The sequence below is a fragment of the Amborella trichopoda genome, chromosome 4 (genome assembly GCF_054954075.1).
Source record: "Amborella trichopoda isolate Santa Cruz 75 chromosome 4, AtrichopodaSantaCruz75HAP2 v2.0, whole genome shotgun sequence".
NCBI classification, from domain to species: domain Eukaryota; kingdom Viridiplantae; phylum Streptophyta; class Magnoliopsida; order Amborellales; family Amborellaceae; genus Amborella; species Amborella trichopoda.
The window spans coordinates 11,146,044-11,218,132 of NC_142339.1; the positions used below are offsets into that span (position 1 = coordinate 11,146,044).

General features: G+C 36.3%; 2 protein-coding genes across 10 annotated transcripts; one reads left to right on the top strand and one right to left on the bottom strand.

Moving 5' to 3' along the window:
• Positions 1–13,519: 13,519 nt before the first annotated feature.
• Positions 13,520–40,105, bottom strand: LOC18443008 (TATA box-binding protein-associated factor RNA polymerase I subunit B). 8 transcript variants are annotated; one of them, XR_016054152.1, is made up of 5 exons: positions 39,779–40,105; positions 34,201–34,936; positions 20,169–21,254; positions 19,711–19,838; positions 13,520–14,283 (listed from the first exon to the last, which is right to left on the bottom strand). XR_016054152.1 is itself a non-coding variant. In XM_006853213.4 (5 exons), exons 2-5 carry the CDS (start codon positions 34,772–34,774, stop codon positions 13,873–13,875), a joined length of 1,929 nt encoding a protein of 642 aa, XP_006853275.2. In that variant the 5' UTR covers positions 34,775–34,936; positions 39,779–40,105; the 3' UTR covers positions 13,520–13,872. The 8 variants fall into 8 exon arrangements, 6 of the variants coding, with proteins under 6 accessions (XP_006853275.2, XP_020528248.1, XP_088721016.1 ...); XM_006853213.4 differs by having other exon boundaries at positions 20,439–21,254; XM_020672589.2 differs by having other exon boundaries at positions 13,520–14,355; positions 20,439–21,254.
• On the top strand, positions 14,460–17,766 carry LOC110007977 (uncharacterized). Of its 2 annotated transcripts, XM_088864895.1 has the most exons (4): positions 14,460–14,511; positions 16,144–16,379; positions 16,506–16,580; positions 16,816–17,766. In XM_088864895.1, the coding sequence occupies exons 2-4, from the start codon at positions 16,145–16,147 to the stop codon at positions 16,851–16,853; spliced, it is 348 nt and encodes a 115-aa protein (XP_088721021.1). In that variant the 5' UTR covers positions 14,460–14,511; position 16,144; the 3' UTR covers positions 16,854–17,766. The 2 variants fall into 2 exon arrangements, with proteins under 2 accessions (XP_088721021.1, XP_088721020.1); XM_088864894.1 differs by lacking the exon at positions 14,460–14,511 and having other exon boundaries at positions 16,051–16,379.
• Positions 40,106–72,089: the final 31,984 nt, after the last annotated feature.

Genomic DNA, 72,089 nt, shown 5'->3' on the forward strand with positions numbered 1-72,089 from the left:
TAATATTATATAATATTATGATAATAATACGTAATAACATAATAACATAATAATATACTATATAATTTATTACTTTAATATTATTTACTAATCGTCATCTATATCATAGCCTTTTCTCAATTAATTGGGATCTGCTACACTAATCCTAGTCTGTCATTCTGCTATATTAAAAGTCATACTCTCTGGGAGGTCATAAGTCCTCATATCTTTTCGGACTACTTTTAATCATGTCCTCTTGGGCGTACCTCTTACTCTTTTCAATCATTCCACTTGAATTAATTTGCACTTCCTAACAGGTACTGTACCTGGTCGGTACCACACATGGCCAGCCCTCCTAAGTCTGTTCTCTCTTATTTTATCGCCTATTAGTATCACACCTAAATTTTCCCAAATTGATTCATTTCAAATTCTATCACTTCTTGTCTTGCCACTCATCCATCGCAACATACTCATCTCTGCTACGCTCATTCTATAGGTCTATTATTTTTTATCCACCCAATATTCTGTCCCATAGAGCAAAGCTGGTCTCGTAGTTGTCCCTATAGAACTTATCCTTCAGCTTCATTGGTATGCGTCAATCACATAAAATACCAGTTGCATATCGCCACTTCGCCTACTCAACTCTAATTTTGTGTGCAACACCTTCCTCAATCTCTCCATTATTCTGGATTATCGACATAAGATGTCGAAAATGCAATCTTTTTTATACTTCCTGGCCATCAATCTTAACTGCTTCCTCGTCTCTACTCCTATAATTACTAAACTTGAATTTCATATACTCTATCTTAGCTGGGCCAATTTTTAAACATTTGGATACTAAAGTATCCCTCCAAAGTCCTAACTTTGTGTTGATGCCATTTAGGTCTCATAGATCAAAACTATGTCATCTGCAAACAACATGCACCATGATACTCCATCTTGTAGGTGCTTAGTTAAGTCATCCATAACTAAAATATATTTACACATGGGATTAATACAGATAGCTATTAAACCCTTGACACGATTAGGCTTAAATAATTATGTGCTTTTATGCTTAAGAGATAGTCGTCATAACAGGTTCTCAGACTCCCTTTTGGGAATAGTTGAATCCAGCCTATGTAACGGGCCCATATATTTCAATTGCTTCCCAAATTTCTCTGTGTTACTAACTGATCCTAATTTATTAAAAGTTCTCACATTTAATCTAAAAACCCAAGGATTCGATATGAACCCTGGGTCACAGAATATTGTACTAGTATACAGAAGATGCTATAAAGTTATGAATACGTTATGTCCAAATGCACTTCAAGTGGATACAAAGGGCCAAACAATATTTTTCCAGACCAATATGGAAAAATCTAATACGGTTACTCCTAAGTCTGTAAGCTGGTCCCAAATAATCCTTTCTGATAATTGGTCACTTCAAAACGAAAATCAGCAATATAGAACCCCCACTAGTCGTGAACCAGATCAAATTATAGAATACCCGGATGGGAAAATAGACATTCAATTTAACTCTAATAGGCGTACAAGAGTAAATTTATCAGAAGGGTCTATGCAAACTCCATCTAGAATTTATGTACCTTCTAGACATTCTATATCTTCTATACCTCACAAACCCATACTAGAAGGATTAACTAGAATTGATAGTAATATACACAGACCAGTTTATAAAATGTATGATCCCAATAACGAATCAACCCCATCAGACTTAGATTTTAATATTCTAACACTTCAGAAAGAAGAAAGATCAAAACTAGACCAAGAAGAAATTAAGAATGATTGTCTTTCTGAGGAAAATAAAGAAATTCGTGATTGGTATTTAGCAGAATTTCCCAAAGAATTGCTAGATGCTCTCCATAAAAGATTTAATAAATTTTTAAAAACAAATAAACAAAACATGGAATTCTTTGAATGGCTAAGACTTACTTTGAAAGAAAAAGATATCCCAATCCCTGATTTTGGTCTTAATGCCATAGAAAATCAATATCAACCTTATTATACTACAGAGGGAGAAGAGATACATAGTATACATCCTCCAGAAATAAGCCTTCAATTAAAAGGGGCATTAAAAGAAAAACCAGAAACCAAAGCCTCTCCTTATAAAATAATCCCCAAGGAAACTGATTATCATACACATAAAATAGAGGTTATACCACACATAATAGAACAAAATAATTATACCAATTTATGTTTGCAAACCATAGGAAAACAAACTACTAGAATAGAAAATATGATATATAAAACTTATAATATGTACAGGACCAAGGAAAGTGATACTGATAAAAAGAAGGTTGTACTATTCAAACTACCTCCAGAACTTCATAAAGTACAATTTAGTTTTTAAGGAATAAAGAAGAAAGAAGACAATAAGGATTTAATTGATGAACTAGTAAGAAAACTAGCCAAGCTAAACATAAAAGGAAAAGGAGTTGTGGTTGAAACTGAAGCCATGGTTTTACAAGAAGAAATTACAACTAATGATGAAATACAAGAAATGGAGGAAACTTTCAAAGAAGAGAATCATGAGATTACTAGAATCGATTATGGAAAGAAATTCAGACCCACATCTCATAGTAGAATGTATCATTTCAGACCTACCCCTATAGATATTCAATTTAAAGAAGTTCTAATTTTCAATACAGTATCCTATTCAGGAAGATCAATAGTAAACTGGAATATAGATGGAATGTCCGACTACCAAATACTTGATACAATGAAACTTATGATCATGTACTCAACGACCTGTAAAATTAGTGGAAATCATGATCAAGAAATAGCCAAGCCTATTGTATGTGGATTTACTGGATGGTTGAGAAGATGGTGGGATTTCACTTAGAAGAAACTACTAAAAGAGAAATATTAACTGCCACAAGACGAACGAATTTAGACAAGATGTACCCAATAGTGAGAGTGATGCAGTAAATACTCTCATATATACAATAACTCTACATTTCGTAGGGAGTACTGCTTTACTTGACGCCAGGTCGGAAGATCGACTCTCCAACCTGAGATGTCCAACTTTATGTCATTATAAATGATATAAAGATATGTTCTTTTCTCGGCTCCTTTGTAGGGAAGATAGTAAAGTTGATCACTGGAAAGAAAAATTTATTACAGGATTACCATACTTATTTGCTAAAAAAGTTAAAAATAGATTAAAAAATAAGTATGAAGGTATAATACCATACTTCTTTTATATATTAGGAGAATTATCTGCTGAAATATGCGCAAAAGGACTTGCCTTATGCACTGATCTAAAACTAAAAAGACAATTGGATAAACAAAGAATGACAGGCAAGAAAGAGTTAGGAGACTTCTGTAAACAGTTTAGATACAATACACTGCCCATGTCAAATAAAACTGATAAAAGAAGAAATAAAAATAAAAAATATAAGTCTAGTCATAGAAAAAGTACCAAAGAAAGGTTTACCAAAAAATTTGCTACAAAAAATAATTTTAAAAAGACTAAAGGTAAAACAAACTGATAACTTTGTAAATCTGATTGATTAAATAATAACACAAACATGGTTTACACTGGTAAGAATCATAGTAAATAAGGAATATAGCTTTCAGTCCTTAGCGTTAATTGACTCTAGAGCAGACCTAAACTGCATAAATGAAGGATTGGTCCCCACAAAATACTTTAGTAAAACAACCCAAATATTGAATACAGCAGACGGTAGCAGGTTAATCATAAACTATAAATTATCTAATGTTGTAGTATGTAATAACGAAAACTGTTTTGAGATGCCATTTATTATGGTAAAGGGATTAAGTCAAGTTGTGATGCTTGGAACTCCCTTTTTAAATTTATTATATCCATTAAAAATAGATAGTTCTGGAATAGAAGCCAATATAGAAAGGAATAATGTAAAATTTGAGTTCATTGAATAATGTCAAACAAATTATATCCAATAAAGAAAATTTTTTGTGCCATTTAAAAGAAGAATTAAAATATAAAATAGTAGAAGAAAAACTATTATTACCTGAGAATATAAAACTTATTGAAGAAATCAAAAGCAAAATAAAAAAAGAAATATGTGCGGATCTGCCAAACGCTTTCTGGAATAGAAAAAAGCATATTGTAAGTTTACCATATGAAGTAGATTTTGATGAAAGTAAAATACCTACAAAAGCCAGACCGAGTCAGATGAATCATCGACTCCTATAAATATGCAAAAAAGAAATAGAAGAGCTACTGCATAAACATCTTATCAGAAAAAGTGCTTCTCCATGGAGCTGCTCAACATTTAACGTCGAGAAGGCCTTTGAGAAGGAAAGAAGAGCGCCACGATTGGTAATAAACTATAAACCTCTTAATAAAGTTATTAAATGGATAAGATATCATATCCCTAATAAAAAGGACTTGCTTAATGCCTGTATATTCTCTAAATTTGATCTAAAATCAGGATACTGACAAATCCAGATTCCGGAGCAAGATAGATATAAAACTGCTTTCAATATCCCATTTGGACAATATGAATGGAATGTAATGCCTTTTACAGTAAAAAGTGCTCCATCGGAATTCCAAAATATTATGAATAATATTTTCAACCCTTATATAAAATTTATGATAGTCTATATAGATGATGTTTTAATATTTTCAAAAAAATATTGATTAGCATTTTAAACATATCAATATTTTTATAAAAGTTATAAAAGCTGCAGGACTGGTAGTCTTAGTTAAGAAAATAAGCCTCTGCCAAACAAAAATAAGACTTTTAGGACATAATATATTTCAAGGTAGTATAGTCCCAATAGATAGGGCAATCAAATTTGCTGATAAATTCCTAGACATTATTTTGGACAAAACAGAACTTCAAAGGTTTTTAGGATGTCTTAATTATATTTCTGATTTTTATAAAAATCTGGCCATTGATGCTAAACCTTTATTTCAAAGGCTAAAAAAGAATCCACCCAAGTGGACAGATGAGCATACTATGGCTGTTAGAAAAATAAAAATTAAAGCTAAGAATTACCTTGCCTTACGGTTTCTAATCCTAATGCTTTTAAAATAATAGAATGTCATGCTTCTGAAATAGGATTAGGAGGAATACTAAAACATAGAATTTCTGAAAAAGAGCAGTTAGTTCGTTTTACATCAAAAGCCTAGAATATAACACAACAAAACTATTCAAAGGTTAAAAAAAAAGTTCTAGCAATTGTGCATTGTGTCACAAAGTTTCAAAGTATTCTTCTTTTCTATGCAAATCAAAATAATATTCTATATAAAAGTTAGAACTGCTATGTACATCAACTGGTTTATAATAGACTTTTCTCCTTTACTAATGCTTATCTGCCTAGTTGCTTACTTACTTTTTAAGTTTATGTATTAATAACTGTAAGTTGCCTTTAAATCTGTTGTAGCTGTTGGCTAACTTAATTATAGTTGTTAAAATAGTCTCAAAATAAGATCCTGGCTACTTTGAATTATAGTTGTTAAAATAGACATACTCAGAATATTTTCGTTCCAGATCCCCATACTTGAAATAGCCAATATATATATATATATATTCGTCAAATTCTTGTTTAGCATTCGCATAACCACTTACTTCTTTAGTGGCTGTCATTTTTAGGATTTGTACTCTGGATTTTAGAGTTATAAGTTCATTTCGAACTTCATTTATTTCATTTTTTAGATCGGGTATTGTAGGTTCTTTGTGGACTTGAGTTTTATTTTGAACTCTTTTTAGGACATCCGTAAAACTATAAACTTCTGTAGTAGGGATAAGAGAAGGTTTAGACGAACTAGAGGATTCCTTGGTCATATTGATATAATGCATTAAGGCTTCTCTTTTAGCCTCGGGATCACTTATTTTATCAATTAAATTAATGACAAGATTTTCTTCTTTTGTGAGTGTATTTAAGAAATCACAATGAAAGTTTATATTAGTCTTTTCTTCAGAATCTGTTTCAGAGTCTGAGCTTGAAAAAATTAAATCTTCATTGTTTATTTCTCCGATAAGTAAATCTTCATCAGAGTCGGAATATTCATCAGACTCATCCCTTTTAATTAATAAAATATCGAATAACTGCTTTTTGATCTCAAGGTCTATTTCAAAAGCATTTATTTTCTTTTTTACTCTACATTTATTTTTATAATGTCCTACTTTCCCACAATTGTAGCAAATTAGTATCTTTATTTTTGCCGTTCGTTTAAAAGAGTGATCATGTAGGAATTTTTTAAGAAAAGTATTTTTCTTTTCTGTCTAATAATTAGTCTTAGATTTTCTAGACTATATATATATATATATATATATATATATATATATATATATATATATATATATATGTATATAGAGGTAAACCTTACAACAGTTGACCAGCTATAATGAATAGTATAAAAGTGGCATGGGAGCCGTTAGAACTTCATTATGCGGTTCATAATGCTTTAATTTTTTTATATAAATTTGATTAATATCAAAATTTGGGTGTATATACCTAACACTATTGTGCACCAGATAAAAATATAAAAAAATTATTTTCAATAATTTAAAATGACCAAAATACTCATGTCGTCTTTCAGGAGTATTTCGGTCATTTTATATTTTAGAAAATATTTTTTTTATATTTTTTATTTGTGCGCCCTATTTTTTAGTACACATAACTAAAATTTCATTATGATCCGATTCATAGAAAAATAATTAAAATTAAAATAGTGATATGAATTATGAACTGCATGATGAAGATCTGACGGCTCTCATTCCACGTATATTACTATTCATTATAGCTGGCCAGCTATTGTTAGCTTTATATATATATATATATATATATATATATATATATATATATATGTAGGTAAGAAACGAAGCCCTTTGTGGCTGGCTTCCGGTAACTGGTAGTCAACACCTTTGATCCAAGTTACAAATTTAAAGGGAACCACTTACGGTCAGCTTCCTTAGCAGAACACAAGGAGTCCTTAGCAAGACTTCTTGCTACCTTAGCAAAAGCCCTTCAGTACCTCAGAAGTAGTTGTAACCACCTTCGGGGCTACCTTAGGGAAGCCCCTAAGGTACCTTAGTCCCTTAGATCTACAGAAGTAATGAGATGTTCGTCCATTCTATGGCTAAGGTAGGTTCCATGGTCACATGGAGTACACTAGTGGCGTCCATTCTATGGCTAAGGTAGGTTCCATGGTCACATGGAGTACACTAGTGGCATTTAATGCTCCATGTGGGTGATGTCACACTTCATATAGATGACATCACGTCTTTCCTAATGACCAAAAATATCTTTACAAAAAAAACTCTATATACAAAAGAAGAGTATGCGAGTAGAAGAAATTCAAGAAGAACATAACGAACAAGACATGAACCTTTATGTATCTGTGAAGCCATCTAAAGCAGCAAAAGCCATATCATGTTTCAATCTCTATTGCGTTCCTGTGTAGCTTGGTTGTCCATCCAAAATGACAACCATCCAAAATGACTTTGTAAGAAAGATTGGATTAGTCCAAAATTAGAAGATCTTATCTCTCTCGTGTGCATGGCAGCTGTACTACAAAATATTGTGTAAACACAATTTGAACATTTCTAGCGAATCAATTTTAGCAAAGAGCGTCATGAAACTATTTCCATAGTGATGCTTACCAGGAAGCTTTTTTCCCACGTTCTTATGGGACCCAATCATCGCGGATTTTGGAATTCACCCTCTGGTAGCAAAACAAAATGCAGTGTTAGAATTTCATAATGCATTCACAATAATAAAGAATTTCATATTGCATTCTTACGTCGCTTATGTAGATAAAATTCAAAGGTATGCATTACTGTTTTTCACGAATGTACGATAGACAATTTCATTTGTCATGCCTACTACTCTGGTAAACTGCACATTTCCTAGATTTTTCTTTGACATCCATTCCTTTGATCAAGGTTTTAATCTTTGTTGTGAAAGACGTCCCTTTATCCGTACTCGTGGAGGGTCACAAATATTTTCGCAATGGTTACATCCACTTGATGAGTCACTACGCCTTTCAGTTCAGCAGGAAGGGGAACAAACATAGTCAATTTGAATCAATGAACCCATGTTCATGACACAAGCAAGCAAGCGAAAATGATAGTATGGCTTCAAATAGTATTCAGACCTCCAACAGACAATGCGTTTATGGGTCACAACGAACAATTGTTAACAACCACAATGTGTAACACAACCTTTTAATGTATATACTGGCTACAAAATCAAGAAAAAACGTAAATTCACATCAAAGTATGAATACCATAGAAACATGGTACATCAGCATGGGAAGAATCAATATGAAGTACTGCAAATTCAGGTTTCATATTTTCTTTTTCTTTCTTTATAATTTCGTAATTCATAAATTAAAAAAAAAATTAAGACAAAAATATATACAGCAGCTACGCATACGTCAACAGAATGGTGATGAACTATAGAATATATATATATATATATATATATATATATATATATATATATATATATATATATATATATATATATTTATAAAATGGACCTTCTAATACTTGGTTCAGAATATAATCGAAGCTCTCTATGTGAGCAAGAGAGGGCTCTGTTGCTGCTGTTTCTACGATGATGGAGAGGGCTCTACTACTGCTGCTTCTGCATGAGGGAGAGAGATGGAGAAAACAAGAGGGTTGGGTTGTGATGAGAGAGAGAGATTTTGTGTGAGAGACTGAGAGATCTGTGAGGAGAGAGACGGTTTGTGTGAGAGAGAAGGCTTCTACGAGAGGGTAGGGCTTCTGCATGAGAGAGAGAGAGAGAGAACTGTGAGGGGAGAGAGAGGGGTGCTGCGTGAGAGAGAAAGACCTGTGAGGAGAGAAAGGCCTGCTTCATGAGAGAGAGATATGTGAGGAGAGAGAGGCCTGTTGTTAGTGAGAGTGATGAGTTTCGTGTAGAGAGAGATATGAGACATCGTTCGTGTAGAGAGAGAGAAGGCTCGGCCATTTCCGTAGATCTCTCTCTATAAGATGTCCGGGGGCTTCTTATTTAATAGAAAATGTATGGGTTTTTCAACGTTTGAATTTATGCCGCCCTTTTTCATCCACCAAAGTTGGGCAAATCTCAGCCGTTGACTCATGAGTCTCAAATACGCGAGCTACCTAGGGCTTCTTTTACCTATATATATATATATATATATATATATATATATATATAGAGGATGCCACGATGAACTTACTAGTTCACGTAATATTATAAGTTCAATGATCTAGATTGAATCTGGGTTGATCTGATGATCGAAAGCATAATTTTTTTTTTTTTTTTTTCTATAAATCCAAATCACTTGAAATTTTAGGTGAATATTTTTCTCATCAAGTCGCACATAATAAAAATATAAAAAATAATAATCCAAAATTTTAAAAATAACCAAAATACCCCCAAAAATTTACAGGGGTATTTTTATCATCTTTTTCATGTAAAATATTTTTTTAATATTTTTCGAATATTCACTTATTTTTTATCAACATACATTTACAATTTTAAGTAATTTGAATTTGTAAAAATAAAATAAAATTCAAACATTATCAGGCATTCGTGATAGTTAGATCGGTCCAGATTCAATCTAGACCATTGGGCTCATTTTTTCTTGTGAGCCCATTGACTCACAAAAGCCTTTCCTATATAAATACACACATATACACATACAAGATTTCCATATGACAATCAATTGAAAATACTAACACCACAATTTATGAAACAAGGTCCCCAGCTTTTATGCTACCCATTTTCATCTGCTTCCAGAATCTAGGAAAGTTAACAAACAGTAGGGATTTCTATAGTAAAATTTATCAAACACCACCGTAGTGTGAATGCAGTAGCATCGAGTGGATTTTAATTTTTGAGGAATGGTCACCTCTCAGTGTTGTACTTTAACTTTCGGAACTGACCCGTAGTTAGAAAGTTGGGGAAAATAACAAACCAAAGCATCGGTAATAAATCAATTTTATTTTAAAAAGTCAAAAAAAAAAAAGCTGGGTAAAAAATACGAATCGCCCAAAATAAGATAAATTATAGAATCATGAATATTTCGGACTTGGCTAAACAAACAGCAGAGTGAAAGAATCAGATATGTAAAAATGACACAATATAGGATTATGATTTGTACTTATTGTATAGATACATTAAAGCCATTGAATAATAATTTTATGGCTTTATCTAGTGCCATTTGAGTAATACTGGATAATTTTTTGTCGAAACTCTCAATAAATCTGACAATGCTTACTTTATTGTCACAATATAAAACATAAAATAGATTGATTGGGGGCATCAAATGAAACAATGACAATACTAAAAAGTAGAACTACATTAGTAAATAACAAGAACTATAAACCAAGGTAGGATTATTATTCGTATGAAAAAAAAAAAAAAGAACTGAGTATAGGATTATAGTTAACTAAAATAAAACACAAACATCCAAATACGTAAAATAGTGGTCCATTCAAAATGCTATGTTATATACACTAATGAAATTAAAAAATAAAAATAAACATTTAATATTAATAAAACAAATTTATGCATAAAGAAAGCAACACAATGCTTAACCAAATTCAAATCTTACATTGAATTCCTAGCTACTTAAATCTTAAGTATCATTGAATCTCTCTTGAAGATTTTTTATTGAGAATCTCTCTTCTTTAGTATCATTGAATTCCTAGCTACTTAAATATTATGGTGAGATTTATGATTATTTTGATATCTTATTTTTGGGGAATATATTGCTTTTATTTTTCGTACCCTTCTTTTCAGGGAACTTTGGTAAAAACGTCCAAATATGTAAAATGGTGGTCCATTCAAAATGTTATGTTATATACACTAATGAAATAAAAAATAAAAATAAAAATTTTATATTAATAAAACTTTTTATGCATAAAGAAAGCAACAAAATGTTTAACCAAATTTACTTAAATCTTTAGTATCATTGAATCTCTCTCTTGAAGATTTTTCATTCAGTTACTTTTTCTTCTAACTCTACATATTATTGTGAGATATATGATTATTTTGATATCTTATTTTTGGAGAATATATTGCTTTTATTTTTCGTACACTTTTTTTAAGGGAACTTTGGCAAAAAAATTTATGGAATTTTTTGTTAAATCAAGATTCTTAATTTACTCCAGCCATTAATGTGCGTATCTTTCAATCAAAATTTAATAATATTAAGTTAATGAAAAAATAAATTTATAGGAAAAAAAATTTTTAAAAAAGTTTTTTTTGAAAAAAATAAAACATAGATTTATATCGGTTCCACTAAAAAACTACAATTGTTTGAAGATATTTTAAAGAACTCATAGTTCTTAACAGATTTCGATTTTTTGAAACAATCTTGTTTTTAAACAAAGACTTGCTAACTATCGTTATATCATGTCGAAGAAAATAACATTATCCCTTTCTAGGTAGGGGTGACAACAGGTTGGGTATGGGTCAGGTCCGGTGGGACTCAAACCCAAACCCGAAGAGTATTCAGGTCCAGGTTTTGGACCCAGACCCATTGGGTCCAAATGTTGGACCCATACCTGTACCCATCAAGTCCCAGGTCTATCATGTCGAGTCCCTGGTCATGTCCATTGCCACCCTCACTATGAGCTCTCTCTTTTTTTGCATTTTTTTTACCATCATATACTTATATTATTAGCAACAAGGTCACAAGCACTTGTCATTAGATTTCAAACTGTCCGATTTTCCGTTTAATAGCTAAAGATGACTACAAGTTCTTATTGTATACGATCCTTAATACACCCAAACTAATAGGGCTTGAAGTACTTTAACTCCAGGTACGGGTCAGGTCCAACCGGACCCAGATCTGGACCCTAATAGTTTTCGGGTACAGATTTTGGAACTGGACCCAACCCATTGGGTCCAAATATTGGACCCATACCCGGACTCATGTCAGGCATGCCCGGTGGGTCCCGAGTCAGGTTCGGGCCTATTGCCACCCCTATTTCTAGCCTCCGTTTAAAGTTTAAACTCCCTGCTTATGTTACCCCCTTAACTCAAGTTTTCCTCTCTCTCCTTCACACCTGAATCAATGACAACCTCTCTCTCTCCTTCACACCTGAATACGATCACATCGTCTCTCTCTCCTTCTCACGCTCTCATCGAACTTCACTCAGTCTCCTCCTCTCTCCCGAAAAACAAGTGGGGCCTTCTGGTTTTGAGTTTGGGCCTAGGCCACTCTTCAGTGTCATTGTAGTGGACCACCATCCACGAATACGCTCTTGTCGCTAAAGCCAGTGACACAAGATTGGCTTCTCATATAGATGGTTGATGAGGCGCATTTGATGGGCCACTCTCTTATGATGGCCTGCAATGCCAAGTTTGCTGCAAACGCTGTGGAGCTGGTGCTTACTGTGTAAGACTTTCTTGTGGACATGAGCAGCTGTAGATTCCATGGCTAAGGCGTCTCGGCTAAGGCAGTAGGCAAATTTGCTTACATTTGGGTGGGTAACTCAGAGATGCAGTGCACGTGGCTCACCCACCACTCTTCAAGCACAATGGCGATCTCGCAATTGGCTAGTCAGTTGGGAGGCATGGTCATAAACCCCTTCCGGGACAGGTACTTCCAGAAGCCTGACAGGGCGCCCTTGGAGGCTGCAACGGCATGTCCATAGACAAACCCAGGGATGGGACGCATAACATTTGATGGGGGTGTTGTCATGCAAATGGGATTATTCTTGCTCCCTGCTCTGCGGAATCCTAAGACAACTCTGGTTAAGGGGCTTAGGTAGTTTCTGTGATTGCCGTTACAGTGGGGAAAATAAAGAAAGATTACTTCCTAATCTATAATTCTTTTAATATTGCTCCCTTGATATGTAACAAAAAAGAGATAAATATGTTTTTTTTTTTTAATTCATGCCGCTGAGTTTTCTGTTAAACAGGCATATCGGTGAAGGTAAAACTTCCCTGAGCGCTTTTAATTGTTGAAAAGTGCAACCGGGTTGAGATCTCATTAAGACATTTGTGGCTGCACTTCTGAGTTATTTATTCTGCCCTGGTGCTTTTGTTTCACCAAATAGCTGATTTCGATCGAAATTTTTCATTTCTTGAAAACCTTTCACACAAAAGATCATCTAGATGCAGCGTGATCAGATTCCTTTTGAAGTATGAATAGCAAACAATTTGTATGCTCAAGAGCAGGTATGGGATATCTCAGAAACTTGTGTGCGTTATGTAAAAAGGGGTCTAGCGGGCGATGTCCAATACCTTCACATGACGCATAAGATCAAGTTTGGTGCTTAGCTCTGAAATGTTCGCTTAGATGCCATGCCACTAAAAATTTGAACCAAGCTTTAAATGCTACACCCCTAACATACACCGACTCCTCGTTTCTATGCGAACCTCCCCGAATTACTGCCATTATTTTCCATGCTCCATCAAAAAGCAGGGTTGATTGTCTGCTACTCAAGTTAGAATATATGGAAACCCTTATGATGGCCTTAAAATCTATTTGGACCCCTAACTGTAAAATGCAAAGCTCCAAAAATGCTATAAATGGAGTGGATCTATAAAAACTTTAATATTTTGATAATAGATGGTCTAGATAATGTTTATAATATGCTCTATATTTAGGGCTTGAAATCATTTTTTTTTAATAGCCATTAGAATAAAGGGCTAGCACCCAAAACATGAAAATATATTACATGTGAGCACGCCCAACTTAAGATTGAAAAAAGTAATTCACAAATAACCTTGTACACCGATGTAAGTCAGAGAAATCTGCACTGATCCATCTCTAGAAGAGTAAAGAAGGGTATCCTCATCTTTCTTTATTGGATCTCGATCTATTCCCAAAACGTCGGTTTCACCAGTACAAACTTTTCAGGGTTCAAGCTCATAATTCAACCTTGAGGTTCTGTTCTTGAACCCAGACACTACAAACAAGAGCATCAACAAAATTTCCTCTCCCGCATTCACAGTTCAACTGTGTATGTTGGACAAAGCATGCAGATTTTTATCTATCCGGTCCTCAATCCAGTATAGTCTCTTCTCCAGCCTCAACAAGGCCAAATGCAAGGTCCGAGGATTAACCTGACCGAGCCGTGCAAATGCCCGGAGCAATATGTAGTAATCTGCATGGACCAAGTATTCATACTTCCTATCAACCACCTTCCTCCGATAGATAAGATAAGCCTTGGTTCGGGGATGTAATCTGGGCCTAAGGTACCAAAAACCGTTCGCTTCCATATCCAATATGAGCTTTCCAATAGCTCCAGTTGCTTCAATCTCACAGTCATGCTTTGTCTGCCCTTCTACTTCTGCACTTTCCCTATGTCTCGAACTTTGATATCTCAATGAGCTTTCTGTATGTTCAGGTGGAGTTGTTGCACCCTGAAATAGATAGACATTTCAAGCTCCTATATATCAGCCATGCATTGCATTCTGAGACCAGAAGGGCGTCTCCTGAAGTCACCAGCGAAAGAAAAAGGAGCACAGAAAGCGCAATAAATAACAAAAGTGGAAATGGAAATTGATTCCAGCAGACAACTGGAGGGTAAACACCAAAAAAATGGAGATTCAGAGTCTACTGAAATGAGCAGAAAAGAGGCGATTGCAGTGGTGTGTACCTACAAACATCTCTCTCTCTCTCTCTCTCTCTCTCTCTCTCTCTCTCTCACACACACACACACACACACACATCTAATATCAGAACCGTTAAAGATTATGAAATAGAGAGATATTTCAAGCTTCTATATATCAGCCATGCATTGCATTCTGAGACCAAAAGGGCGTCTCACAAAATCACAAGAGAGAGAAAAAGGAGCACAAAAGGCGCAATAAATAACAAAAGTGGAAATGGAAATTGATTCCAGCAGACAACTGGAGGGTAAACACCAAAAAAATGGAGATTCGGAGTCTACTGAAATGAGCAGAAAAGAGGTGATTGAAGTGGTGTGTACGTACAAACATCTCTCTCTCTCTCTCTCTCTCTCTCACACACACACACACACACACACATATCTTATATCAGAACTGTTCAAGATTAAATCATTGTGGTTATGAGTGTTGAATGTAATAGGGGTATCTTTGTCCTTTTTTCATAAACATTAGGACATTTCTATAATATTATCATCCCGTTATTCTAAATACAGTTTAAGAGGTGTACGTGGGCTAGGCAATTAGTCTACGCACCTCTCTCTTTCTTCTCTTTTGTCTTTTCTCTCCCCTCTTTTATTTTCCTCTTCTTTCCCTCTCACTCTAGTTTTCACAGTTCATAGAACTGTTCATAATACTATTTACAGTACTGTTCACATGGTATCAGAGCAGATCTGAATTGATCTTCTCCTTAACTTAAAACTCCTCAAACAAAAAGGACTGGTGGAGGAGGAAAACCCTAATCTCGTTAGGTGCTGATCTCGTCTGAAGCAATAGGAGTCCTATAGAGGATCATCAAAGCCTGAATGATAAGTTTTATCTCCGTAAGTGATTGTAAGAATTGTTATATGTGCAGTCCTTTGCCTTGCAAACTATTGTTTTTGTGATTCAATGAATTTATAAAGTTCAATTCAGTGTTTTAGGGCTCCCAATTGTGCTCGGCCTGATATATTCTAGCATACCTTTTTTGGGTGTAATTATCTTTTCCTTGTGGCTGAAGAAAGTACGCTTGGAATTTCTACTATTAGTGACATGAGAAATTAAATGGGCTTAACTACCTCTTATGGGTCAAGTCTATAGAGGTATTTCTAGGAGCAAGGGGAAAGATAAAGTTTCTAACTAAAGATGGGCCAAAAGAGTCAGATAATCGGTATGAGGAGTGGCTTAAAGAAAACTATCAAATTATAACCTGGTTACAGAATAGTATAGACTCCCATGTGAGGGCTAATGTCACGTTTTTTGATACTGCCAAAGAAGTGTGCAAGGTAGTACAGGAGATGTACTCTTCTGATGAAAATATTTCTCAAATTTATCAACTCTATGAGAGCATGTTCCTTTTACAGCAAGGTGACAAGAGTCTTAGTGATTATCATAGTATTCTTCAAGGTATGTAGAAGAGTTAAACATATATCAACCTCCGTTAAATGATACAGATCTTCTAAAGAAGAAAAGGGAAGAATTTAGAGTTGTAATATTCTTGTTCGGCCTTAGTTCTGAGTATCATTATGTTTGTGCCTGGATCTTAGCTAGTAGTGAACTTCCTTCTCTCAACAATGTGTACTTACATCTTCCACGGGTTATTGTATCTACTGCCAGTATGAGTGATGGATTTGCCTCGACTTCCACAACGGGTAGAGGTTCAGTAGGGGCCATGGTGGTAATAATAGAGGATGTGGCTGTGATTCAGGGGGAGGTCGAGGTAGAGGCCAACGGACGGACCAATCATATGGCTGAAAAATGTTGGGACAAGTTTGGCAAGGCCGCTTGGGCTAATCAGGCAGCCTATGTTTCTGAGAGTGATGAAATACATACACTTGGCTCCATTAATCAGTGTTAGGCCCTTAATTCTACTAGTGATTCAGTTTTGCGCTCACATAAAGAATATGATAAGCCAATAAGGAATTATTAACAGCCACCTACTCATCCATCATCTTCCACTGCCACTTTGGCAAATACAGGTACTTCTGCATTTCTTGCGTCTCAGAGGCCATCTCCCTGGGTCATCTCTTCAAAAGCCTCTAATTATATGACTGGTGAGTCTTTTTGTATTATTCTTCTCTCAATCAATTAGATTCCACTGCTTCTGTTACATTAGCTGATGGTTCTATTTAGTGTGTCTGGGAAAGGCATGTTTGTCCTACTCCTTGACTTTCATTGTCATATGTTCTCTATGTTCCAAAGTTTCTATATAGTTTGTTGTCAGTCAGTAAATTAATTAAATCTCTTCAGTGTTCAGTGACTTTATATCCTTCACATTGTGTTTTTCAGGATCTAAAGACGAAGAAGATGATTGGTGGTGGTCGTGAGTCTGGAGGACTCTACTATCTTGGTCGTAGTCTTGTTAGTGCTGCTCTTCGTTCCGGTGTTTCTCCTCTTCAATGGCATTGCTGGCTTGTTCATCCATCTATCAATAATTTGAAGTTGCTAGTTCCTTCATTAGAGTCTTTGTCAACCCTAGAGTGTGAGACTTGTGAGTTAAGCAAGCATCATAGGATTTCCTTCCACCCAAGAGTCAACAAACGAATGTTTGTTCTTGTTGCAGTTGTTCATTCAAATATTTGGGGTCCTGCTAGAGTTCAAATTATGTCTAGTTACAAATATTTTTTAATTTTTGTAGATGATTTCTCTGGGATGACATGGATCTCAATCAGACAAATGATCTACTACAGGCTACTATAACTTTGTTGGAACAAATTTGCTGACCTGAAAAAGCAAGAAACAAAATGTGGTAGCAAGGTCTAGTGCAGAGGCTGAGTATAGAGCAATGGCTCACACTGCATAAGAGCTATTGTGGTTAAAACCTTTGATGAAGAAAATGGGATTCTTGATTACTAAGCCGATGAAGATATTCTGTGACAATCAGGCAAGTCACACATATTGCTAGCAACCCAGTTTTTTTTCATGAGCGAAAAAAACCTAACAAGGTTGATTGCCATTTTATTCGGGATAAAGTGACAAGTAAGCAGATAACAACTCTCAAGTGAAGTCGAAAGATCAATTGGCTGATATATGTACCCAAGCTTTTGGTTGTAACTAGAAACGGAAAATTTGTTCCAAGCTGCGGATGGGTGATATCTATGCTCCAGGAGGAGTGTTACAGATTAAATCATTATGTGGTTATGCGTGTTGAATGTAGTATGGGGTATCTTTGTCCTTTATTATGAACTTTATGACATTATGTTTTACTAATTTACTTAAAGGGAATTTCTGTGATATTTTCTTCCTGTTATTGTAAATAAAGTTCAAGAGGTGTATGTGGGCTCTCTCTTCTCTTTCATCTTTTCTCTCTTTCTTTTCCTCTTCTTTTTGTCTCTCTAGTTTTCACTGTTCACAGCACTGTTCATGGCACTGTTCACAAGAACCATTAGTTTTTGAGGAATGAGGAGAGGTAGGGCTTGGAACGTTTTCAAGGATTCCAGAAAAAAAAACAAGATGAATTGAGAAATCATCACAATGATTCGCATCCTGAAAAAGGGCAATGAATCATACAATAAATCTAAACCATCTCCAATATTCATGTCCAAAATTCTAGAAATCAAAATTGAGATTAATCATCAATTATCTCATAATTTCACTCGTTAAATGCTAAACTGTCACGTCACAATTCCTTCTCTGAGTATAATAAGCTTATTCCTGCATAGCCTAGTGCCACACTTCATTCACAATTGAGCTGAAATTAGAAGCACGGAACATTGGACACAGACATGATCTTGGTAAAAGCAGTCAAGTATCCAGAAATCCTTCACAAGATCAGATTTCAAAAGAGGGCTTCAAGCCCTTGTATTCATGTCAAGTTGGGGCAGCTGGAATATCAGGTAGGGCAACACAAAAGCCTTGTGTTCTCTGTGTATGTATATGTGTGCGTGTAATTATCACCAACATGTGGCTATAGAAATGGGGGAGAGGAAAATGGTAAGGCCGTGATAATAACAACAGTGATCACTACAGAGAGGGACTCAAGAATCACTTGCACATTGATAAACTAGAATGCTAGAGGGAGTTGACATGCGTTGCATTAATAAAAGCCCTAGCATTTGTAGACATTTTTTACTCTAGAAATGTTTGCAACCCCAAACACCGAATAGACACTAATTTTGAATGGTAAATCTTGAACCTCTTATGAGCTCAGAAATGTTTACCCAGTGTTAAAAAATTCCTGCCCGCATAAGGGCCAAGGCAGGGTGCCTAGGCGCCCTGCCTCCAAGCGGGAGACCAGGAGATACCCAGTGCCCTTCGGCAAGAGGGAATGTTGGGAGTGTGTAGTTCATCATAATCACATCTGATGTAATGTTGGGAGTCTGGAATTGGACTTTTTCTTTTCTTTCTTTCTTTTTCGTTTTCTTTGTTTCACTTGGCTATGATGAACTGTTTATAGTGGAATTTTGATTTTGGGAGATAGGTACTGACCTATCGGGCGTCTTTTTCTTCTTTTTTTATTTTTTATTTGACTTTTGGACTCTAAGAAATTCAATGGAAAGTTTATATATATATATATATATATATATATATATATATATATATATATATATATATATATATATATATATATATATATATATATATATATATATATATCAGGGACTATATTTTCTAAGATCGTTTTGAGGCAACCAAACCCCTCTAAACAACTCCCCTGGGGCCAAGACCCCTAAGTTTCCTAGATGAGCCACCTAGTGAACTAGGTGGCCACCCAGGCAGCAGCCCGGCTCTGTAATTTTCAACGTTGAGTGTACCTTCCCACAACATTTTGAGTTCGCCAGACAAGTAAATAGCAAAACCACCTATTTTATCCGCATTTAAGTTTGTATGAGCAATATACTGCATATCATGAGACATGAGGTTAATATAAAATGTGATACTTCATAAAGAAATGCCAAAACTATGAAAACTGAAAGACAAATACCGGTTTTCAACATTAAGATATCATCCTAATTTAACCAACTCTTGGAAAAGCCTCAATTAAAGAACAACTAATATTTACTGTACATTAGCATTCAAAGATATTTAGAAGTAAAATTTTCAACAGAAGTGCAAAAAGTGGCTCAATTATCCCATGACATTTTCAACTTAGGATGTCGTAAATGAGACATTCATTCCATCTTGCATAAAATTAAATCAACATTGCACTGATAAAAATTAACAGCCATCAAAGTTGAAACTCACCTGATCTTGTTCCTCATAAATTTTCCAGAAGTATGATATTATCTGCTTCTCAGTATCTGATGGTGCTAATCCAGCAAATACAACATCCTTACAGTATTTAAGGTAAGTTTCCATGTCCTTCGAGTAACCTATGAACAGATCAAAGGCATTGATTAATACGATTCTGTAATTTTAGACTAGAAAGTTTAGGTAAAAATAAATTACAATTTTTAATATTGCAGTACAAAAGATATGGGGATTTAAGGCCTCACTAAGGGATAGCCCTTAATAGAGCAGAATGACAGACCATGATTAATGTAGCCAACCCCAATTAGTTAGGAAAAGACTTTGCCGATGATGAATATTGCAGTACAAAGTGAAACAAAGGGGCCATCTATGACGGGTCAAAAGTTCTTGAAATATAAACAATCTCATCAAACATATCTAAGCATCCTTCAGCAAAAGTTAAAGGACTATACTCCAATGGATGATAGGAAAACCATAATCCACATTGAGTCACCATTGCCCGTTGAAATGGATGGTGATGGAGAGAAAAAATTGACCAGAAGGAGACATGAACCCACCAATCAGTGTCCAACAATCCATAAATGCCCATCATCTAACTGAATGATGATGATCAAAGGATTATATGGTTTTCCCACAGTCCATTGGATTCTAAGATAGTTTCCAGGACAGGAAGCCTAGGCAACTCAAAACCAAAAGATAGAAGTGCTCTTCTAAAAGACTACCGCGTCCAAGAATAATCTTGTCATAAGTGGTCTCAAGGTGCTGCAACAATTCACTAGCATCCAGTTCAGAACTCTGATAAGGTGGGGTGGATGTCAAGTTGGCAGTTTTTCCAGTTGCAGAGCCATCAAATTGGCCATTTTCAGTATGGGGAAAGTCATTTTCCATTTCACGTTTGTCATCCTGCTCATCCAAGGAATAATTGCTATGAAAACCAGGCAAGCTTTTCTCCCAATGCCCTAGCCCATTTATATTGTATAACAGGCGGATTGCTATGACCAATATGGCCAAAACATAAACACGAGTTGGAAGCCGGCAGTCATTCGATGACAATAGTAAATCAGGGGGCATCAACCATTCATATATTCGGCATGCATATGGAAGAATTCCATCAACTGGAAGCGATAAATTTTTGAGATACCGATAAGAAATTGAATAGAAATTCACAGCAGGAAGGTGCAATCCTATATTTTGAGCAACAGTGGCAGCAGCTTTCTCTATCCACTCAGCCCCCACCGCTCGCATAGGCCAGAACAACAATCTTGAGCTCAACCGGCACGCCTTTGAGGATTTACTCAAGCGTTTATCAATGTCGATAAAAGCCGCCAAATATGGAATTGTTCCCTCCAATGCCCATTTAGCTATATCGGTGGGTAGAATAGCCTCTCTGGATAAATGACAAGCCAGAAAACAAATAGCTAAAGTGTTCGCTACTGGTACCTTGCTTTTGAGGGAGTTAAGACACACATTTATTACTTTTCTACCATGCAGAGTGCGGGGCTCTAGAGATAACCTGACATATTTTGATACTTCCTTTTCTGCAATAAAGCACAAAGAGGTTCATTTGGTGCTAAGTATGATGATTGAAAATATCAAAGGGCAAAATACACTGTTAAGATAATAAAAGCAATGTCAACAGGAACAGCAGAGCATGCATAAGCAGAATCCAAAAAAGAAAACCACATTAACCACAGAATGAAACAGTTCACTTGTGTTAGGGTGGTATAGTATAAACTGAAAGACTGGTTCTTCTATACTCTGGACTATCTCCTACAGCGAATGCCAAGGCATAAATTCAGTCAAATTAGAACTCACAAATTCAGCAAATCTAGTAGAATATGCAACTGTAGAAGGGCAACAGTTTCTCGATACGAACCAGCTGCAGTGATGGTTTTACAACCATATAAAGAATCAAAGAAATGAAAGCTAGCCATTCAACAGGAACTACTTGCTACATAATGTTGATTTGACAAAGTCAGACTCCAATGTACATTATGAAGGAAAAACAATTGATAGAATTATCTAAAGTATCATTTTGATTGTATTAGATTTCTCTCACCAAATCCAAGAAAGTACACATTATGAGCTACATAAAAATACATGACAATATCATATCGTGGGTGGGTATTAGAAAAGGTTTACGGTAGGTTAAAGGAAACAACTACGGTCAGGGCTATTCTGCTCATGAGAAGGTTTCAGTAAGGAGATCAACAGAGAAGGACAACATGAGCAATAATTACTGGTCTCAGGAGGACATCATTGATGGCTCTAAGGAATTTCAAGGGTGTCACTAAAGTTTATGATGAGTAGATGAAACAGGAATATTCTGTGGACGAGAGTTTTCCTCAAAGAGATGGACATAAACGAGACAATCAAATGATCATGCATTGGCCCTGAGAGAAACTGTTTGCGAGGCTCCAAGAAAAGTTAAGAATGAGAAGAAAAACATAGTTCGGGGGGTTAATGACAGGAAGTTGGGGAAGAAATGAGTAGAGAGTGAAGATGAGAAAGAACTGCTATAAAGGGCGGCAGAAAGAACAGAGGGGAAGTGAATAGGAAGTGAGGAAATCAGGTGTAAGGATTACGGAATGGTAAGTTCCTAAAGCATGGAACATGCAGTGCATAAAGCTATTAATCAGCACCAGACCTTTGTTTGATCAGGAATATCTTCTCACGGGCTAGTTTGTAAATACAAGAAGAGGATTGTTCACAAAAACGGGGAAGAAAAGGGAGAAGAAAGCAATAAGAAGCAGCCATGTGGATTTAACTGTTCATACACAATGTCTCAAATATACTCCATTATAAATCTATAGTCTTCTAAAGACCCCAATTATGTTTCTATACATTGGAAAACTGGAAAGCACCTAAAATCCCTCAAGGCATCTACTATATTTTGACTTCCATTCTAAGAAAACATGAGGCCTATACAGCAATGGTCATACCCAAGATACTAAGAAACCCTTCCTATATTACACCTAGCATGTAAATCGATCACTTTGACCCTTGATTCCAGCAAAAGAAAATGACCACAACCCATGTTTTTCTTTCTCTATCGATAATTAACTTGACCACAACTTATGTGGTTCACGTCCATTAGTTATGACTTTCTTCACATTGGATACGGGGATGAAAGACGATTGGAAAGATGGAGTATGAGAAAGTGTGGAGCGTGAGCGGCAAGGACATGGTGGGTTCACACAGCAAATGTTCACTCAGATATTTGTCCAAGGAGAAGGGCATAGTACAAGAAGAGAGATGGATAACACCGCATCAGTTTACGTTATTAATGTCGTATCAAATCTATCTGGATTTCTTACAACCATGCATATCATGAAACCAAGAACCACATTGACATGGACCGTAATATCATATCAAAAACAAAAATAGACTTCAACAGTACCGTAATATGATATGGACCGTGATATAATACTTTTGGAAAACAAGCTTTTGATCAACAATTTTAGCTCATGCCGCCATGGAGCTCTCAAGTTGTTCAATGTCATGCAACGATGGACGTAATCAAGCCGACAGTTTAACGTCTCTTGGTGGCGGACGGTTTTTTAAAACACCCAGCCATTTTATGTCGTACGGGGATAGATTTCCGAAAATGTGTTTTGGAGATACACCCGACCGTTTACCTCATACAGAGCTAGATGTTTTATGGAGATACAGCCGACCTTTTATGTCATACGGGGATAGATGTTTTCTTAACTGTCTTCTAAAATGATTTTTGGCTGAAGGGGGTTAGCAGTTTAGGCTCATGCTACCAACGAGCATTTTCTGAGAGTTTTGAAATTTCCTTTCTAGAAGAGAAGCCATTTTCTAGAACACTTTGGAAACTTTTAGGTTTTAGTGGATCAAATGCAGCCTTGTAAAATTATTTAAAAATTAGCATTAACTGGAACAGCAAACGGCATACATGTGATTGTACTGCAACCTCCAGGAGCTACTGGATGTTGAAATCCAGTTTGCTGGGCCAACTGGTACAAACGACTAGAGATATGTTGTCTCTGGATTTTTGGCCCCGACGACACGAGACGTGTCGTTTACATCTATGGCCCAGACGTCATGAAACGTGTCGTCGGCTACGTCCACTTTTCTCAATCCCGGTTGTCTTGGGAACCCTTGTTCATTCGGGACTTGTCGTTTTGCAACGACAAATCGGGGTTTTGGCCAAACTTTCCACATTGCACTCTTTCCTCTCAGCTTTTCAAATTTCTCTTACTTCTAGGGTCTTATTCCTTATTCTTCATCTTTCCTGTTTACTGAAATGGGGAAGGAAGTGGCCCTTCCTTCTCCAGAGTGAGGCCCTTTCCAGATGGTCTCCCTTATCACCTAGCACAGGTTTAAGGGTAGGAGATGCCCCACGAAGGGTCCAAGGCTACCCTCCTATCGGTCCTAGTTCAGGGATTGGTTTTCCTCTACGAGGCAAGGGCCTGAACTTATGGCTTTCCTCTCCACTCTTTTGATGCTAGGAGTTTTGATTAAGGCGTCATCTCATATATACTTTACCCTTATTGAAGCTCTCTCTGAGAGGTTCAATTACCAAAGGAATACCTTCCTTACTATTGGAGACACTATTACTATTTTAGAAGAAGTCTTGAGAATTTCAAGTCCGAGTCTACCTGGAACCCCTTACCATCCCCTAATGGCTACAGATGATCACTCTATCTTAGGCAGACAATTTTTAAGAGTAGCATACTTCCCACAAGGAGAGTGGGTTGACACGGAGCACCTTGTCATCAATTGGGAATTATTTTGCTCAGAAGAGCAGATTTGTATCTTCATCTTTGTGCTCCTCGGATCAATTCTTTTCTCTAGGAGCCGAAAGTTTGTAGCACTCTCATTCCCTTCGTATAGACTAATCCATGAGCAGCGGCCACAACACTCGTAGATCAAGGAGAGCGGATGACGCAATTTGCTCATATGCTCAGACCTGTGAAAAAAGAAACTAGAAGAGTTCAGAGAGCCGAAATTTATTATTGAAAAACAACAAACTGAAGCAACAAGCACCTGGGTTACTACTTCAAACAATGCAAGATGCGACATCTAAGGGTGTCAGGCCCAAACAACGCATAATGCGTCGTCTCTGCCACAATGCCTTTAAAATTGTAAAAATTCAAGGAAATTGCAGTAATAGTAAGAAATAGCACAAAACAGAATAGTGGGTCCAAGAAACATACCTGCAAGATTAAAACGCACCCTCCTATGAAATGGTCACCACGAGTCACCCTATTGAAGGGCTTGCGATAAACACCAGCCTGGACTGCCAGAACAATAGCACTCCCCAATCACTGCCACAAGGCATGAGCCAAGGGAATGAGAGTGCTACAAACCATCTTTCGGCTACTAAAGAAAAGAATTGATAAAGATGAAGATACGAATATGCTGCTCTAAGCGGGATAACTACCAATTGACGACAAGGGCCTCCATGTCAACCCACTCTCCTTGTGGGAAGTACCACTCTCCTTGTGGGAAGTAGGCTGCTCCCAAAACTTCTCCCCAAGATGGAGTGATCATCTATAGCCGTTAGGGGATGATAAGGGATCTGCCAGACTCAGACTTGAAATTCTCAAAACTTCTTCCAAATTAGGAGTAGTCCCTTCGGTAGTAAGAAGAATGGCATTCATTTAGCAATTGAACCTCTCAGAGAGAGCATCAATGAGGGTAAAGTTGACATAAGATGTTGCCATAGTCAGAACTCCTACCATAGAAAGAGTGGAGAGGAAAGCCATAAGTTAGGAAAACCTGAAGACAAAAAATAAAATGGTTTTCAAACAAAATGTGAGGACCTAACTCCTACCATAGAGAGGGAGATGCTAAGAGCGAAAAACAATATAGGAGAAACAAAAGAACCTAAAAATCCTAGACAACCCCAATTCCAAAGTGAAAAAACCTAACTCTAGAAAACCCTAGGTTAGGAAAACCCTTAACCTTACTCCTAGACCTGAGCGTTCAACCCTAGAAACCTAGAAGCTTAAACCTAACCTGAGATCTAGGCCATCAAACCCTAGAAAACCCAATATGAACATTGAATCTCTCTTAGTTAAAACTCAGTCAATTTCCAATGTGAAAAGAGAAGGCAATGGTGCAAAATAACCCACGGTCCTGATATGGGCCCCAAATTATGGGTTTCTGGCATCACGAGCCGACTGGCCCGGGCATGTAAGTTCTCAATTTCACTTCCTCTTTTGATTTTTAGTTATTTTCATATATATTTGCATTAGTTTTTAGAAGTGCTTTTGGCGTAGATAATCAACTGGCGATGCCAGCAATCTGAAGAGGAAACTAACTTGCCAAGATCAGACTTCTATTCTTCATATTGTAATTTGACCGATGCCCACTTTCTCTATTGATTCCGTATCTTAATTAGTTTGGAGCTCAAATCAAAGAGGGTCTCTCCATCGAAAACTCTCTTGGATTTGGCTGTAAACAAAAATTTATCGCTAAAAAGAAAAGCTCATTAGTATTATATATATTCATTCTTACATTGATGCCATCTGAGAGTGTACTACCCGTGTGGTAACGTTACAACCAAGCCGCCCCAATTTACCTTGGGTTCGATCCACCATGATGGTTTTTGGTGGTCTTCGCTTCATTCCCCAATTTGTCATCCCTCAAGGACCACATGGTGTGTCGGACATCACTCCAACCATGCATGGCCCATGGTCACGTGGGCTTCATTCATTGGTCATCACTCTTCCATTTGGTCATCCCTCAAGCTCTTGCAATTGGTCATCCCTCAAGGACCATGTGGTGTATCATGTGTGATATCACTCCAACTATAAATGGCCCGCAGCCATGTGGACTTCATTCATTGGTCATCACTCAACGCCATGTGGTGTGTATGACATCACTCTAATCATGGCCAGTTACGTGAGGGTACTCAAGTCACATGAATATGAGTCTTTTTTTCCCTTGTAGAAATAGGGATACATGATGTTCCCTAGTTGACATATACTGTATGACCCTTGAAATCATTAGACATGTATGATTACCATGTCGTGGCATGTCTAGGCATGTCGACATGTGTTGACATGCGACACAAAACCTCAAGAGAAGTGTTGAGGTAATACTGGTAACATTTGCACTTTTTGATAAAATAATAGAAAGAAAGTGTCCCAAACTCCTAGAAATCTTGAAAGCCAGTTTTACAGGTTTCACAATTATCATACTGCAGCATTGATCAAAAGAAAGTAACTCCATATATTAAGAGAGACACCAATGAAACAAATAACTGACACTAAACCAAGATTTGCAAATAATGCAGCTCCGTTTAAGGAGCACCAAGTCAAATGAACCAAAATAACTGATATATATTTCAACATTTATCGTTATAAAATAAATAAAAAATCCTGCATCCATGTCACCTCAATATTGCATTCCACTAGTCACGTTGAACTCCAGTAACTAATAATCTCATTGATTATCCAACACAGAAATCCCAGCAAGGCCCATGGAAAATACATGGAACAAATTACATGTAAAAACAGTAACATAAAACATGTAGTGTTAAAGGTCCAAAGCAATACTCATTGCATTCAGTTAAGATTGAAAACAGTCACCGGACTTTGTTGAAGTTTGAGACACTTTGTTGACCTGCCTATAAATTAGACAGCGAGTTATGAAAGTCCCCAAAAATAAACCCACTATTGGAACTTAATTTTCCAAAAAATTAGCATATTTTCTGAAAGGTCATTTTTCCTTTTTTCGTTTTTTTTTTTTTCAACTTACTTTTCATAACGTACACATTAATTATGCCAATGCATCAGAGAATCTGAATTATGAGATCGACATATCTAAGATTGTGATCTCTGAATACATGTTGGAATGATAGTTGTGTATGTATTTGACTTTTGAGGTTTCTTTAGAACCATAAACCAGGCAATTGGCATGTTCCTCGATGATCTCCATTTCTGTTCATCATATCCGTTGGTGCGACTCCTACCTGCATCCTTCTCTTATATACGTAATAGCCTAGCAAAGAATAGGTATCTGGAAGACTCGCCTGTTCTCTCAATTGGCTCATCCATCTATCCAGAAATGAGATTATTCCCAGGAGTTGGGGGCAAGAAGAAGACCCTGATGAAGGTGGTTTTGAGGCAGCCTTGGACTATGCCTCCTTCCTCCGTAGAAGCCTATCTATACCGTTCATGGGTGGTATTGGAGAGGTTGGCAATACTATCTACTTGGATAAAGGTGTCTTTCCTTCTCTGTTTCTCGCTTCTCCTCGGATTCTCAGTCCCTTTTTTTGACTCACTCTGAGAAAGGTTGGCCTCACCACTCTAAGGCGAGTCCAATGTTTGAGAATTAGCCTCATTCTAGCCTATTCACTCTAAGAGATCAGCCTCCCCATCCAATCTCTCCCCCGCCTCAATGGAAGGACCATCCATAGAGAGAAGACTTGAAACAGATTCCCCAACCACTAGTATCAGATTGTCTAGAAAGATGCCTCCCTTGTCCAAGCTTCTCTACTCCCGCTTGTTCCCCTTCTCTATACCATCTAGGTGTTACCAGCATTTCGTGTCCCTCTTCTCCCCATACTCTCTCTATAGTATGACTCCCGGCATTTGGCATTACTAGATAGAACTATCCTCTAATGAGCAGCCCCACATGCATCCAATTCTCCAGGATTAGCGGCATGTCCCCTCCCCGCCAATCACTATTACTATTCTCCGGCTAGCGAGTCTGGATTCGACCACCTTCCAAGAAAGAGATCCCTTTCCAACCCTTCATGCTTAGTCTGACCCATCTATCTATCCATAAGTATCTGCCTCCGTGGCCGGTAATAGTTTAATAACCAACTTCTCTACTTGGATACCCACCTCCATACGCATTAGACCATGCGATAAGAACTTCATTGACTGCTTTCCTATCCCATTACTGAACCTACCCCCCCTCCAAGAATCGAATCCAATCTTATCCTCCCCGGATCTAAGAGAAGCCCTTTGCCACAATTAGTAGAATCCGTATCCTCGAATAGTAGTCTATCCCCAGAAAGGTGTGAATGAATGGGTAGATGGTAATGGCAACGTTCATCCAATAGATCCTGTAGAAAAAATGGAAAGGGGAAGCAACGAAGGCCCGAAACGCCTCCCAATAATGAGAGTTGGTTGTTAATACTATTCCATTGATGAACCCGAGACCAACCCCTTTGGTTCGTTTCCGACCCCAATGGCTAGTACTGAGAATGAAAGCGCTTTGTTGTTCCTCATGTTCAGGAGTTTTCCCGATAGTTTCCATAGGAATAGCTAGAAATAGCTTTTGCCCATCTCCGAATCTGTTCATTCTCCCTCTCTAATCCCCCCTACTATTCAATCAAGTGCTTCTACAACACCTGCATAGAAACAAAAACCACCGGGGAGGAATGAGATGGTTGCTTTTTCCAGATACTATTCTCTGATGAAAGAGTTCTCTATTGCTAATCGACTTTCTGCTATTCCAATTTCGCCTATGTGGAGAACCGGAAACGTTTGTCCCGTTGCCCCTATCCCACTCCGGGAATAGAATATTCATGCTGGGACTTGAGATGATGATCATTGGAGCATGATTCTGATTTAGCATCATGATGGAAACCTTAACTCGATAAATGGTTGGGATGGCCTCAAATTGGTGGATCCGGTATAGGAAGTAATGAAAAGAGAAAAGATCACATAGCGTGCAATTGAAAGAAGGGCTTAAGACAAGATTGTGCTAAATCAACTACCGAATAGAACCTTCGTCCGGTTCACCGGAATGAAATGAAAGATTGGCAAAATTGTGTTTTCTCGTCCACAAATAGGAGTTAACCTTCCTCCGCCTACTCTCCTATCCGTAAAAGAGGTTTCAAATGTGCAAAATCTTACGTAAAATACGGGGGCCAATTGCCAGTCAAAGAAAACTGACTAGCCAAAAGGTAGTGAAACTTGCTTACTTGTTAGAGTAAGGAACTTTGTCGCAAGACTATATTTATAGTATCAAAAAGAAGAAAAAATAGAAGAAGAGAGGTTGCCACTAGTTAGTAGTAGCGCCGCAAGGGCAATCGTGAGTTGGCAGCTTTTCTTCTATGGGTCTCGTCGTATGGAGGGAGGAGCCAGTTGTGCATCACTCATACTCCTTATAATAGTAGCCAATGAGCAATAGCCCACTACTCTCGGCCGACTAGTGCTACTTGACGTTCCGACTCCGACTCGAGAAAACAGAATGTTCAACCACCAAGCCAACACCTCATCGGGCAACAACCAGCAACCCTCTAGTCCAGGAGCAAGGGGGGAATGCGACCATGCCCACCGAACAGAAGAATGAGATCCAAGGGGGCCTATCGACTCATTGATCCCTCAGCCGGTGTTGCTATTAGTACTGAAGGTTGGAATTCACACCCGGACGAGTCAAACGTACTGGCTTTCGGATGAGATGAATAAGCAATTGAAGGGGGCTGTCGGGCTACTGAACATAATAGCGTTGGGGCGTGAACGATCATAGCTGCGGCCCCGCTCGGACCCTAGTACTGACTTCCAACCAACCCACTAGCTGCTTTTCAGTGCGCAATATAGTAGTAGAACAGTCGAGCTAACCCACTCGCTCCTTCCTCTGACCGTACCCGAACAATGGGCATATGCTGTTTCGTGTCCCGAAGTTGAGGCGACAAAAAGCAGGGTTTGAAGCTGGAATCCAAGTAGTGCGAGTATGGGCCGAAGCAAGTCAAGCCCCCATAGGCCATTTCTGTCCCGCCGCTCCAATGACTCGTATATCCCAACGGTGAACTCAGTGACGACCTTGTTGCCGGTATGAAATCGTATAATGGCAGCTCTACTATGTATGCCTATCTTCTGTCCATCTATTGCCCCACCCAACCAGCAACTCAACCTCTATTGCGACTGCACTGCCTACTTGCTCAACGACCATGCCCGAGCTCGCAACACCAAAAACACTACTTGACGGTACGCATTACTGGTTGCCCACCTACTCCACTACTTGCTATTGAACTACACTCTCAAGCAAACCTCAATAAGTAGTAGTTGCTAACGACTATCGAACATACGATTAGATTGAATGACTCTCTCAAGCTAACCTCAACTACTGGATAGCTCGTCACGCGTAGAGTGATTAATAGATGTGTCTACCCATGCCCAGTTCCCAGCCGGCCACTAACCATATCGTCAACTCGCATCCTCCCCTCACTTGCTTCAACCACCAGATCCTCTATACGCTACAGCTACTTCAATCGCTTACACGCCAACAAGCAACTCCACTCCTATCTTGGGAATAGAGCGTAACAATAGATATATATAGTATAATGCAGCATCTGTGTTGATCGAACTGATCCGGCAACGAGCCAATATGCGAATCGGAAGAGCTACCCATCCATGCCCCAATAACTAGCCAATAGCAACTACATGATGCTCCAATACTATGACTGATGAACTCGATATACGGCCGAACAACCTCGATACTTAACTGTGCTTTCCAACATGCCACGCAACAACTTGAACTCCACGTTTGCACCGACTGCTGCCATGAACCCAATCAGCTAGTTGCCATCTCTACTAGTGCGACTACTCGGCAATTGCCCATCACCTGCACTCAACTAGTCAATAGGCAACAACTTGATCATCATCTCCATTGATCCGACTACTACCATTTCCCTTCCGGCATGTGGTGTCGATACGATTGCGCGCTCCCAGCCCACATTTCGATTCGAGTATAGGCGATAATAGCAAGATTGGCAGTTGAAGCAGTCAAGTCCGAGAGCTGCTCATGCTAGTTTTGGGTTGGTAAGGCGAGAAGCAAGTGGCACCAAGAACGTATAGGCCCAGTCCCCGGGCAAGTAGGAACAAATGCTAGATCGATGCTATGGGATCAACTGAATGCGAGGGGGGGGGATGGGTCCGAGTAGTCGTTTGAGCATAGTGATCGCTCGTGATCGTCAAGTCCACTAGTGCCATGAGGTTTAGCTAATGGGCATTCGGAGCGATGGGTCAGCAAGTACGTACGAGCTCACCGTCCACCATCTTGAGGTAGTTCACGCGAGTTGGCATATGGGCTGTTGGCACGTCACGTCCTCCCATTGGTGTAGTGGTGTTGCTGGCTTGTTGCTGCATGTTGGCTAGCTTGTTAATGATCGACCTCTCGACCCACCACTTCTCAATCGCATAATAGAGATGGAAGCCCAACCCACTAGTCAGCTAGTAGCGCATCCGGGTTGTTAGTTGTCGCATCGGAACACCAGTAGTAGCCATAGTAGAACGAGGGAGGGCACGAGACAGTCCCAAGTAGTTGCATTGACGATCGCATCCCAGTCCGAGTATAGAGTGATAAGGGTAGTCCGGGGCTAGCATATATATAGAGAGAGGTTGGAGATCAAACACTAGTAGTTGTTCAGTAGTTGAGTTGCTAAATGATGCTGGTATACGAGCTTCCGATCCCACGATCATCAACCGCACCCCCCTTCCCTTGCCTCTACTATTCCTGATGCGGCAATGAGCCACCCACCAGCCGATCCCTCCCATGTCGTTCAAGTATATATATATAGCAGCCAGCCCAACCCACGACTCCATCATCTCTGAACGAAAGCTCCAAATAGTTGATAAAACCCGGGAAAATTGGCATCAACTACTAAAAAAGGGTTGTTTTGGGATCGAATTTGAGTTACTACGTATATAAAACGATTTTGTCAACATCGACTCGTCAGGACTGAAAGGCTGGAAATCCGAGTAAAAAAGTTGATAAAACCCGGGATTTTGGGTATGTTTTTACCTCTCTGGAAGGCAAGCTCAAAACGACTATCAAACAAATTAACATGATTAACACATCTACGAATATATTGAATGAGACTAACTAGAGTTCATCAACAACTAGTAGTAACACCTACGAAGTAGGGTATCGAACTAGCAAGACTACGATTAGATTGAATGACACGCACACGACTGAGCTCAATAACTAGTTAGTAGTCGAGGGTTGTTAACTAGAACTAATACGTAGTTATTGAATGAGACGTAAACGAGTGAATCAACTTCTTCGTATCTCTTTCGACGGCTAGCTCCTTCACTAAACTACGAGAGATTCTTAAGAGACGTGAACGAGTTAGACAATACAACTACGTAAGTAACTAGCGATAACAACTACGATTAGATTGAGAACTACTGCAAGCCTTCATCAACAACTAGTAGTAGCACCTACGATAGTAGGGTAACAACAAGAACTAATACGACTAGCTATTGAACTACGTAAACGACTACGCTCCTACGAATAGACTACTACGAATGGTCTCAACAAGCCTTCTTCCACTTCCACGTAGTAACTCCTATCGACGGTAAGGCTAGCATACGATTAGATTGAGACGATAGCGCAACCCCCTTACCTCCAGTCTACTATAAACTTTCATGGGAAACTACTACTAATATGAAAACGACAACATCGGCCCAGCGCTATCAAAAGGGAAAACCGCTGCATCGAACACTTGATTGTCTACTACTGCGCTACTGCCTTCTATACTCAACAAGGTGGTGTGGGTGCTTAAGAACCGGACCTCCTGTTCCACATACTGGCTACATAGTGATGGTACTAGTAGTTGAATATACAACGACGCTCGGCTACTAGAACGACTTTTTTGTTGCGCCCTTGATATCAGCTTGGCATTACTACTATTATCAGCATACTAGAACGGAACACCAACTAGTTAGATGGTCCTACTACTTATATTATAGATCGGCACTGCAGATGCACGCTCATTGCCTACTACTAGCAACTCGTACTGGACTACTACGACGAGGGCCGGGGAGAGTCGGTACTATCGATTCAACTAGTAGATCGACTGCCAGCTCAGTACCAACTTGGAGGTGCAACCATGGGGGTCGGACTATTATATAGTATGGCATTCTATAATGAACTAAGCATCGGTAGGGCTATTAGTTGGGTTGGGGAACGACTACATGAGCAACACCGGCATCTCTACTACTAGTTAGTAGTTGGTGCTACTATATAGTGGAAAATTGCAAAGGTTTTGAGCCGAGTATACAAGTGGTAATATAATGCCTTCTAGGATTGAGGCACAGGTGTCCCTAGTGGTGGGCACTTAAAGCTCAATTTTTCCATTTACACAAGACTAGGAGTAAGAAGAGATTAAAAAATCAACTGTGATATTCTCATTGGAATAGCACCAATCATATCATTATGCGTGAGGCTTCACATTGAGATTGGGTTTGTGACCACATCTCAAGTAGCTTTGTGCATACTACATAAGCAAAACCATTAAAGAATCCATATCCAAAATGGGGATTCTCAGTGCTCTAGGTAGAAACTCGTCTGGGAACCTAGCTCATCTTTTGGGAATGCAATTCGCCCTTGATCCTACATTTAATAGCCTAATTGCACTTTGTATCAATAAGTATATGAAGGAAAAAACTTAGAGCATCATCACTAGGAGCCTGGAAACGACAAGATAAATGAAGCACAAAAGAAAGGAAGAAAACAACACAGCAACAAGAAAACATCACAAACACTCACCTCTCTCTCCTTTTCTTGCAGAGCAGGTTTCAGAAGCAATAATCTCTTCATTGGCCCATTCCTCATCCAAAACCTTAGTCGACGCAAGATACCTCATCCAAATAGGTCCAGCCAAGCCACAAACCAATGGGCTCACACCGAACTTCTCCACGAGAGCCTCACACTGCAACTGAATCATGATCTGAATCCCTTCCACGTATTTCAGCCTCAAGCCCTCTGCAATGTCTTCATCGCCTGGTTTTTTATTTTGGCTTCCAAAATCCGCAGGACATCCTTCCTCAACTTTCTCACTCTCTAAGAAAACAGAAGATTTACCATAATCTTGATCTTCTTGGCTCCTATTGAGCATCTGAAGTGAAGCTAGGGTTTTGATCTCGTGTTCATTTTCAGAGATCTGGGTGCAATCTATTTTTCTAGAATTGCCGTGTTTATAGAGACCACACATATCAATATCAATCCCTTGCTCAAATATATCTTGAGATTGTGTGCCACAAGAGAGGCAAAAATAGAGACTATCATCTGTAACAGAGAAACCAATGGCCCCACATCTGGTGCAACACATACTACTCTCCATGGTCAGTTGCTTTCCTCAGCAGGATAAAGGTTTCAAGGTAAGGAAGAAAGGGGTCCAATATTTTCAACAAATAAGTATATATCCATGAAATCTTTTGCTTCGACAAAGCTCCAACCAGATGATTATGTTCCACTCCATACTTCCAATCTGATGATTATGTTCCTGAACATAGAAATTTCATCTTTGACTTAACTTTGAGTTTTACATAAGCGAGTATATCAGACTTCAATGAAATATAGCAAAAAAAATAAATACATAAGGAGAACTGAAAGTTAAAAGAAAAGGCAGGAGATCAAAATTAAAAGATAAATTAATTTCTTAAAGTGATACATGAATAAGTGATATCAAAGCAGCAGGAGCAGGGGAGGAATATCTAGAACTTCAAAGCAAAACTGAATAAAAAATAGGCCTACAATTCATATGTAGGCCACTATTAAATTAGGATAAGGAAATAATTCTTTTAAATAAAAACAAAATAAATGCCACCAAGATAATATAATATAAATAAGTTTCCTAAGCTCAAGGAAAGAAAACGAAAGGCATAATTTTGCTGCAGAGAACACAAGGGTGCCTGCCAGCCCAGCCCTGTCCCCCCACCCCCACCCCCACCCCTTTTTTTTTGGTTTAGGGGGGGGGGAGGAAGAGAGACTTACCGCAGCTATGCATAAGCATGAACCATGAATTAATCCTAGAAAACAAATTATAATATCTCACATACTTGACTGATAAGTAAGTAAACATAAACCATCATTATAACCCTAAAAGGCATATGAAAACATTACCCAAAAGTGAAAAAACAATTATTATAACTCCTACTATTTTGGAAGCTTCAGAAAAGTTGGGTGATCGTGACTCTTTACTTCAAGATTCAAGTGATTTTATGGACACCATATCTGAATCTTGGAGAGGTAGCATGGGGGCGCACCCATGTTCAGATTAGTTACAAAATTAAAAAGGTTCCGGAAGGATCTTCGAGAATGGAATTCCATTTCTTTTGGGTACGTTGGAGAAAAGATTTTTAATCTTCATCGACAGCTTCCAATACTCCATGATAATCTGAGTTGTGACCCTTCCAATGAATCTCTTATAATGGAGGAGAAAGCGTGTGCCAGTAATTTACAGCAATTGTTGTTGCATGAGGAGAGTATGTGGAGACAAAAACCGCAACAAAATTGGTTACGGAATGGTGACGCCAACATAAAATTCTTTCGTCTTTCGATTATTATAAGAAGGAGAAATGACAGGTACGCTTTACTGAACGATCAAAAATGGAATTCCTATTACCAATTAAGCGCAAATTGAGGATCATATGATCAAATATTTTAAGGTTCTTTAGTGACATTGATTTGCACCTGGCAGATCATTTTCCACGTCCTTCACAACTTTACCCAAATCAGCAAAGGCAACTTATTAAGGATGTTTCCTTCAAGGAAATTAAAGCCTGTATATGGGATATGAATAGTGAGGGTGCCCCTAGTGCAAATGGTTTCACGGTGGAGTTCTACAAGTTCAGTCGGGAAGTAATCAAGAAAGACTTATTTGCTGCCCTAAATCTTTAAGAGAGGTAAGTTTCTCAAACAAATTAAGTCCATTTTTATTTGACTTATTCCCAAAGTTAATTCCCCAAGTGTTATGAAGGACTTCCGACCGATTGGATTATGTAATGCTCTTTACGAGATTACTAGCAAACTCCTTTCAAATCGATTAAAGGTGCTCTTGGATTCCCTTATAAATCCTAGGCAAGGCAGGCAGCATTTCTGAATGGTACGCTAATCACTGACAATATTCTGATGGCAAACGAACTTATCTCTCTGTCATAAGTATTCCGCGAAACCCAAAATGTGCTTGCAATTAGATCTAAGCAATGCCTATGACCGAGTGTCTTGAGAATTTATTCTTGCTAGAATGCAGTCTTTGGTTTTTCCTTCATTGCTTATTTCTTGGGTTCGTCTTTGCATTACCATCCCTTCCTTTTTGGTGTTACAGAATGGCTCTCCAAAAGGGTATTACGACAAGGGGACCGTTTATCTCATTATCTATCACTATTGGTTATGGATTTCCTAAGCAGACAGTTGGATCATGCGGTGACCTAAGGTTCAATTCATGTGGCTTTCCCTTCTAGATGTGACTATGAGATTTCTCACAATTTTTTATGCTGATGATGCAGTTAGCTTTTGTAAAGCCTCTTGGAAAGCAGCCAGTGGTATGACTTCTCTCCTATCTGTTTTTGAAAAAACCACAAGACAGAAACTCAATGTTGTAAAGAGTAAAGTATTTTTCTTCAAGGTGGCTTAGTGTCCTAATCAAATTATTTTGAGGGAGCTTAGTTTCAATGAGGTATCTCTTCTAATTAGATATTTGGGGCAGCCTCTCTTTCATGGTCGTTTGAAACATAATTACTGCCATAATCTAGTTGATAAGGTAATTGGTAAGATTGGGTAGTGGCAAGCTTTATCACTGTCTTATGCAAGCCGATTATAGTTGTTAAAATCGGTTCTTTCCTCGTCGGTTACCTTCTGGATTATGTCTTCTCTTGCCCAGGAGTAATTGTATTATGGTGGAAAGGCTTCAACATAATTTTTTTATGGGCAAGTACAGCTAAGAAGAAGGGATTCATTTGGTCAAGTGGAAATCTATATTTCTTACTCTAGAGGAAGGGACTCTTGGATTTGTGGAATCTCAAAGTTTAATATCGCATGCATGATGAAGCTAACATGAAGAGTTCTGATAAACCCCTCCTCTTTAATATCGCGGTTTTTCTAAACACATGTACTCATGTACTTTAGATATTCTCTCATACATGGAAAGGTATTCAGATGGGACTATCTTATCAACGGCATAATGTCAAGTGGATTATTAAGAATGGCAAGACAATAGAGTTTTGGGCAATTCCTTCGCTTTCAAAGAATTCTATTTGGGAGACTTATGGTGACCATGTTCATAAAGATCTTGGAGTTTTTGCTAAACCTAAGGTAGCTGATTATCTATAGGGCTTTCCTCAATTCTGGTGGCTTCCTTCTCCTAATTCTGGTTCTCTAACTAGAATTTGGAAGGAGGTAGAAGCATTTGCAATCCGTTTGCAACCACAACAGGATTTTCTGGTGTGGATCCATTTTTGTAATGGATTATTCTCTGTCAAGGAGACGTGGAATTTTATTCGATGTAGGGGTTCCATTCAGCCAATTTTCAAGGCCTTGTGGTCCTCGAAGTATCAGCCGAGAGCCAAAAGGTTCACTTGGTTGGCTATTCATTATCGACTTTTTCTCTTCTTCAATAAAGAGGGATCTCAACGGATTCCGGCTATCCCTTTTGTTGTTCTAATGATGATAGTATCTGCCACCTTCTTTTCCATTGTGTTTTTTCACAAGGTATTTGGAGATCGGATGCCTGGAGATGCAGCAAAAGACTGACCGAACACATCCATTGTAACCATGCTCAGGAACTGAATTGCCTTTAGATTCAAATCATAAGGTCTACTGAATGTTTGGCTATCTCTTTTCTTCACCATAGTTTGGATGTCATGGGAGGAACAAAACCATCGAGTTTTTTGGTCGAAAAATCCATATGAGAAAACTTGCTCAAGAGAATCACCTCTCATGTCAGAGAATAGCCGATGCTAAAGCTTGGACATTTCATTTGTCAAAGAGAGAAGTCATAGGCAACTTTCAGATTACATGGCACCAATAGAAAGTCGAACACCCCGTTCCAGTTACATGGTCTTTTCCTTGTCCGAATCACTTTTAAGTTAAATGTTGATGGGGATTCATTCCAAAATCCTGGACTTGCAAGCGGTGGAGGCATGTTAGGAGTGAAGATGACTCCTTTATTGCTGCATTTGTCAATCCCTTTGGAATAGCATCAACTAATTTTACAGAGTTTCATGCCTTGCAGGCAGAGGTGGACCTCGCCATTCTGTTTAATTGTTTCTTTCTACAGATCAAGAGTGATCCATGATCATTGCAAAGCTCCATGGGTGCTCAATATTGTTGTTGGTAATTGCCGATACAAGCTTTCTGACTGTGTTTGGTCCTTAGTCCACATTTATCGTGAAGCCAATATAGTGGTAAATACACTCGCTAAGAAAGCCACAGCTTCCTCAGTTGCCTCCATTTGGCGATCTAGACAGCCGTATTTTCTTTCTCTTGCGTTACTCAATGATGTAGCACAAATGCCCTACTCTAGGGTTGTAACTTTATGAGCCGTATTTTCTTTTATTAATGAAAAATCAGGTAGGGGGCTTCTCCCCCACTAACTTACCCAAAAAAAAACGACCTATGAAAACAAACCACAAGAATATATGTGTCTAGACCATAGTGAGCAAATCACCGTCTAATCGACGATTTTTTCAAAACATCAGCATTATTATGGAAACAGTTTTAAACGGCGAATTTTTTAAAAGATCGGGAAAAAATTAGGTAGTTTTCATAAAAACGTTTGAAACACGTTTTTTTCATAATACGATTTAAATCAAGCCAAAAAATCGCATCCTTTTTACCTATAATTTTTTTTTTGAAAGATAAACGTTTTTTTCCTATTTTGTGTATTGCAGCCATTGCTACTTTCACGCTTTTGAAAAAAAAAATCATTATTTCAAAAAAGAAACCCTAAAATAGAAATTTTTATCCCCACTATGTTCTTCAAAGCCACAGTTGCAGATTGAAGGTATGAATTTTTTTTCCCTTTTTTTAAAAAACTTAAACAAATAGATGCAGATTTCAGTGTTATTATGGAAAATCATTGTGTAAATGAAATATTATTTATAGCAAATCATATTGTAAAGTAAATCATTGTGTAAAGAAAATCATATACTGGCAGGTTTCTGTAATTATTTGTGATAATTGTTTTTATGAAAATACTGTTTATGGCACAAATTAGAGCTCAAAACATAATCTTGTACTGATGAATGAGAAGCAGAGAGTGTGATTACAGGACCAAGTAATCAATATTTTGTTTTTGATTATGTGATAACAAAGATAAACAATATAGTGTAAATTGTAAACTTACAGGAGCAAAGCAAAGTTCCCCAAACCTAATCCTTCAGCTCTGCTTGCTGTTTCCCCATGAAAATGGAAATCCCTCTTTCTTTTCTCTCTCTAAAAATCAGTATGGATCAGTTAGGGCGTCTTGACAAATCAGTATGGTTTGAGAGAAACATCCCAAATCAGAGAGAAAAACCCTCTTCAAACTATTCCAAATCAGCATCCCATCTTCCTTTTCTCTTTCTAAAAATCAGTTAGAGCCACTTCCATTAGGGTTTGTAAAGCCCTGACCACTTCCTTCTTCCTCTCTCCGTAAACACTGGCTATGAGCCCAGCTCTTCCTTCTTGCTCTCTCTAAACCGTCAACGAGGAGATATGAAATCCAAATTTCTACGAGCCTCTTTTCAATTAAAAAAAAAAGGAAAAAGTTTATATAAAGATGGTACCTTATAATGTAGAAGTAGGGATGCCCCAAAAATCCATCGGGAAAAGGTTATGTTAACGATGAAAAACCCTTTCGTTGATCATTTCGACGAAGAGATGTATAACTATTAGAAATAAAAAGATTTTAAATTTAAAAGATAATGAATTTTACAATATATTATCTACCCAATCCATTTTCAAGATTTTTATGTGCTTAGAGATCTATTTATTTTTAATCACTTTTTAAATTTAAAATTTTATAATTAAATATAAAAATAAATTTTGAGATAAGAAAAAAGTTTATTCAGAGCCTCGATGTGTTTATAGATCTATTTGATTTTAATCATTTTTTAAATTTATAATTTTATAATTAAATATAAAAATAGATTTTGAGATAAAAAAAAATTTATACATAACCTCGAAATTTGAGCCTACATCAAAAATTTCACCAGAAGAGGTTCTTTTGATGGCCAAATATCCTCAAATTGATCAGCTCAACATTAAGATGCATGGACTGGAGAAAAAAAATGGATTTCTAGTTTTAGAAATAGTGTATTTTCTAACATATTTTTGAGCCGTCAATTTTCATAATTCTCAAGTTTTCATTTTTTAAGCTTTAAACTTTATAAATGAAGATGAAAGTAAATTTAAGGCTACTACAAATATTCTCAATATTGAAACCACATTTCTCGATACTATTTGAAGGTAGGCTCTAATTTGATTGTTTAGAGCCTTGGCTCTAGGCAAACCGCACCCTTGAGATAATCCTAAGAACATTTTACATAAAAATTATATACCATGATAAAATTTGAAGGTGCACCTTACCTCTATACCTACATATGCATCCGTATGCCAACTGCACCCTTAAAGAAATTCATAAAACTTTAACCATAGATATGGAATGGCCATAGTCACCATACTATAGTTAAATACTTGTAATGAGAAAACAAAAATCGTGTATTTTTTTTATACCTTCCAAGGAGGTGTGATGTTTAAGTATTTAATGAATAAATTTATATAGTATATTTGTTACCATACTGTGGTTAAAGTATTTAATGAATAAATTTATATAGTATATTTGTTTTAGGTATGTAATAAGTAAGTGTGATGTTTCTTGAAGTATTTAATGGGTAGATTTATATGGTATAATTTGTTTTGGTATATACTAATTAATTATTTATTTAATATTGGATGATTGCATGAGAGTAACGAAGCATCTAAATCAATTGACTTAATTATATTAGTCTAATAAAGTTTTTATAGATGAATTAGTTATTGATGGCTTTGACATAATTTTTATTTTTTAAAATTTCAAAAATTCTAATATTATAAATTTATCCAATTTTTTTAGCCTAATCCGATATATTAGCGATATCTTTATATGGAGTATTTTTGCCGATCTGTATTTTTTATCTGATTTTTTCATCCGATTTTTTTAAATAAAAATGATTTGTTTCCGATTTTATAGTAAACCAATTTATTGATGGTGCCCGACTTGCTAACTATAGTCTTGACTGCTTTAGCAGCTAGATGTAAACCATTTTCAATGAATTATCAACGAAAGGAAGTCTAAAAGCAAAGGGTACTAACAAAAGTTGTTTCTAGACTGCATTAGCAGCTAGATGTAAATCATTTTCAATCGGTGAGTAGTGAATTATCAACTACAGGAAGTCTAAAAGTAAGGGTAGAACAAAATCTTACCAATGGCTTAAACTACTAAAAAAATCCGAAGAAGCAACAAAAGTTTAAAAATAAGCACAAAAAAAATCTCGAGGAGGAATCCAAAAAAATCGGAATACAAAGACATATCTATGTATCTATCTACATTATTAAGCTGCAGTTAAGGGATAAATACCAATTGCAAGAATGAAAGGGAACCCTATCCCTAGAGGGAATGTAGGATGGGTTCACTTACAAAGAGGAATTAGGTTGTAAGGTGAACGAATTGCCCTTCTTTTTCGATACAAGGGGCACATTGAAGGGGTACGCACGAATTCTTAAAAGGAGCTCATGGAAGGGGTATGAATATTCAATGGTGAGAATTGAAAGACCTAAAGTAGGAATGAGGGACATGCCCTCAAGAATGGAACGGGAAGGGGGGCATCCCTGTATGAATAATATAAATATAATATATAGAAAAAAGTTGCATGAGGCTGACAACTTATATTGTAAAATTAAGATGCATTTAAAAAATCTATTGAAAAATGCTATTTTGAAGTTGGAAAACTATCTAATTGATCATCTTGACTTCAACATGTATGGGGGGATATTTTAAGTCTCAAAAATATTATATCTTGTAACTCATTATCTAGACAACCTATTTTTAAGATTTTCATGCGTCATGCAAACCACACCCATAATATATTATTAATAAAGCAAAATTATTAATAATTACCAAAGAATTGGATAATTTGCTAGATATGATTGATATAAATTCCTAGCCAAACTGGCACAATTTAAAACATAAATAGATATATGCATCAACAAAATCAATGACACTGTGTGTGCGTGCGTGTTACCACAAGTAAGCATAAGCATGAAATATGAATTAAATCCCAAAAAACACTATAACATCTCACGTAATTAACTAAAAGAAAAACCATGATTATAACCCTAAAAAACATTATCTCACGCAATTGACTAAAAGAAAAACAATGATAATAACCCTAAAAAACATTTGAAAATATACCCAACAGTGAGAAAACAAGGATTATAACTCCAACATAACCGACTGCATTAGCACCTTGATGTAAACCCTTTGCAATACGTGAATTGTGAATTATCAACCAAAGTAAGTCTAAAAGTAAGGGTACAATAGAAGCACAAAATGAAATACTAAAAAAAATCCACAGAAGAAACAACGAAAGGTCAAAAAAATAAGAACAACAAATCAGGGAGGAACCCAAAAAAATCATAATAGAAAGACATATCTATTTATTTATCCATATCCTCATATGGATTTGGATCAGGACCTACCCTGGCATTTCTCTCTTTTTACTTCTCTCATGAGTTCTCCCTTTATCCATTAAACCATCTGCATGTGGCTAAGCATTACTGTGTCTCTTCCTCAAATCATTAGAGAGAAGAGTCGAAGTCACATCCTCCATCTCTTTGGTATCTTTTTCATATAGCAGTATTGTGACAAAATATGCTCATACAAATGAGGGAGTGAAGATAACAAAATTATAGCATTATCCTAATCATCTATTTTAACACCAATATTAAATGATTCACATGTAAATTTATTACAATGATTCAGGTATTCGTAATATCTGTACTTTCATTCATTCACTGCGTGTACAATTTTTGCTTAAAAAACAATCGATTTGTGAGAGACTTCGTCATATACAAACTCTCAAGCTTCGACCAAAGACTTGATGCCAAATCATTATTGGCGATATTAAATAACACTTCACTCGATAAGCACAATCGAATAGTGCTCATAACCCTCAGGTATAAGTCTTCTCAATCTTCATCAAACATGGATTCTAGCTTCTTCAACTTTCTTTTCATAGTTTTATATAGACCTTGTTGCACTAGCAAATTATGAACGTTGATTTGCCAAATTCTAAATTCATTTTTGCCATCAAATTTCTCCATCTCAAACTTTGCATTCGAAACATTTATCGACATACCACTTATTGTGCACAGAAGCTTTAAATCTAATAGCTTGATTTTTGACAAACAAAGTATGAGAAAAAAAAAATAGATAAAAATAAACAAGCAAGAAAAATAAAACAAAAAAAAATTTAAAAAAAATGCCAAAATTTATGTCGTTCGTCACAGATGTGACTACATCTATAAGTGAAGACTATCGATGTTTTTCGATTAAATTAAAGAAAAAAATTACAAGGAACTTACTCGAGAGAACCAAAGATGCATAACTCAATCTCCCACCAAACATTTTTCTCTCTAAAATTTTCTTTTTCTACAAAAAAAATAAATATTCCATTTTTTCTATGTACTGTCTCTCTCTAAAAAATATCATAATAGAGAGAGAAGAAACAAATCTAAAGTGCACCCCACGAGATGGCCCTTACTTTTTCCCATAGTTTCTCTCTCTAGAATACAATATTATATTGAAAAAGAAACCCCAAAAAAAAAACAAGTACATGAGATTTCATGTCAATCCTAACTTTATGGTAAACCTACTTGATCCGTATCTTGCATGGCTCATGGCCATATTAAAGTAGGACTCACCCAATCAACTCCTACCGAATATCTAATTGCTTATCAGCAATCCCAAAAACATAGGAAACCAATACCTTGATAATAGAGATTCAAGACAATTATCAACAAGTCTAGCCCTAGAGTGCCTTTATTATCTTCTTCTCTTGTTATTTCGTTTCACCTTTTAAGGAGGCTTTCTCTTGGTTAAATCCTCCTCGTGGGCTAAGCATCTCAGTCTGAGTATCTGTAACCTCGTATCAACATGTCTAGCCTCTGTGTATCTGTAACATTGTATCAAGGTGTCTAGCCCCAGAGTGCCTTTATTATCTTCTTCTCTTGTTATTTCGTCTTACCCCTTAAGGAGGCTTTCTCTTAATTAAATCCTTGGACTACCCTCTGGGTTTTATCTTCTTCTCTTGTTATTTCGTCTTATCCCAACCTTTGAGTTTTCAGGAGGATTTAACCTGGGTTTTAAGGAGGCTTTCTCTTGGTTAAATCCTCCTCGTGGGCTAAACTCGTATTAACATGTCTAGCCCCAGAGTGCCTTTATTATCTTCTTCTCTTGTTATTTCGTCTCACCCCTTAAGGAGGCTTTCTCTTGGTTAAATCCTCCTCGTGGGCTAAACATCTCGGACTATCTGGGTTTTAAGGAGGACTTAACCTGGGTTTTAAGGAGGCTTTCTCTTTGTTAAATCCTCCTCGTGGGCTAAACATCTCTCTTGGGTTTTAAGGAGGGTTTCTCTTGGTTAACTCCTCCTCGTGGGCTAAACATCTCGGACTATCTGGGTTTTAAGGAGGATTTAACCTGGGTTTTAAGGAAGCTTTCTCTTGGTTAAATCCTCCTCATGGGCTAAACATCTCTCTGAAGGCTTTCTCTTGGTTAAGTCCTCCTCGTGGGCTAAACATCTCTCTGGGGTATCTGTGTATCTATAAAATTTTAAGGATTGGTTTTTTCCCACTTCTTCCTTCTTGATTTCTTGGCCCTCACAATCCCTTTAAACCCAACCTCATAACTCTCAAACATAAACATTCTTGATTTCTTGACTCTAGCCCTTTGGCCCTCTCAAACTCACAACCCCCTTCAACCCAACCTCACAACTCTCAAACACTCACTCTAGGGTCGTCATTCTAAGCTATTCAGAAGTGTGTGCGTGAAGATAAAGTGCAAGCGCAAGGGAGCTTGAACCTAACCGTAAGACCGGGGGTTTTCCAAAGTGATCTAAAAGAGGGTTCAGCGTCGGGGATGTGTCCCAACCCCAATAACCAGGGCTGACTAGTATGCACATGTGCTCCACATATCTTTCTCTCCATCTGTTTCTTAGAACTTAAGTGAAGAGGTTGGATTCAACTTTAAGCAGGACTTTCTTTACCCATTCATCAATGTGGGATAAATAACTCATAACTTCTGTCCCTACAAATAAGACATTTTTCAAAACAAAACATATATTACTTTGAAATTACAAAGCAAAACACAATATAAACAGTGCACTGTTGTCCTATAAAATCCAGTTCTACACGAGATATGTAGTACACCAAGCCCATTGTCCATGACTTGCTACGAGCTAAATAGATAACCCATAACTTTATATTGAAAGATGGGTTAAAATTCACTAAAACTCTTGAAGAGCTTCAGGATCAACCATGTGCCTAGGAGAAAGGTCCCCAAAATCTTTGAAAATCAATGCCTAATCCGTGGGACCAAAAAAATGTGATTTCGCAATAAGACAATATGTCCACCAATCCAAGTCTTATAGCGGAAAAAAAAAAAAAAGTAAAAAGTTTAAAAAAATAAAAAAAATCTAAAAAAATAAGAAATATATGTTTAAAGTAAGATTAAGCAAAACACATCAAAATGAGGTTAAAAATCTAATAAAAAATAGATTTTAAAAAAATCAACTTGTGACTAGTAGTATTTTTAAAATAATCCAAAAGTGAGAAAATGTAAAATAAGTATTTACGGCCAAAACACTTTTCATTTTTTTTCAAAATGATAGAAAACATAAGAAACATATTACAAATAGATTCATTATTTTTGGAGATTTTTTCTTTTTTTTTTTAATTTTTTTTTTTTTTAGTAACCCTAAGAGGAACAACCAACGCAAGGAAAGATGAGCTTGAGTACTTAGGACTCGGACTGAGTAGTCAAACAATAGGTACTAAAGGATAGGATTTTTTGGGTGGAATCTTTAAACGCATTTTCCATGCACCCCCAATGAGTACGTGATATTATAATGAGTATCATAAAAATTTAGTGAGAGATCTAGTCAAGCCAAAACCTCTTCCACTACAGTTCAAATTAGTTAGCCTGGATTTTTTAAAATAAAAATAATAAAATTAATAGTCTAAGTGTATGTATTAATGATAATATAAAAGGAAAAATATTACAATAATGTGTCAACTTTTCATATATAACATAAAGACCCAGTTTCTATGCTTCCAATCCCTCATATGTAGAAATGCGGGCCCCTTAATACAATCTATTTTTGAGATGGATTTTAATGCTTAATTTTTAAGAACATGTAATGTCTAACATGGACCTCATGATTATGAAAAAATAAATAAATTTTAAAAATTAAAAATAATAATTTTAGTAAGAAAACATTTGGACCGTTAGTTTCCATTGTTTTTAAATAAAACGTCAACTTGCATCCATCTTCAAGATGGATGCTTTACACTTTCTAGACCACATATGTAGAAATGCAGTCCTGCTAGCAAGAAACAATTTCCCAGTACATAATAAAGTATCATTGCTGGAAAACTCTCTTGACGTCAAGATGTTGGATATGAAAAAAGAAAAGAAAGGAAATGAAAAAAGAAAAGAAAGGAAAAGAAAAACATTTCAAGTATTAAAAATAATGCTTGAAATGGTTCATTTACAAGAGTTTAAAGTGTTTATAGATTTGTTCGATCTATACAATTTTTGGAACTTTAAATTTCATAATTAGTGATGAAAATGAATTTGTAAGCCATTGTAAAACTTTTCAACACCAAAACTAATTCCGACAAAGTTTGGATGAGCATCTTACTTTGATGGTTTAAGGTTAGCATTTTATATAAACCACATTTATTACATAATAGTTACCTGAATTTATTGAGCCAATATGATGGGTCAAAACCAGGCAGTGTAACTATCGAAAATTGGTCCAAATTTATTTTGACGATTCTTTACCAAACCCAAATTTTTATTTAAACTAAAATTGCCAAACCATCAATCGATAGTTTGAACGGTTAAACTAGTTGGCCCAATTGAGTCTTGATAACTACGACTACAATTGTAAAAGTCAAAAAGATTCTATGCTCCCACAAGAGCATTTCCTCCATTGACTCCCACGCATAATTGTTTATACTCGAAATTACAGGTGGGGGACTACTCCCCCGCCTTGATTTCAGGTCCAAACAAATTGATAAGTTGGTAGAGTATGGGTTCTGTCAAAATACGTTTTGAGGGAGAATCGAGACCTAAGACTTTATCCCTCTCAGATCGCCGACGAAGCCGGCTTCCTTGCTATATCAACTTTGGAACTCAACCAAGAAAATTTTGGAAAAAGTTTGGAGATAAGAGGAAGATTTTAAGAAAATATATGTAAAAAGAGAACAAAGGAAGAAAACAAAAGATAAGCGACTAAACTAGAAGTAAAGAATCAAACTATTAGATGCAAAAAGAACAATAAATTAAAAAACATGGAGGCAAATAAATAAGGCTAATCTAAACATATATGGCATAAGATGAAGGAGAGAGATAATACCCTAATGGTGCGAACGCGGTTGCAAAGAAGGAAGAGGATGAGGTCCTCATCGACGAGACATAGAGATATGAATATGAGGCGCCAATAAAGATAAAATATAGCATAAGAAAAAAAATAAAATAGGAGAGATGAGAGTAGAAAATAGTCAATACTAATAAACAATATGTAACAAAAGAAACATGATTAAATAAAAGAAAGAGATGAAAGGGAAGAGCATAAGAAAGAAGGTTAAGACGAACGAACTAGAAAGAAGTACGGAATGGTTCATTAAAAAGGGGACAACGAGGAAAAGCCCAAATAATTAACAAAAAATAATGAAAAAGGTGAGAAAGGGAGATGTAATTAAAAAAAATATAGAGATGATTAACCTATTGAATAAAATACAAGGGAAATAGATGAAATAAATTCACCACAGAATGGAGAGTACGAGGAGTGAAGAAATGAGATTCACATCACAAAATAAGGGGAACTAAAAGAAGTAAAAGTGAAATATCCCTAATTAGAATGAAAAAACATAGTAAAGAAGAATCAACAATCATTAGATTAGAATGTGCGAGGGATGAGAGATGTCTATATCATTACACTAATGAGAGCATGGAAGTAGGGTAGTTACAAACCAGCAAAGAAATAGGTAAAACGAAGCATGAAAATACTATTATCTAATAGAAAAGATGAAGGATCAAAGCAAAGATAGAGAATCTATATTAGCAAGAGAGAGAGAGAGAGAGGGAAAATAAGAAAAGACATCAATATAACAAACCAAGAAGAATACATGCTATAAAAGGAAAATAAATCTCTACTTGATGAAGAACAGGATGGGGAAGAGAGATCTACCCCATCATTGCTAATAGTAAAGAGAGGAATATGAGCATGAAAATATTATTATCGAATAAAAAAGATGAATGATCAAAGCAAGGATAAAGAATATATACTTGCAAGAGAGAGAGAAAACAAGAAGATACATCAATATAACAAATCATGAAGAATACATGCTATAAAAGAAAAATGAATCCCCTACTTAATGAAGAAGAGGATGGGAAGAGAGATCTACCCCATCATTATTAATAGTAAAGAGTGGAAGATGATTAAACACAAAAGATCCTAACTAGAAATAAACATTCTTAAGAAAGAAATGAAGACCATTTAGCGAGGGGAGTGAGATAAAAGAGGCTTGTAGAGAAAAAAGGATCTACATCATCAAAGGAATGAAGAGAAGTAATAAGTGCCAATACAAAGGAAATAAATGCAAGCTAGCAAAAAGGAATAATGGGAATAAATACAACTATCCTAGTGCCATAAATACTGCATTAAATAAAGGAGCATAAAAGTTAAAAATGATAAAAAAAAATAAAGGAAAACAATAAAATCTATTCAAAAGAAATAAATGCAAAGTTCGTGAAGAGAATAAAAAGAAAAATACATCAAGAAGGAAAGAAGAATGTAAAAGAAATCATAAATGTAAATGATGTATAAAAATAAATCTTAAAAAACAAATGAAAAGGACAAAAGAGGGGAAAATGGCATATCGACCGACCCCTCAGGCTTGACACCCAGAGTCAGCGCCGATTCAGATAGTACATTTGCACAATCAACTGAGCTTTTTCAGTTCATACCACTTTCGGTTTGAAGTGCAACTTGAAGGGGTTTGTATTTGTAGCTTTGGATTAAAGGGTTTGGTAGGATGGGTTGCTCAAAGGGGATCTTCTCTCAAGCTCAAGCTTGGGTTTTAGATCAAGAAATTTTTTGGCATAGTTTAGGAACAAAAATTACCAAAATCTCTGACCTTTTTCTTGAGGCAAATGGTGCTTATAGGCAAAATGAGCCCATGACAGCCTGCATGCAATTTTCTGCGAAATTTGGGGTCATTAGAGCTTTGGCGCCATTTGGAATGGCACCGACGCTGGTTGGAATGGTGCCATATCATTAATGTTATAATAATGACGATTAGTAGAAATTAAATGCTCATTAATGCAGAACCCATACGACCTGTCAGATTCTGACACAATTGGCAATGGCACCCAATACTATCCAGGATACGTGGTGTGCTCTGATTGCTTTGATTTTGTCGATCACAGTTCGAAGGTATTCCGACTAGCGCCGATGACATTCAAAACGTCACCAGATACCAGTTGTCCAGTCGTCTTGATTGTACTTGCTTCTGACTATCATCCAATAGAAAATCAACAACCTCAATTCGCACTGATAATTGACATATCAGTACAGGTCTGTCAAGGCGACGGGTACGGACTGACATGTCCACCCGTCACATCGATCACTTCAATCAGGCTGTGTTTCGACTGTTGAAGGGCTCGAGGCCTGGCGCTGGTAGCATTGGTTCTACCGCTAGAGTTCTTGATCCTTTTATGGTTTTGAAAGTGGATCCTGTTAGAGCTTGAAGATGGGGGCTCAGGATATGGCAATAATGGGAATGGAGCCAAGCCTCTGGTGTCCTGGGTCACCCATGACATGCGTGCTTTTAGAACTTTACTATTGGAGTTTTGGCAAGGCTTTGATGCCTATTTAGGTAACATTAGAACATTTCCTCTTAAATGCTTCATAGTCAGGTCGCTCTGGGTCTGTCTCTCCTGATTCAGCCTCTTGAAGCCCTTGGTCCCATTTGAGCAATATGGGTTTGGTGGAGGCTAGATTTATGAAGAATGGGTACCGGTTGGGTGAATGGTTTAAAATACTCGAGTAATATGCCTGGGACATTGCAACCTATCAATAACTTTTCCAGTCGAGATCGGGGTGTCTACAGTAATACACATTTTAGTTAGTGCTTTTAGTAACCCAAATTTTAAAATAACCTCAAAAACATAAGCGATAAAAGAATTGCCACTTCTTAATGGAAGCTCCTCTAGATCTCTATGGGATTCCCTTATTCAGAGGGCCCAATCAAAACTTCGTGGTTGGAAAGCTCAATATTTATCATTTACTGACAGAACTACCCTTATTAATGCAACCCTGGCTAATATTCTTATTTATTATATTTCCCTTTTTCAGGTCCATGTGGCAATTGTTGCTAAAATCGAAGTACTTATGCGTAATTTCTTATGGAGTGATTCCCAATTGAAGAAAAAGTTCCATCTGGTCAAGTGGGACTCTGTCTGTCAGCCAAAAAATGTGGGGGGGCTTGGCATCTGTTGCATTAGGCCGATCAATGACTCTTTGCTCACCAAATGGTGGTGAAGGTTGTATACTCATGGTGATCAACTCTGGGCCAAAGTCATCATTGGCATATATCGGATGGCCCCTACACGAGGAGATGCCGGAGATCTACAAAAGTCTCAGTAGTGTGGATAGGTGTTCAAGGTGTTAGACCTCTCTTCTTAGCCAATTCCAAAATGCTTGTGAGTGATGGACATCTAACCAGAATTTGGCAGGCTAAATGGCTGGGAGAATACCCTTTAAGATGGTGTATCCGGACCTTTAGCTCAAGGGTACCCATAAAATAGCTATAGTGGCTGATCTCATTTCACTAATTGATGGTACACCGTTCTAGAACATCACCCTTTCCACCAGAAGGGTTAACCGTACGGTTGAAAGTCAGTTTGGGGCATTGATGAAGAGCTTGTATTCTTTCTGCTTCTGTCCTTGAAAACAAGATATATTGATTTGGAGCCTAGAAACTTGGGGTTGCTTTTCCACTTCTTCTCTTTACATGAAGATCTGGAGAGATAGATATTTTGAAGATAAAAGGCATCTTGTTAAATTCTAGAGATGCAAGACTCCAGCCTGTGTTAGATCATTCATTTGGCTTCTGGCTTACGGGAGACTTTTGACGATCGATCAGCTCAAACAAAGAGGGATGATTTTAACTAATGTATGCCTATTTTGTGAAGAGGATGAGGAGAATATTGACAATGTTTTCATAAGATGCCCTTTTACTGCTACTTTTTTGGCTTGGCTCTTTAGATTAAGTGGCTGGAATGGGCCATGGTCCCAGGATGTCCACTCTTTAATGCATCAAATTTGGAACCCATCTTTTTCTTCAGTGGGTCAGCATCTTTGGAGAATTATGGTTATGGCCTTATTGAGGAATTTATGGAAAGAACACAACTTCTTAACCTTTGAGGCTATCTCGAGAGATGTCGACCCTCTGAAGATTGTTATTCATTGCTCGGTTGTATCTTGGGCCTATGCAGTCCTCCCTCTCTTTGTTATGCCCAATCTAGCTCTCTTTGCTCATTTTTGAGATATCATCAAGCTCAAGAATTGCCGCCCATCCCCTCAATGCATCTAGGTCAAACCTCTGGTCGGGTGGTTTAAGTTGAACTTCAATGGTAGCTTGCGAGGAAATAGCTTGGATGGAGGGGCTTACTGCGGGATCACCAAGGAGATGTTCTTTAGTCCCAATCGGAGAGACTCCATTTTTGTGAGGTCAATGAGGTCGAGCTGTTTGCAGTTAAGATGGGGGTGTTTAGTCTTGACAACTCGTTCTCCATAATCATTCTTAAAGGTGATTCAGCGAATATTATAAGCTGGTGTCGACAACCTGCTCTTCTTCCTTGGAGGCCTCGTGGCGTCATGGATGAAATTCTTTGGGTGCCGAGGGATCGAGAAACTCTTTCAGTCTTATTCGCAGATGGGCAAACTCGGAGACACTCTTTAGCTGCCATTGCCCCGGCTCCCTAGTGACCTTCTTATTTCAGGGCCTCCTTTGTTGCTTTTTCTTTTTCTTTTTCTTTTTCTTTTTGTATGTCTTGTTACTTTATTATCTTAATGAATATCACTCTTTCTCAAAAAAAAAAAAAAAAAAAACAAAAGGATTAAAAGCACTTTGTATGTGCCTAAAAAACAAAAAAAACCTGAATATTAAATGGGCACTATCTAATATTTACAGTCAAATCTAAGTGTTAAATAACCCCAATTCTTTTTTATTATTTTAATAATGACGATTTACTAGACCCTAGATTTCACATTAAAAAAATTTCTTCTAAGTAGCTCTTTCATATGATAGAGTAAATAAATTGTATGCTCATGCAATATGCGCTCGCAGTGAAACTCTATTTCGAGCCTTCAAAAAATGGAATGATAAGTTAATCTAAATCCTTTTGGAGTTTTTGGTGACTAAGGGTTGCAGTGGGTGGGGCCCGGCCTGGTTAGCTTGGCTCAAAAAAACTAGGGCCTAGGCCACAAAAAGTGGCATGAGGACATGGCCATTGTCACAACCCCGCCGCCTACCTTCTGTCGCACACACCGGAGGACGATAGGGTGCGAGATTGCGACCACATGTAGCAAATGTCACTCAGGCCGGAGTGTGTTTAATTTAGAATGACAAAATTAAAGCAAACCACGAAAGAAAACAAAAACTCCAACTCAAAAAGCTGAATAAACAAAAACCAAAATATACATCTAAACAAGAGCTCCCAAATTAATATAAATATGTCCAAGGCACTAAGGCCCAACAACAATACATAGTTCCAATACAAGTGGACTATATGGTCAAATTGCTATCTATCACATATAATTGAAAAGAGGCTTCCACAGCCATGGCTAGGGAAGGATAGGGACGGCCTAGTTGGGCCTAGCCCAACCCTCATTTTTCTTTATTTTTCCTTTATATATATATATATTGCTTTTTTCTAGCCCAACCCAACTTGGCCTAGTCCTAAGAGGGCTAGGACAGGGCCAAGGCCTCTTTAGCCCTGATAGGACCACGTTAGGAGGCTGGGCTTGGGCCGGACCTATGGGGTGTATGACCAAGTGGTGACCAATTTTATGTTACGGATTTTCTCATGCTTGGAAACCTTAATTCGATTAGAAAAATGTTTATCCCATTATTTCTCTTTTTGTTATTGTCTTTTGAGGGCTTTTTGAACTTAGGATAAACAATGAGTGAAATATTAAAAGAAAAATATATATACAAACAAGGTCTCAACGCCTTTATTATAGTACGGATCACATCATTACAAAAATTACATGGAGACCACTCCACCCTGCTGCTTCTTTTTTTTTTTCCTCCAAAATTGCCCACATATCTGGCATATTCAACATTGGACAAGTGAGAAATCCCACAAGTTTTGGGCCATCTATATTGCAAGGACTTGTCTTGTACTACCAACACTGAACATCCATGATGTTCGGTGTTTCTAAAGCTCAACTTCTTAAGGTGTATGGCATTATAAAACACTTATTATAAGTAATTACTATCATTTAATTTTTTATTATTTAATTAGTATAATAGGATTTATATAATTTATTTAAATTTATTTATTTCTCATTTTATTTATTGTTCTTAGTATTTGAATGTATTTTATTTTCAATAGATTTTTCTTTATCTTTTTTTTGATACTTTACTTTTCTACTTCCAATTTTCTATTTCTAAATTTCTATTCTATTTTTCTAATCCATTTTAGATTTCTGTGTGTGTGGCCCCTTCAAACCTATCTTCCTAAGATATGAAATAACATAGAAATAAAAATTTAATTAAATAATTTGATATATTAAATATTTCAAAATAGATAATTATTCTACTGTGTTAAATTCTTTTTTAAAAATTTTATTGAAAAATAAAGTACATTCATATATAAATAATAATAAAATCAAATAAGAAATAAATAAAACTCATTACATTGCATATATTCTACGATAACAATTCGAAACTCATTACAATATCATATATTCTACGATAACAATTCGGAAACATATACAAGAAGACCATTTACTTTTAATATAAGGAGGTCACAATCATTATTGACCATTTGATTTGAAATTGGGTGGTTGAGGATGTATCATTGTCTGGGTACAAAATCTAAAATAAAAGTTCCTGAATCATGTGGCATACTTTCATCTATTGGATTTTACATCTTATGGCTGAAAGTGATTGTGGCTTCCTTATACAAAAAACAAATTGTCACACAGTACACAATACTTATTATTAAAAGGAAAAGTTTATATAGAGCAAAGACTCTAAACAATGAAATTAGATCCTACCTCAAAAATTTCACTAAAAAAGGTTGTGTTGTTGCTCAAATATCCTCAAATTGATAATCTCAACATCAAGATGCATGAACATGAGAAAAAAAAATGGATTTCAAGTTTTAGAAATAGTGTATTTTGTAATGCATTTTTAGACCGTCAATTTTCAAGATTTTCAAGTTTTCATAGATCTGTCGATCTACACTATTTTTGAAGCTCTAAACTTTATAAATAAATATGAAGATATATTTAAAGGCTATCATAAATATTTCAAGTATTAAAACCACATTTCTCGATACTATTTGAAGGTAGGCTCTAATTTGATTGTTTAGAGCCTAGGCTCTATACAAACCGCACCCTTAATTAAATAGGGAAAATTTAAATAAGAATAATTACTTATAATGGGTACTGCTAATGTTGGGCAATTTGGCAAGTTGAACTGTCCAAACACCAAAGAGTAGGGCTTTTCGATGTTGCAAATATCAAAGCCCTGAGTAAGAGAAACTTTTTAGAAGTTGAGTTGTTCGATGTTAAAAATACTAACATCATGGTTGAATAGTTTTGTGATTCCTACCTATCAGATATTGGAAATACTCGATATATAGGCATATCTAAAAAAAAAAAAGGGCATGGTCTACAGTAATCACCTGTGTTGTCAATCAAGTATGTCAATTTATACATTATCCTCATGAGATGCACCTCATAACAGTTAAAAAGATTCTCCAATATGTAAAGGGTACCCTGGGTGATGGTTTTTTCTTTTCCATTGGTAGAAGACAAGTTAACCCGATCGCTTATTTCGATCCTGACTGGGCAGGAGATCTTGATACAAGAAGGTCAGTTTCTGAATTTTGTATTTTTTTTGCAGGATCTCTCGTGTCCTAGAGTAGTAACAAGCAAATGACTATTTCATGCTCAAGTTTAGAAATAGAATATCGAGTAATGTCTTCCATGGCTGTTGAAATCATCTGGTACCGCCACATTCTATTAGAATTGGGTATTAGAATTCAACATGCAATTCTTCGTTGTGATAATCAAAGTGCTATAAAACTTGCATTTAATCTAGGTCTTCATGCACAGAACAAGCACATTGAACTGGATTATTATTTATTCAAGAAAATGTTGAAAGTGGAGAAATAACTCCTGATTATGTTTCAACTATAGAACAGCTTTCTAAGATTTTTGCAAAAGGTCTTCCTACGTCACAACATCGTTCGATACCAAACAAGCTGTCCATATTTCACATTGGCAATAGTTCGAGGGGGAGCAATAAGAATGATAATGATATAGAAAGATATGGTCATGATAATGATTAACATTATGGATTGTAATCTTCTCTTTCCATATCTGTATAGATTTGCTGTAATCAAATCTTTGATTGAGTCAATGAAGGATAAATACCTAATTGTTATAAATAGAACATACATCCATCTCTATAGGTGTAGAGAATTTTACTCAAATATTATCCTTTAAATTTCTTCATTGAAAATGGTGTCCGTGCATAATTTTTCCAAAGGTAGGGTTTAGATAATGGAAGTACCATAGCGAATTTGCCAATGGATTTTGGATCCATAAGTATATCATCTTGACCAACAAGATAATGAACTCAAAATTAATTGTTTGAGCCTTGGGTCTATTTTGTTTTTTAGTGGTCATTTTAACCCTTTGAAGATCATCAAATCACACTACCTTTGGAGCTCCAAATTCATGGACCACAGCAACTGATTTATAATGCTTTTGGAACGTGTTTTGGGGTAACTTACAAACCGGTATACGTATCTTAAAAACCAACGTCACCATAGGAGTCCGCCCACTTACCGAATATTTTAGCCAGAACATAAAATGAGCAAGTGTGTTAGGGTCCCACTGGAGCATATTGTATAAATTATTCCATCAGTTAGAAATATTCTTGTACGGGTTATTTCAATTTGAAAATTTGAGACTCGACTAAAAATAATTAAATTATTACTTTAAAAAAAAATTGAATTTTGAGTTTTCTAACACTTAGATCTCACCCCCTGAAAATTGGAGGGTCTCCACTCAATCGTGATACACTTACTTGAAATTAATATAGAGGTTGAAGAGGTTACATCCCTAAAATGAATTTTTTTACTTGACATTAATTTCTAGGTTGAAGACCTTACATCTTTAAAATCTCGAGTCCTAAAACTATACCTAGATTCTATTTTTACTCGATGTAGTAAATGGATAATACACTCCCTTAGAAGGGTGCAGTCTCTTGACAGTGCAATCCCAAAGCACATTAACTACTCTAGAACCCGTGGTCGCTGCTAAATAATCAACTCCAAGGGAACATAAGAAACGCAAAAAACATGCGAAATCGTCTTCGATGCCCAATAAGGGCATTATTTTCATGTGTAGAACGTTTTTGATGGGCGGGCCGCACGAAAGGACAAGAGCACTCCCGTAAGAGTGAATACAAAAAATGGGAAAGGTTGCACGGATGATTATAAGCTTGACGTGGACGATTTAGAGGACAGAAAAGGACAAAAACTAAAAAGCGTTGTTTCATTAGTAGGGTACATACGGCTAGCTACCACACCCAGACCTGGCGCTGTCAGCTATAAAAAACTAGGGCCTACGCATCAAATTGAGCCCTGGTGATGGGCCACTGCTAGGCCAAAGGCTCGAGACAAAAAACAAGGTCCGTTTTTTTTAATTTTTTTTAACTTTTTTTCGTTTTAATTTTTACTTTTTACTTTTTGCTTTTTGCTTTTTGAGTTATCGGGGCACCATGCGCTGCCATGGCCAAGTTCGGGCCTGGGCATTTGGCCCATTCCAAGCTAGAAATAAATCATTATTGGTATCAATGTTGTCCGATTTGCTTTTAGAGTCTTTTTCGGTTTAGTGAAAAAAATAAATTAATTCAGTGCTTTGGTTGATTCGGAAGAAAAACTTCAGATTTTTTTTTTTTTGTTAATTTAATATAGATAAATTAGATATTTATATATATAAATAATAAAAATCATAAAAAAAATTAAAAATAAAAAATACATATATATATATATATATATATTTTTATATATATATATATATTTTTTTTTTTCTTTCTTTCTTTCTTTGGCCAAAGAGGCTAAAGTTTCGGCCAAATCGGCCCTAAGCAAACCTGAATTTGATCGAAGCAGTTTGAAGCAGCCCGAATCTTCTTGAAGCGGCAATACTAGATTTCGGTTCGCTTTAGTCTAGGACTAAAATCTGAAAGCTTCAGCCTCTTCGACTAGAACAAACACTGGTGGGTAGCTAGGGGACTGACAAGGTTTGGGATTGGGCCGGCCCCATGCTAACCCTTGGTTTACAGTAATGCACACATTACCTTTGTTTCAAATTCTAAATATAATTTGTACTCCTACCTGAACATTTCTTATATTCTCTCCCTTGGTTATATTATTATTTTGAACTGATGACTTGTTAGAAACCTCTCGGCCTTATTTCACAGATAGATCCAAATCTCCAAGAATCATCCCATGAGTTTTGGTGAATCCCAAAATTTCCGATAATTTGTTTTTTCCTAAGGGAGTAAGTGTAACATACTCTTTCACATAATTTTGCTAGACCAAAACAGCAATTATCTATAGTTAGAAGTAGGACGGCTTGGATTATGAGGACTGGGCACAAATAAGGCCCTCAGACTGGGTCAAGGCCAAACGCCGTATAGTCTTGAATGAATTTTGGACTAGTCCCAAGCCAGCCCTAACATAAACCCTAACGTGTGTCTATATATATATATATAGAGAGAGGCTCTAAACGATCAAATTAGAGCTTATCTCAAAAATTTTAGTAGGGGAGGTTGTTTTGATGCCCATATATCCTCAAATTGATCATATTGACATCAAGATGTATGGACATGAGAAAAAAAATGAATTTCAAATTTTGAAAATAGTGTATTTTATAATGCATTTTTGAACCGTCAATTTTCAAGATTTTCAAATTTTGATAGATTTGTCGATCTACACTTTTTTGAAGCTTTAAACTTTATAAATAAATATGAAAATATATTTTAGGGCCATCACAAATATTTTCAATATTGAAACCACATTTATCGACACTATTTGAAGGTAGGCTCTAATTTGATTGTTTAGAGCCTAGGCTCTATAGAAACTGTACCCTATATATACACACACATGGACACATGGATGGAAAAAAGATCTTGTTAGACCATGGCCGAAATGAAAATATAAACCTAATGGCCCAGATTGAATTTGTGCCCATCAGATGGTCACAATCATGTATGGAAAAAATTATATATAAGGGTGAGGCCTTAAACACCCAAATTATGGCGTACCTAAAAAATGCATTAGAAGAGGATGTTTGGATGCAAAAAATCCTCAAATCGATCATCTAGACCTTAATATTTATAGACATGAGAAAAAATAGATTTCAAGTCTTGAAAATAGTGCATCGTGTGATGAATTTTTTAGACCGTAAATTTTTAAGATTTTTAAGTGTTTGTAGATCTGCTCAATCGACATTAATTTCGAAGCTTTAAATTTTATAATTAGAGATAAAAATAAATTTTCAAGTCATCACAAAGATTTTCAGTTGAAACAACATCTTATTTAAAGCTGAGCCTTACTTTGATTGTTTGGGCCCTCAGCCTTACAAACCACACCCATCTTGGATATATCGTGTGGCAAATTTTGAACCCAAGTTTTCAGGACTAATCCGTCCTTAGGCCTAGCCAAAATAAATCGAACACAGGATCGGACAAGGTCTATCTCAACCCCAGCCAAGCTCGCTTCCTGCCCTAGGAAAAAGTAGTACCAAAAACAAAAAAAAAAAAAAAAGAAAAACAAAAAAAAGAAAAAGAAAAAGGGACAACTCTTCAGCAATAAAACAGCGATATTATTATGGGAAATTTTATATAGAGCCAAGGCTCTAAACAATCATATTTGAGCCTACCTCAAAAATTTCATCAGAAGATGATGTTTTGATGCCCAAATATAGTCAAATTGATCATCTTGACATCAAGATGCATGGACATGAGGAAAAATTGGATTTCAAGTTTTGGAAATAGTATCTTTTGTTACGCATTTTTGGACCGTAAATTTTCAAGATTTTCAAGTTTTCGTAGATCTATCGATCTACACTATTTTTTAAGCTTTAAAATTTATAAATAAATACGAAAAATATATTTTTAAAGCTATTATAAAGATTTTCAGTATTGAAACCACATTTCTCAACACTATTTGAAGGTAGGCTCTAATTTGATTGTTTAGAGCATAGGCTCTATACAAACAATGAGCACCTATTTCTAGGATTGGCCCCTCGTAAAGATAGAGAGTAATAGATGGCGTTCATGATGTTCAACATATCTGCATCTATCGGTTACAATTTGGTAAAATATAATTTGTTTGGCCTAAAAACTTTCATATCATATTTATTTATCTCTGTGATAAATTTAGCAAAACATTTGACTTCATGCCACAAAATTATCTAAATAAATGTCTAATCCAAATCTAAATAAATGTCTAGTCCAACGGTGAATGTACCATGAATTTTTAGTCTTTTATGAACTCAAAATATTTCTTTTTTTTCTTGAGATTGATCATTCAGTAAATCGAAGATGTTTTTTGCAAAGCAAACTTTCATATTGAAAACAACTTCTTAAAAAGGTTTTTTACCCACAGTACTAAGTACGGTATATGCGCCTAAACCAAGGTTCAGAAACTTTAGGAAAATATCATGTAAAAAACATTAGGTCCTAGGCATGAAAGGACAGAAAATATCACAAATAGTTGAATCAGAGTCTGAAATGGATTGCACCTATCAAAAAACCACCAAAATAGGCAACCACAAAGCTATACGCACCGGCCAGAAGTGAATAGAAGTCAGTGACATGGACCTCGCCGCTGGAACATTGTGCTCATAGATGCGCCTGGCACATCTGAACTGTGTACAATGCCAGATATCACACATGCAGAGTGTGTGGTGAGTGGATTTTGCAAAGAACAAGTGGAAAACAGTAAAATGCTTTCTCAGATAACTCGAGCACATCCAAATTATGTTTATGCTTTGGAAGTAAAAAAATTGCGCTAGATGGATACACAGATGCGGTCATGGTTGGAGATCTCGATAATAGGAAATCCACATCAGGCTACTCTTTCACTTTTGCAAGGGGAGCTATGTCATGGCAGTCCAAATTGCAGAAGTGTATTGCTCATTCCACAACAGTGGAAGAATATATAGTAGATACAGAAGCATGGAAATACATGTTGTGGAAGAAGATGTTCTTAAAGGAACTTGGTTTGAAGCAAGATAACTATGTGGTTCATTGTGATTGCTAGAATGCTATTGACCTTGAGAAGAATGCTACATATCATGCTAGAACATAGCATATAGATGTCTGCCATCATTGGATATGAGATGTCTTAGAGAATCAGTTAAATGCGAATAGAGAAAATCCATACAGATCACAATCCATTGGTTATGATGACCAAGGTCTTAACAAAGGAAAGGTATGAGTTTTGTAGGGACTTGGCATGCATGGGTGGAGCATTGGTATGATGAACACGAGATTCACTAAGCAGGGGGAGCCTTCCTCGGTCTAGAGGGGATATTTTTACAGACTTTTCAAAAGAATTCTGTAGATTTCAAGCCCCATGAGGTTGGGGCCTATTTTTTTGGAAAAGAAAATTTAAAGGAGTATTTTTGTGAAAAGAAAAATATAACAATTAGGGTCTCATAGAAAATGTCTTTCTTGTTTTTTAGAGAGAGATGAACCAAAAAATTACAGAGGTTAAAACCATTTGTTTCTTTCTCTACGGTTTTTTTATATGCAGAAAAATGGCACAGGGTTTTTCTTCCGAAAAATCTCAAAAGGTTTGGAGCTTCCTAAATAATTGAAACGGGTGTTCTCTAATGAAGGTTGGAAAGAAGTTATTCTTTTGAGAAGAGAAGGAAGATAAATATAGTCTCACTAAGATAACCTCATATTTTTATTGTTTTTCTTGTTCCTAATCCTTAAGTTACCGTTAGTTAATTTGGAAATAACTATGTAATTATTTCCTGTATAGTGGATTTCATCTGTAGTGCCAGGTGGTTTTTCCCTTCCTTGAAGGTTTTCCGTGTAAATCTTGGTGTCTGGTTTATTTCAGATATCTTGCAAATTTTTATATTTTTATTTTTTGGAGGTTTGGTATTTTTTCTTTGATTCATAAATAGATGTGAAGGCTCTACTTCCCAGCAACTGGTATCAGAGCCTTGGTAATAGACTTATCTTTCTTCTTCTTTTTTGACAAATCGTATGTGAATCATGGACGCAATCGTATGTGAATCACGGACGCAAACGCAAGTAGGATAAGTAGCCTAAATGGAAAGAATTGGTTGATTTGAAGACCTAAGATGGAGGATTCTTTTTATTTCAAAGATTTTTATGCTCCCATTAAGGGTGATGAAGACAAACCAAAGGAGATGACAGATGAGGAGTGGAAGAAGGTAAACCGAAAAGCCGTTGGGTGCATCCATCAATGGTTGGATGATTATATGTTTCACCACATGTCAAATGAAAATTCGGCACATTCTCTATGGAAGAAGTTGGAAGGGTTGTATGAAATAAAGACAGCCCACCAACACAGCTTTCTTGATCCTAAAGCTATTTAATTTGAAGTTCAAAGGAGGTACATCAATTGCAAAGCATTTAAATGATATGTAAAGCATATTGAATCAACTCTCTTCAATGAAGATGGGGTTGGATGATGAGTTTCAAGCCTTATTGCTCCTTAGTTTGTTACCTGATAGCTAGGAGACAGTGGTGGTGTCTATTAGCAACTCTACACTAGCTGGAACAGTAACACTGAATCAAGTTATAAGCAGTTTATTAAATGATGAAACAAGAAAAAAATCCTTGGATTCCTCTCAATCATAGGCCCTTGTCATAAGAAGTACACGAAAATACCTTAACAATCATGAAAAATCAAAAGGTTGATTCAAATCTAAGAATGGAATAAATTGCTACCATTGTGGCAAGCCAAGACATGAAAAGAAAATTTCATAAGCTTAATAAAGAAAAACAGGAACGAAAAAGTCAAGAAAAACAAAAAGAAGAAAACAAGACGACCACTGCAGTGATATTATTAATTTTTTAACTTGTGAAACATCTTGTCTACGTGTTGTATGTCTAAATGCAAAACAGGTTATTGATACTGGTGCTTCCTACCATGCTACCCCATGATGGATTTCTTTAAATCTTACAAGCCAGAAGACTTTGGCATCATAAGGATGGGAAACAATAGCACCTCCAAACTTTTGAGAATAGGTAATATTTGCGTTGAGACAAATGTTGGGTGCAAATTGGTTCTCTAGGATTTAAGACATATTCTAAATCTACGACTAAATCTGCTTTCCACTTAAAAATTAGATGAAGAAGGCTATAATAATTATTTTGGTAGTAACTCTTGGAATCTTACCAAAGGATATCTTCTAGTGGCAAGAGAAAAGAATTGTTGCACTCTTTATATGACACACATACAATTATGTATGGATGAAGTGAACACCATGGAGAAAAATTCATCAGCATACTTGTGGCATAAGTGGCTTATTCACATGAGTGAGAAGGGACTGGAAATTATTGTAAATAAATAACTTCTACCCATCTTAAAATGTACGCCTCTAAATCATTGTTCTTATTGTTTGATTGACAAAGAACATAGAGTTTCGTTTAAACATAATTCTTAAAGAAAAATAAATATTTTGGAATTGGTTTATTCTGAAGTATGCATCCCATGAAAGTTAAAACTATAAGTGGTTCCTCTTATTTTGTTACATTTATTGACGATACATCTAGAAAAGTGTGAGCATATGCAATGAAAACCAAAGACGAAGTCTTTGAGATTTTTTAAATTTTCATGCAACTAGAAACCTTTGAAGTGTATTCACACATATAATTGTGGAGATTATACTTGAAGATGTTTAAGGAATACTACAAAAAGTATGATATCAGACATGAGAATACTGTTCCCAATACCCCTCAGAACAATGGTCTAGCAGAAAGGATAAACCACATTATTGTGGAAAGAATCAGGTGTATACTCACACTTGCTAAATTGCCAAGATCCTTTTGCGGTGAGACACTGCACACTGCATGCTATTTTATTAATTTATCACCTTCAACTCCTTTGGGGGGAAATTACCCCGAAAGAGTATGGAGTGGGAAAGATGCCTCATATGAACACTTGAAGTTGTTTGGTTGCAAAGAATTTGTTCATGTACCAAAAGGAAAAAGGTTGAAACTTGATGATAAGTCAACACAATGTATATTCTTGGGTTATGCAGTTGAAGAATTTGACTATAGTTTATGGGATCTAGAAGAAAGAAAGTGATCAGAAGCCAAGATATCGTATTTTGTGAAGATCAAACAATTGAAGACTTCGAAAAAGTTGAGAAACCACCAGACTTTGTGGATGACCTTATAGACCTTAGTCCAATCCCTCCTCTGGTTGCATGTGAAGATGGGGGAGATGTACAAGGATGTCATTAAGAAGTGGAAAGTTATAAATCTTGTATACATGCTGATGCCGAGTAGGGGGAGTAGCCCTTTTAAGAACCGCCAGTTGCAACTTAGTTAAAAAGGTTAACCATGGTAAGGCAACCATCAAAGAAGTACTCTCCCACTGAGTATGTCATACTCACCAATGTGGAAAGCTTGAAATTTTCCAAGAAGCCGAGGTGCATGAACAAAAGGACAAGTGGCATGAAGCTATGCAACATGAAATCAACTCTTTGAAAACGAATACCACATATGAATTGGTTGAATTACCAAAAGGCTGAAAGGCATTAAAAAATAAGTGGGTCTTCAAATTGAACAATGAAGGTGAGAAACAAATTAAGTACAAAGCTCGTCTAGTTGTAAAATGCTTTGGGCAGAAAAATGGCATTGCTTATTGATAAAATATTTTCACATGTTGTGAAGATGTCCTCTATTCGTGTGATTTTAGGTTTAACTGAAAGTTTGGATTTAGAGATGGAACAATTAGATTTCAAAATTTCTTTTTTTTTTATAGTGATTTAGAGGAGATTTATATGGAGCAATCATAAAGTTTTGAATTATAGGGTAAAGAACACTTGATTTGCAAATTGAAGAAAAGCTTGTATGGATTAAAACAAGTCGTCAGGCCATGATATAAGAAGTTTGACTTAAGAGGATTGTTGCATATCCTTGTATTTATTTCAGAAAATTATATGATAAAGATTTTATTATTCTTCAGCTTTATGTTGATGTCATGCGAATTGTTGGGCAATATATTCATAGGATTGACATGTTAAAGAAAGAACTAAGCAAGTCCTTTGATATGAAAGATTTGGGGGCCTGCGCAGCATATTTTGGGCATGAAAATAAAAAGAGGCAAGAAACAAAGAATTTATGATTGCCACTGGAAAAATATATTGAATGCGTACTTGAAAAGTTCAATATGAAAAATACAAAGACAGTTAGCTCGCTACATGCAAAACACTTTAAGTTGAATGTAAGACAGAATCCTTCAAATGAGAAGGAAAATAATGAAATGGAAGATGTTCCCTATGCTTAAGCAGTAGGGAGTTTGATGCATGCCTTGGTATGTACAAGGCCAGACATTGTACATGCAGTGTGTGTGGTGAGTAAATTTCTTGTCAAGCCTAGCAAAGAACAATAGACAATAGTAAAAAGGATTCTCAGATATTTCAAGGGCACATCCAAATTATGTTTATGCTTTGGAAGTGATTTGTGCTTGATGGATATACAGATGTAGACATGGCTAGAGATCTCGATACCAGGAAATCTATATTAAGTTACTTGTTCACTTTTGTAGGAGCAGCCGTGTCATGGTAGTCCAAATTGCAATAGTGTATTGCTCTTTAAACGGTAGAGGTAGAATATACAGTTGCTACAGAGGCAGGCAAAAAAATGTTGTGGACAAAGAGACTCTTGAAAAAATTGGGTTTGAAGCAAGATAACTATGTGGTTCATTCTGATAGTCAGAATGCTACTGACCTTAGTAAGAACACTACATATCGAGCCAGAAAGAAGCATATAGATGATCATTATCACTGGATACGAGATGTCTTAAAGAGTGGGTCGATGCAAATAGAGAAAACCTATGCAGAGCGCAATCCAACGGATAAGATGACCAAGGCTCTAACAAAGGACAAGCATAAGCTTTGTAGGGACTTGGCAAGCATGGATCATACTTGAGCAAAGATATGATGGGCATGAGATTCACTAAGTAGGGGGAGCCCTCTTCATGGGTCTAGAGGGGGAGATTATTAAAGACTTTTCGAAAGAAGTCTGTGGATTTTTGGCCCCATGAGGTTGGGGCCTTTTTTTGGAAAAGAAAATTTAAAAGAGTATTTTTGTGAAGAGAAGAATATAACAATTAGGGTTTCTCATAAATAGGGTCATTCTTATTTTTTTGAAAGAGATGGTGAACTAAAACAAATTACAAAGAGAGGTTAAAATCATTTGTTTCTCTCTCTAGGGTTTTTTGATGTGCATAAAACTAACAGAGGATTTTTGTTCCAAAAAATGTCAAAAGGTTTGGAGCTTCCTAAATAATTGAAGCTAGTGGTCTTTAATAAAGGTTGGAAAGAAGTTATTCTTTTAAGAAGGGGATGAAGATAAAAATGGATCTCACTGAGGTAACCCTTTATTTTTCTTAAGTTACAGTCAGCTAATTTGGGAAGAACTATTGCAATTATTTTTCTCCATAGTGGATTTCATCTGTGGCGCCTTTTGATTTTTCCTTTCTTTGAAGGGTTTGTCTACATAAATCTTGAAAGAAAAACTTATGTGAACTTGTCGAGGAATATAATTTTTATTTTTCTTCTTTTCATCCATTTTTTTTTCCTTTTTTTTTTTTTTGGCAAAGATCATTTACAAGTAGTCTTATTACAATAACTATTGCTTCAAAGAAAATAAAACTAACAAATCCAATATCTTAAAAACTTTAATGCCATTAAACCAATTTTCTTTAAACAAAGAACATATTCACAATTCTTATGCTTGGGAATATAACGATAATATAATTAAGTATAATAAGAAACAAAAGAGAGTACGAGATTACTTCAACTGAGCTTAGTACATCCCACTCTGAGTCTCATCTTTTCGTTGGTGCTCGGATCTATGATCGGTCTCTTGATTCTCCTACATATGGCAAAACCTTATCAAATAGCATATGGATCTCAATCTAAACCAACTACTTAAGGCCTCAATGCTTTAGTCATACTCAAACTCATTTGGCTTGATATTTGGAGAGATGAGAGATAGATCAAATAGATAAAGAGATATTTACTAGCAAAGATCAAACCACTACAAGCCAACCTTAGCTTGGGCATGTCATCTACTAACAAGAGAGAGAGAGAGATGAGTTGGGCGTGCCTTTTTGGCTTGAGAAAGATTTTGGTTGGGTTGTGCCCCCTGTGGAAAAACTTGAGAGAGATCTTGAAGCCCTAGGTGGGGGTGCCACCTATAAAGATATTTGAGAGAGAGAGAAACCCTTAGAGAGAAGATAGAATAGGTATAGAGATTTTATGAGATGGAAGAGCTTTTTTTTATAGATTTTTTATACCTTGGAGTTTTCCTCAATTCGTAGGGTCAAATCTTGACCGTTGATCTAAGGAGACCTGTTGGTTGAGAGATTTTAGTCATTCATCTCTTTGATCCACCATCAATATTCAAAGAGATGAACTAGAGCCTTATCCTCCATTTCTTATTTATATTTCAATCAAATTTTTAAATAAAGAAAGTATATATCTTATTTTCTATTTTAGTGAATCCAATCTTTATTTCTTCGATCAAGCAATCTTGATTTAAAGATTTATTAAATATTTTAAATATTCAACTATATCATGTAAATTTACTATACCCAAAAGATAAGTCAATAAACAAGGGGATAACTATCACTAAATCTTGGAAAACAAGCTAGTCCCTATGTGTGGGGCATGCCACCTTTTGGTGGCCACACATGGCCCCACCCAATACCACATGTTCTAAATTGGGCCTTCATATTTATGGAGGTTCTATATAATTTTTAAAAATATTTTATTTTGTATTTAGAATTTTTAAATATTATATTTTATTTAAAACATGGAAGAATTAATTTATCTTAATTTATAAATTCAAATGACAAAAATAAAATATCAAAAGATTCACAAAATTCAAATAAACATTTCAAAAAATCATATATCATAAAATTAATTAAAATTATTTAATTTTTACAGGAATCGGATCCGTTAGATCAAGAAATTTATCAATATACGAGAGCACTCCACCTTCAACTGCGGATCACGATCTACCTAGTTTTCTCAAGCTGCCCTAAATTTCCCATGACCTACAGTCTACAGCAGGGGCTTATGATTGGATCATCAAAGTCAGCCAATAGACTAGGGGACGTAATCCTAATTTATGGATTTCAGGTTCTCCCCTAGAGACAAAAAATCATGGTCTTCCAGATCATGATACAACCACGACTCTATGGTACATAGGAGTAATCTCTCACACATATACATGTTTCACCCTCATAAGCGAATCTCAAAACTACTATCTATTTATATGTTGTGTGATGATATAATGATGATGTCTTAGCCTTGTCTCTAAAGGTTATTCATCACACGCAAGTGTCACACAGTTCATTGGCTCTCATCTGAGCATGCTCCGACCTCATCAAGGGCTAACCCACTAAATCCCTATTGGTCGATCCCTATGCCTACGTATCTTGGGCTTTTCCAAACTCGGCTGGCCTAGCACGTTGAGCCTAGTCTGAGTATCGGTAAATCGCATTTGTCTAGTATGGTTCACAAGAGGACCACACTCCCACTGAGTTTTATGTTCTACTATATAAAATTTTCATTCAAGCTCCACATAGAACCAACAAATCTTGGTGTTTCATTTGTTTCTGATTTTCTGCAAAAATTTATAATTTTTTATTGGAGATTTGATATTTTTTCTTTGATTCACAAATAGATGGGAAGGCCTTGCTTCCCAACGAAAGCAACAAAAAAAATAAGCTTGGATGTAGCTAACGATACGTGAAATTGGATATGACCACCAAGAGGTCTAGACAAGGCGTTAACTTTCAAATACGGGGTGATAAATGGCAAGTTGTTTTATGGATATGTTGGAATGCGCTAACATTTTTTCCTTCAGTTGGTTTTCATTTTCGAAGTTTTGGATTTTGAAGTTAAAAATTGCGCAATCCCTCCTCAAAATTTATATTTTTGATGGAGTACATAAAAACCTACCCTCTTCACCTCTGATAGTGGTATCAAAAAAGAAAAAAAGAAAAGGATTTGGTACCCTTAAAGTTATTATATATTTAGTACTATTTCAACACGATTTAAATTGAACATATAATAGGAGCCTAGATCGATTGGATTTGCACTATTTTATGAGTTCTAAATCCATGTTTATAAGATAAAATTTCCTAAGGTTTTAACATGGTCTTTAAGTCATCAATTCCCCAAAATAGTAAATTTTAATAGAGGCCTAGGCTGCTTTATTGCAGCCATGGCGCCGCCAAAACCCTTTCCTTTTTGTATTATAGGAATTGGGCTTGGGCTTGAGAGATTAGCGGCCGATATTAAGCAATGCCACATCTCAAGCTCAATTCCTTCCACTGAACTACCCAAGAAACAAAGAGGCTTGTTGTGTCAAATAACACACTTATAATCCATCTTAGAAATGGATTTTGGTCCTAAATTTTCATGGATCAACAATCTCAACTATTATGATCAAGAATACAATTAAAAAAAAAAAAAATAGAGAGAATTCTGTACCCTAAAAGATAGACTATTTTAAAGTTTTTTTTTTAATTATTAGTCACAAGTTCATTTAATACCTCGTAAATCATCAAATATGTACTAATTTTCGAGCTGCAAAAATGCATCTACAATGACATAAAAAATGTTCTTTTTTGAATGGTAGGACATGAAAAATGTTTAAAATCCTAAATTCATCAAATAAGACAATTTTTCAATCCTAAACTCCTCTCCTAGATAAACTAACGAAATTCAATAGGAGCTTAGTTAAAATTTTCCGGATCTTATCTTCATGTTTAAAAAATTATTTTGTCAGTATCTTACATTATGTGTTTGCTTAAAAGGTCATAGCGTCCACGTATAGTTTTATCTATACAAAATGAGGGTTCATTCTCCAACATCAAACATGAGTTGGTCCCCGAGTAGTCCTTATGTGGTGTGCCATAAAACTCCCTCTATCGAGTATGGTACTTACTCCTCTAGATTATACGGAAATAAGAAGGAGAGGTCACCACCAAAGTGAAAATAAATGAAAATAAGAAAATTGGAAAAGCACGGGCTCTCAAATAAGAAATGCTGAGACTTTCTACTCTCTTTTTTTAAACTATAAGCTTTCATTAAGATAATAAAGAAATGTACAAAGAGAGAAGTACAAAAAGAAAGGAGGAAAGAAGGGGGAGGTCAAAGAAAAGGAAAGAAAGAAAGAGAAGGAAAGGGAAGAGAGAAAGATAGGAGGCTAAATGCTGAGAGTTTCTACATAACTGGACTTTTAAGCATCTAGATGTTTATGGCAATGTGAGTGACTAAACTAGCTAGAGCGAATTTTTCTATTTGGGATATGGCAAGATAAAGGTTAGAAAAGGCTAAAATGTTCAGTTTGAACAAAGTTTATGCATCATAAAATGAAAAGATTAAGATAGATTGTATACAGGGGAAAAACAATTTGCTTGATTGTAAAGATTTTCAGCTTCTAAATCATATTTGGCCGGCACTAAGAGATTTTTTTGCCCAACTTTAGTTCCAATCCAATCAAGTCCCTTGAATTCTGATAAAACTTCCTTCGGAAATTTGTGTGTTGTAGTAATGGGTGCGTCCCTAGTGGGAGGGCACACACATGGGTTGGCCATACTCCTTCCGGGAAGTATGTTACCACTTCATGAGCAGGAGGTGGAAAGAGGTTAAATTTTTCTTACGAGGGGGTTACCCTCCGATGAAGGGTATGCACCATGCACTTTAATGGTGCTCATTACCTCTCACTACAAAATGGGGAGAGATGTAGCAATCATTGCACGAGACAATGGGTGTGAGAGAGTGGGGAAGTCCTCTTAAGAGAGAGTGTGATGCAAATAAATAATAATATTTTTTTATTTTTATATTTTTTAGGACTTAAAAGATATGAATTTTGAATTTTTAGTTTTCTTTAGGATTATTCTTATCTTTTTTAGTTATAAAGATTCAAAGGGTAAAATTGAAAGCTTAATTTTCTTTAGAAAATATAGATATGGATAGGGATCAGCATAGTTAGGTTAGTTAGAATATGTTAGACATATTTTTAAGAGATAAGAGAGAGAGGGTGTAGTTCTCTAATTTTTTTAGTTTTTATTATTAATTTTTTTAAATAGTATTTTAAAAGAAGATGTCCCTTCTTTATAGAGAGAGTGAATAAATCAAGAGTTTAATCTTAGAAAAAGATCTTGGGATAGACTCCCTTGTAGACCCCGAGAGATGGTATAATCTCTCAACTCTTTTTATTTTATTTTATTTTTTGTTTATTATTTTTTATCCTTGCATCAGTTGTTATAAGAGCCTTTAGATTAAGATTCATACACCAGATAAAGCATTTAGATTGATTTGATTAAATATTTGGCGATTTGATCAACAATTTGAGAGTCACATAGAAGACCTTCACAAAGTAATATACCAATATCTACAAAATCGATCTAGTAGATAATAACAAGAGGGACAAGAACATAACAAAGCAGATCTCAAAGCAAAAGATCATTTTAATACCCCAAAAGCTCAATAAATTTTGAAAATCAATTATAGCGAAGAAAATATGCATGATGCAATGTGTCAAAATCCAACCCTATGAGCCTGAAGAAAACATAAATATTCAGATAGTATTTTAGAGTTCAGTATCTTAGAGGTCCACTACAAATCATGTTGGATCAACTGTTTAATTGAAGAAGAAAAAGTACCTAGAGAATATTAAAACTGCATCATCCAGTTTTGAGAAGGCATATGAAATATTTAAGTTCAACAAACTTGAAATCGAGCTTCTCTCAACCCCGGGAGAATGATTCAAATTAGAAAAGAAATTTAATTTTT

Coding starts and splice junctions, on each gene's coding strand:
- LOC110007977 (XM_088864895.1), top strand. CDS start 16,145: ATGAGTGATGGATTTGCCTCGACTTCCACAACGGGTAGAGGTTCAGTA. Junction 16,380..16,505: donor ACTTGGCTCCATTAATCAGT/GTTAGGCCCTTA, acceptor TGGCAAATACAG/GTACTTCTGCATTTCTTGCG. Junction 16,581..16,815: donor AGCCTCTAATTATATGACTG/GTGAGTCTTTTT, acceptor TGTGTTTTTCAG/GATCTAAAGACGAAGAAGAT.
- LOC18443008 (XM_006853213.4), bottom strand. CDS start 34,774: ATGGAGAGTAGTATGTGTTGCACCAGATGTGGGGCCATTGGTTTCTCT. Junction 21,255..34,200: donor TGCAAGAAAAGGAGAGAGAG/GTGAGTGTTTGT, acceptor GCTTTATTGCAG/AAAAGGAAGTATCAAAATAT. Junction 14,284..19,710: donor TTTATGAGGAACAAGATCAG/GTGAGTTTCAAC, acceptor TATCTATTTCAG/GGTGCAACAACTCCACCTGA.